At 61.4% G+C, this 61,436-nt stretch overlaps 2 protein-coding genes across 2 annotated transcripts; both read right to left on the minus strand.

Annotated features, from left to right (window-relative positions):
* Positions 1 to 48,327: 48,327 nt before the first annotated feature.
* Positions 48,328 to 60,362, minus strand: LOC139264195 (epiplakin-like). Its single transcript, XM_070880281.1, has 5 exons — positions 60,170 to 60,362; positions 57,817 to 57,955; positions 56,538 to 56,597; positions 49,652 to 49,753; positions 48,328 to 49,251 (listed from the first exon to the last, which is right to left on the minus strand). The coding sequence occupies exons 1-5, from the start codon at positions 60,346 to 60,348 to the stop codon at positions 48,328 to 48,330; spliced, it is 1,404 nt and encodes a 467-aa protein (XP_070736382.1). The 5' UTR covers positions 60,349 to 60,362.
* Positions 50,116 to 51,780, minus strand: LOC139263722 (uncharacterized; the record flags this gene model as incomplete). The annotated part of the gene is made up of 3 exons (XM_070879756.1): positions 50,116 to 50,158; positions 50,195 to 50,469; positions 51,730 to 51,780. Coding segments are annotated over 3 exons (369 nt in total), but the record flags the coding sequence as incomplete, so codon positions are not given.
* Positions 60,363 to 61,436: the final 1,074 nt, after the last annotated feature.

Raw genomic sequence — 61,436 nt, forward strand, 5'->3', positions numbered from 1 at the left:
CCGGGTCTCTCTCTCTCTCCGCTATGGCTCCGAGTCGCTCTCTCGCTCTGCTCCGGCTCCAAGTATCTCTCTCTCTGCTCTGGCTCCGGGTCACTCTCTCGCTCTGCTCCAGCCCCGGGTCTCTCTCTCTCTGCTCCTGCTCCGGGTCTCTCTCTCTCTCCGCTCCGGCTCCGGGTCTCTCTTACTCTCTCTGCTCCGGATCCGGGTCTCTCTCTCTCTCTGCTCCGGTTCCGGGTATCTCTCTCTCTCTGCTCCGGCTGCGGGTCTCTCTCTCTCTCCGCTACGGCTCCGGGTCGCTCTCTCTCTCTGCTCCGGTTCCGGGTCTCTCTCTCTCTCTGCTCCGGCTCCGGGTCTCCCTCTCTCTCTCTGCTCCGGCTCCGGGTCTCTCTCTCTCTCTCTGCTCTGGCTCCGGGTCTTTCTCTCTCTCTCTGCTCCGGCTCCGGGTCTTTCTCTCTCTCTCTGCTCCGGCTCCGGGTCTCTCTCTCGCTCTGCTCCGGCTCCAGGTCTCTCTCTCTCAGCTCCGGCTCCGGGTCTCTCTCTCTCTCCGCTACGGCTCCGGGTTGCTCTCTCGCCCTGCTCCGGCTCCGGAACTCTCTCTCTTTCTGCTCCGGCTCCGGGTCTCTCTCTCTCTCTCTCTGCTCCGGCTCCGGGTCTCCCTCTCTCTCTCTGTTCCGGCTCCGGGTCTCTCTCTCTCTCTCTGCTCTGGCTCCGGGTCTCTGTCTCGCTCTGCTCCGGCTCCGGTTCTCTCTCTCTCTGCTCCGGCTCCGGGTCTTTCTCTCTCTCCTCTACGGCTCCGAGTCGCTCTCTTGCTCTGCTCCGGCTCCAAGTATCTCTCTCTCTGCTCTGGCTCCGGGTCACTCTCTCGCTCTGCTCCAACCCCGGGTCTCTCCCTCTCTGCTCCGGCTCCGGGTCTCTCTCTCTCTCTGCTCTGGATCCGGGTCTCTCTCTCTATGCTCCGACTCCGGGTCTCTCTCGCTCTACTCCGGCTCCGGGTCTCTCTCTCTCGCTCTCTCTCTCTCTGTTCCGGCTCCGGGTCTCTCTCTCTCTCTCTGCTCTGGCTCCGGTTCTCCCTCTCTCTGCTCCGGCTCCGGGTCTCTCTCTCTCCGCTCCGGCTCCGGGTCTCTCTCTCGCTCTGCTCCAGCTCCGGGTCTCTCTTTCGCTCTGCTCCGGCTCCGGGACTCTCTCTCTCTCCGTTCCGGCTCCGGGCCTCTCTCTCTCTCTCTGCTCCGGCTCCGGGTCTCTCTCTCTCTCTGCTCCGGCTCCGGGTATCTCTCTCACTCTGCTCCAGCTCCAGGTCTCTCTCTCTCTCTCTGCTCCGGCTCCGGGTCTCTCTCCCTCTCTGCTCCGCTCCGCATCTCTCTCTCTCGCTCTGCTCCGGCTCCAGGTCTCTCTCTCGCTCTGCTCCGGCTCCGGGTCGCTCTCTCGCTCTGCTCCGGCTCTGGGTCATTCTCTCTCTGCTCCGGCTCCAGGTCTCTCTCTCTCTGCTCCGGATCTCTCTCTCGCTCTGCTCCGGTTCCCGGTCTCTCTCTCTCTCTGCTCCGGCTCAACGTCTCTCTCTTGCTCTGCTCCGGCTCCGGGTCTCTCTTTCTCTCTGCTCCAGCTCCGGGTCTCTCTCTCTCTCTGCTCCAGCTCCGGGTCTCTCTCTCTCTCTGCTCCGGCTCCGGGTCTCTGTCTCTCTCTGCTCCGGTTCCGGGTCTCTTTCTCTCTGCTCCGGCTCCGGGTCACTCTCGCTCTGCTCCAGCTCCAGGTCTCTCTTTCTCTGCTCCGGCTCCGGGTCTCTCTCTCTCTCCGCTACGGCTCCGGGTCGCTCTCTTGCTCTGCTCCGGTTCCTTGTCTCTCTCGCTCTGCTCTGGCTCCGGGTCTCTCTCTCTCTCTCTGCTCCGGCTCCGGGTCTCTCTCCCTCTCTGCTCCGCTCCGCGTCTCTCTCTGTCGCTCTGCTCCGGCTCCGGGTCTCTCTCTCTCTCTGCTCCGGCTCCGGGTCTCTCTCTCTCTGCTCCGGCTCCGGGTCTCTCTCTCTCTCTGCTCCGGCTCCGGGTCTCTCTCTCTCTGCTCCGGCTCCGGGTCTCTCTCTCTCTCCGCTACGGCTCCGGACCTCTCTCTCGCTTTGCTCCGGCTCCAAGTCTCTCTCTCTCTGCTCTGGCTCCAGGTCTCTCTCGCTCTGCTCCGGCTCCAAGTCTCTCTCTCTCTGCTCTGGCTCCGGGTCTCTCTCTCTCTCTGCTCCAGCTCCGGGTCGCTCTCTCTCTCTGCTCCGGCTCCGCGTCTCTCTCACTCTAGTCCAGCTCTGGGTCTCTCTTGCTCTGCTCCGGCTCCAGGTCTCTCTCTCTCTGCTCCGGCTCCAAGTCTCTCTCTCTCTGCTCTGGCTCCGGGTCTCTCTCTCTCTCTGCTCCAGCTCCGGGTCGCTCTCTCTCTCTGCTCCGGCTCCGCGTCTCTCTCACTCTAGTCCAGCTCTGGGTCTCTCTTGCTCTGCTCCGGCTCCAGGTCTCTCTCTCTCTGCTCCGGCTCCGGACCTCTCACTCGCTCTGCTCCGGTTCCGGGTCTCTCTATCGCTCTGCTCTGGCTCCGGGTCTCTCTCTCTGCTCCGGCTCCGGGTCTCTCTCTCTCTGCTCCGGCTCCGGGTCTCTCTCTCTCTCTGCTCCGGCTCCGGGTCTCTCTCTCTCTGCTCCGGCTCCGGGTCTCTCTCTCTCTCCGCTACGGCTCCGGACCTCTCTCTCGCTTTGCTCCGGCTCCAAGTCTCTCTCTCTCTGCTCTGGCTCCAGGTCTCTCTCGCTCTGCTCCAGCTCCGGGTCTCTCTCTCTCTCACTCTGTTCCGGCTCCAGGTCTCTCTCTCTCTGCTCCGGCTCCAAGTCTCTCTCTCTCTGCTCTGGCTCCGGGTCTCTCTCCCTCTCTGCTCCAGCTCCGGGTCGCTCTCTCTCTCTGCTCCGGCTCCGCGTCTCTCTCACTCTAGTCCAGCTCTGGGTCTCTCTTGCTCTGCTCCGGCTCCAGGTCTCTCTCTCTCTGCTCCGGCTCCGGACCTCTCACTCGCTCTGCTCCGGTTCCGGGTCTCTCTATCGCTCTGCTCTGGCTCCGGGTCTCTCTCTCTGCTCCGGCTCCGGGTCTCTCTGTCGCTCTGCTCCGGCTCCGGGTCTCTCTCTTGCTCTGCTCCGGCTCCGGGTCTCTCTCTACCTGCTCCGGCTCCAGGTCACTCTCTCTCTCTCTGCTCGGGCTCCAGGTCTCTCTCTCTCGCTGCTCCGGCTCCAGGTCTCTCTCTCTCTCTCTCTGCTCCGGCTCCGGGTCTCTCTCTCTCTCTGCTCCGGCTCCGGGTCTCTCTCTCTCTCTCTGCACCGGCTCCGGGTCTGCCTCTCTTTCTCTGTTCCGGCTCCGGGTCTCTCTCTCTCTGCTCCGGCTCCGGGTCTCTGTCTCGCTCTGCTCCGGCTCCGGCTCTCTCTCTCTCTGCTCCGGCTCCGGGTCTATCTCTCTCTCCGCTATGGCTCCGAGTCGCTCTCTCGCTCTGCTCCGGCTCCAAGTATCTCTCTCTCTGCTCTGGCTCCGGGTCGCTCTCTCGCTCTGCTCCAGCTCCGGGTCTCTCCCTCTCTGCTCCAGCTCCGAGTCTCTCTCTCTCTCTGCTCCGGCTCCGGGTCTCTCTCTCTCTCTGCTCCGGCTCCGGGTCTCTCTCTCTCTCTTTGCTCCGGCTCCGGGTCTCCCTCTCTCTCTCTGTTCCGGCTCCGGGTCTCTCTCTCTCTGCTCCTGCTCCGGGTCTCTGTCTCGCTCTGCTCCGGCTCCGGCTCTCTCTCTCTCTGCTCCGGCTCCGGGTCTCTCTCTCTCTCCGCTATGGCTCCGAGTCACTCTCTCGCTCTGCTCCGGCTCCAAGTATCTCTCTCTCTGCTCTGGCTCCGGGTCGCTCTCTCGCTCTGCTCCGGCTCCAGGTCTCTCTCTCTCTCGCTCTGCTCCGGCTCCAAGTATCTCTCTCTCTGCTCTGGCTCCGGCTCTCTCTCTCTCTGCTCCGGGTCTCTCTCTCTCTCCGCTATGGCTCCGTGTCTCTCTCTCGCTCTGCTCCGGCTCCGGGTCTCTCTCTTGCTCTGCTCCGGCTCCGTGTCTCTCTCTCACTCTGCTCCGGCTCCGGGTCTCTCTCTGCTTCGGCTCCGGGTCTCTCTCTCGCTCTGCTGCGGCTCCGGGTCTCTCTCTTGCTCTGCTCCGGCTCCAGGTCTCTCTCTCTCTCCGCTACGACTCCGGGTCGCTCTCTCGATCTGCTCCGGCTCCGGGTCTCTCTCTCTTTCTGCTCCAGCTCCGGGTCTCTTTCACTCTGCTCCAGCTCCGGGTCTCTCTCTCTCTGCTCCGGCTCCACGTCTCTCTCTCTGCTCCGGCTCCGGGTCTCTCTCTCTCTGCTCCGGCTCCACGTCTCTCTCTCTGCTCCGGCTCCGGGTCTCTCTCTCTCTCCGCTACGGCTCCGGGTCGCTCTCTCTCTCTGCTCCGGCTCCGGGTCTCTCACTCTCTCTGCTCCGGCTCCAGGTCTCTCTCTCTCTCTCTGCTCCGGCTCCGGGTCTCTCTCTCGCTCTGCTCCGGCTCCGGGTCTCTCTCGCTCTGCTCCGGCACCAGGTCTCACTCTGCTCCGGCTCCGGGTCTCTCTCTCTCTCCGCTACGACTCCGGGTCGCTCTCTCGCTCTGCTCCGGCTCCGGGTCTCTCTCTCTTTCTGCTCCAGCTCCGGGTCTCTTTCACTCTGCTCCAGCTCCGGGTCTCTCTCTCTCTGCTCCGGCTCCAGGTCTCTCTCTCTCTGCTCCGGCTTTGGGTCTCTCTCGCTCTGCTCTGGCTCCGGGTCTCTCTCTCTCTGCTCCAGCTCCGGGTCTCTCTCTCTCACTCTGCTCCGGCTCCCGGTCTCTCTCGCTCTGTCCCAGCTCCAGCTCTCTCTCTGCTCCGACTCCGGGTCTCTCTCTCTCTCTCTGCTCCGACTCCGGGTCTCTCTCTCTCTCACTGCTCCGGCTCCGGGTCTCTCTCTCGCTCTGCTCCGGCTCCGGGTCTCTCTCTCTCTCTGCTCCGGCTCCGGTTCTCTCTCTCTCTGCTCCGGCTCCGCGTCTCTCTCGCTCTGCTCTGGCTCCGGGTCTCTCTTTCTCTCTGCTCCAGCTCCGGGTCTCCCTCTCGCTCTGCTCCGGCTCCGGGTCTCCCTCTCTCTCTGCTCCGGCTCCGGGTCTCTCTCTCTCTGCTCCGGCTGCGTTACTCTCTCTCCGCTACGGCTCCGGGTCGCGCTCGCGCTCTGCTCCGGTTCCTTGTCTCTCTCGCTCTGCTCTGGCTCCGGGTCTCTCTCTCTGCTCCGGCTCCGGGTCTCTCTCTCGCTCTGCTGCGGCTCCGTGTCTCTCTCTTGCTCTGCTCCGGCTCCAGGTCTCTCTGCTCCGGCTCCGGGTCTCTCTCTCTCTCCGCTACGACTCCGGGTCGCTCTCTCGCTCTGCTCCGGCTCCGGGTCTCTCTCTCTTTCTGCTCCAGCTCCGGGTCTCTTTCACTCTGCTCCAGCTCCGGGTCTCTCTCTCTCTGCTCCGGCTCCACGTCTCTCTCTCTGCTCCGGCTCCGGGTCTCTCTCTCTCTGCTCCGGCTCCACGTCTCTCTCTCTGCTCCGGCTCCGGGTCTCTCTCTCTCTCCGCTACGGCTCCGGGTCGCTCTCTCTCTCTGCTCCGGCTCCGGGTCTCTCACTCTCTCTGCTCCGGCTCCAGGTCTCTCTCTCTCTGTTCCGGCTCCGGGTCTCTCTCGCTCTACTCCGACTCCGGGTCTCTCTCTCTCGCTCTGCTCCGGCACCAGGTCTCACTCTGCTCCGGCTCCGGGTCTCTCTCTCTCTCTGCTCCGGCTCCGGGTCTCTCTCTCTCTCCGCTATGGCTCCGTGTCTCTCTCTCGCTCTGCTCCGGCTCCGGGTCTCTCTCTTGCTCTGCTCCGGCTCCGGCTCTCTCTCTGTCTGCTCCGGCTCCGGGTCTCTCTCTCTCTCCGCTATGGCTCCGTGTCTCTCTCTCGCTCTGCTCCGGCTCCGGGTCTCTCTCTTGCTCTGCTCCGGCTCCGTGTCTCTCTCTCACTCTGCTCCGGCTCCGGGTCTCTCTCTGCTTCGGCTCCGGGTCTCTCTCTCGCTCTGCTGCGGCTCCGGGTCTCTCTCTTGCTCTGCTCCGGCTCCAGGTCTCTCTCTCTCTCCGCTACGACTCCGGGTCGCTCTCTCGCTCTGCTCCGGCTCCGGGTCTCTCTCTCTTTCTGCTCCAGCTCCGGGTCTCTTTCACTCTGCTCCAGCTCCGGGTCTCTCTCTCGCTCTGCTGCGGCTCCGGGTCTCTCTCTCTCTCTGCTCCGGCTCCACGTCTCTCTCTCTGCTCCGGCTCCGGGTCTCTCTCTCTCTGCTCCGGCTCCACGTCTCTCTCTCTGCTCCGGCTCCGGGTCTCTCTCTCTCTCCGCTACGGCTCCGGGTCGCTCGCTCTCTCTGCTCCGGCTCCAGGTCTCTCTCTCTCTGTTCCGGCTCCGGGTCTCTCTCGCTCTACTCCGACTCCGGGTCTCTCTCTCTCTCTCTGCTCCGGCTCTGGGTCTCTCTCTCTCGCTCTGCTCCGGCTCCGGGTCTCTCTCTCTCTCTGCTCCGGCTCCGGTTCTCTCTCTCTCTCCGCTACAACTCCGGGTCGCTCTCTCGCTCTGCTCCGGCTCCGGGTCTCTCTCTCTTTCTGCTCCAGCTCCGGGTCTCTTTCACTCTGCTCCAGCTCCGGGTCTCTCTCTCTCTGCTCCGGCTCCAGGTCTCTCTCTCTCTGCTCCGGCTTTGGGTCTCTCTCGCTCTGCTCCAGCTCTGGGTCTCTCTCTCTCTGCTCCGGCTCCGTGTCTCTCTCGCTCTGCTCCGGCTCCGGGTCTCTCTCTCGCTCTGCTCTGGCTCCAGGTCTCTCTCTCTCTGCTCTGGCTCCGTGTCTCTCTCTCTCTGCTCCGGCTCCTGGTCTCTCTCGCTCTGCTCCGGCTCCGGGTCTCTCTCTCTCTGCTCCGGCTCCGGGTCTCTCTCTCTCTGCTCCAGCTCCGGGTCTCTCTCTCTCTGCTCCAGCTCCGGGTCTCTCTCGCTCTGCTCCGGCTCCGGGTCTCTCTCTCTCTGCTCCGGCTCCAGGTCTCTCTCTCTCTGCTCTGGCTCCGTGTCTCTCTCTCTCTGCTCCGGCTCCTGGTCTCTCTCGCTCCGCTCTGGCTCCAGGTCTCGCTCTCTCTGCTCCGGCTCCGGGTCTCTCTCTCTCTGCTCCAGCTCCGGGTCTCTCTCTCTCACTCTGCTCCGGCTCCCGGTCTCTCTCGCTCTGTCCCAGCTCCAGCTCTCTCTCTGCTCCGGCTCCGGGTCTCTCTCTCGCTCTTCTCCGACTCGGGGTCTCTCTCTCTCTGCTCCGACTCCGGGTCTCTCTCTCTCTCTCTGCTCCGACTCCGGGTCTCACTCTCTCTCACTGCTCCGGCTCCGGGTCTCTCTCTCGCTCTGCTCCCGCTCCGGGTCTCTCTCTCTCTCTGCTCCGGCTCCGGTTCTCTCTCTCTCTGCTCCGGCTCCGCGTCTCTCTCGCTCTGCTCTGGCTCCGGGTCTCTCTTTCTCTCTGCTCCAGCTCCGGGTCTCCCTCTCGCTCTGCTCCGGCTCCGGGTCTCCCTCTCTCTCTGCTCCGGCTCCGGGTCTCTCTCTCTCTGCTCGGCTGCGTTACTCTCTCTCCGCTACGGCTCCGGGTCGCGCTCGCGCTCTGCTCCGGTTCCTTGTCTCTCTCGCTCTGCTCTGGCTCCGGGTCTCTCTCTCTGCTCCGGCTCCGGGTCTCTCTCTCGCTCTGCTGCGGCTCCGGGTCTCTCTCTTGCTCTGCTCCGGCTCCAGGTCTCTCTCTCTCTCTGCTCCGGCTCCGGGTCTCTCTCTGTCTCTCTCTGCTCCGGCTCCGGGTCTCTCTCTCTCTCCGCTACGACTCCGGGTCGCTCTCTCGCTCTGCTCCGGCTCCGGGTCTCTCTCTCTTTCTGCTCCAGCTCCGGGTCTCTTTCACTCTGCTCCAGCTCCGGGTCTCTCTCTCTCTGCTCCGGCTCCACGTCTCTCTCTCTGCTCCGGCTCCGGGTCTCTCTCTCTCTGCTCCGGCTCCACGTCTCTCTCTCTGCTCCGGCTCCGGGTCTCTCTCTCTCTCCGCTACGGCTCCGGGTCGCTCTCTCTCTCTGCTCCGGCTCCGGGTCTCTCACTCTCTCTGCTCCGGCTCCAGGTCTCTCTCTCTCTGTTCCGGCTCCGGGTCTCTCTCGCTCTACTCCGACTCCGGGTCTCTCTCTCTCTCTCCGCTACGACTCCGGGTCGCTCTCTCGCTCTGCTCCGGCTCCGGGTCTCTCTCTCTTTCTGCTCCAGCTCCGGGTCTCTTTCACTCTGCTCCAGCTCCGGGTCTCTCTCTCTCTGCTCCGGCTCCAGGTCTCTCTCTCTCTGCTCCGGCTTTGGGTCTCTCTCGCTCTGCTCTGGCTCCGGGTCTCTCTCTCTCTCTCGCTCTGCTCCAGCTCTGGGTCTCTCTCTCTCTGCTCCGGCTCCGTGTCTCTCTCGCTCTGCTCCGGCTCCGGGTCTCTCTCTCGCTCTGCTCTGGCTCCGGGTCACTCTCGCTCTGCTCCGGCTCCAGGTCTCTCTCTCTCTGCTCTGGCTCCGTGTCTCTCTCTCTCTGCTCCGGCTCCTGGTCTCTCTCGCTCTGCTCCGGCTCCGGGTCTCTCTCTCTCTGCTCCGGCTCCGGGTCTCTCTCTCTCTGCTCCAGCTCCAGGTCTCTCTCTCTCTGCTCCGGCTCCGGGTCTCTCTCTCGCTCTGCTCTGGCTCCGGGTCACTCTCGCTCTGCTCCGGCTCCAGGTCTCTCTCTCTCTGCTCTGGCTCCGTGTCTCTCTCTCTCTGCTCCGGCTCCTGGTCTCTCTCGCTCCGCTCTGGCTCCAGGTCTCGCTCTCTCTGCTCCGGCTCCGGGTCTCTCTCTCTCTGCTCCAGCTCCGGGTCTCTCTCTCTCACTCTGCTCCGGCTCCCGGTCTCTCTCGCTCTGTCCCAGCTCCAGCTCTCTCTCTGCTCCGGCTCCGGGTCTCTCTCTCGCTCTTCTCCGACTCGGGGTCTCTCTCTCTCTGCTCCGACTCCGGGTCTCTCTCTCTCTCTCTGCTCCGATTCCTGGTCTCTCTCTCTCTCACTGCTCCGGCTCCGGGTCTCTCTCTCGCTCTGCTCCGGCTCCGGGTCTCTCTCTCTCTCTGCTCCGGCTCCGGTTCTCTCTCTCTCTGCTCCGGCTCCGCGTCTCTCTCGCTCTGCTCTGGCTCCGGGTCTCTCTTTCTCTCTGCTCCAGCTCCGGGTCTCCCTCTCGCTCTACTCCGGCTCCGGGTCTCCCTCTCTCTCTGCTCCGGCTCCGGGTCTCTCTCTCTCTGCTCCGGCTGCGTTACTCTCTCTCCGCTACGGCTCCGGGTCGCGCTCGCGCTCTGCTCCGGTTCCTTGTCTCTCTCGCTCTGCTCTGGCTCCGGGTCTCTCTCTCTGCTCCGGCTCCGGGTCTCTCTCTTGCTCTGCTCCGGCTCCGGGACTCTCTCTCTCTCTGCTCAGTCTCCGGGTCTCTCTCTCTCTGCTCCGGCTCCGGGTCTCTCTCTCACTCTCGCTCTGCTACGGCTCCAAGTCTCTCTCTCTCTGCTCTGGCTCCGGGTCTCTCTCGCTCTGCTCCGGCTCCGGGTCTCTCTCTCGCTCTGCTCCGGATCCAGGTCTCTTCTCTCTCTCTGCTCCGGCTCCGGGTCTCTCTCTCTCTCTGCTCCGGCTCCGGGTCTCTCTCTCTCTGCTCCGGCTCCTCATCTCTCTCGCTCAGCTCTGGCTCCGGGTCTCTCTTTTTCTCTGCTCCAGCTCCGGGTCTCTCTCTCGCTCTGCTCCGGCTCCGGGTTTCTCTCTCTCTCTGCTCCGGCTCCGGGTCTCTGTCTCTCACTGCTCCGGCTCCGGGTCTCTTCCTCTGTGCTCCGGCTCCGGGTCACTCTCGCTCTGCTCCAGCTCCAGGTCTTCCTTTTTCTGCTCCGGCTCCGGGTCTTTCTCTCTCTCCGCTACGGCTCCGGGTCGCTCTCTCGCTCTGCTCCGGTTTCTTGTCTCTCTCGCTCTGCTCTGGCTCCGGGTCTCTCTCCCTGCTCCGGCTCCGGGTCTCTCTCTTGCTCTGCTCCGGCTGAGGATTTCTCTCTTTCTCTGCTCCGGCTCCGGGTCTCTCTCTCTCTCTGCTCCGGCTCCGGGTCTCTCTCTCTCTGCTCCGGCTCTGTGTCTCTCTCTCACTCTCGCTCTGCTCCGGCTCCAAGTCTCTCTCTCTCTGCTCTGGCTCCGGGTCTCTCTCGCTCTGCTCCGGCTCCGGGTCTCTCTCTCTCTCGCTCTGCTCCGGCTCCAGGTCTCTCTCTCTCTCTGTTCCGGCTCCAGGTCTCTCTCTCACTGCTCCGGCTCCGGGTTTCTTTCTCTCTGCTCCGGCTCCGGGTCTCTCTGTCTCTCTGCTCCGGCTCCGGGTCTCTCTCTCTCTCTCTGCTCCGGCTCCGGGTCTCCATCTCTCTCTCTGTTCCGGCTCCGGGTCTCTCTCTCTCTCTCTGCTCCGGCTCCGGGTCTCTGTCTCGCTCTGCTCCGGCTCCGGGTCTCTCTCTCTCTGCTCCGGCTCCGGGTCTCTCTCTCTCTCTCTGCTCCGGCTCCGGGTCACTCTCTCGCTCTGCTCCAGCCCCGGGTCTCTCCCTCTCTGCTCCGGCTCCGGGTCTCTCTCTCTCTCCGCTACGGCTCCGAGTCGCTCTCTCGCTCTGCTCCGGCTCCAAGTATCCCTCTCTCTGCTCCGGCTCCGGGTCTCTCTCTCTATGCTCCGACTCCGGGTCTCTCTCGCTCTACTCCGGCTCCGGGTCTCTCTCTCTCGCTCTCTCTCTCTGCTCCGGCTCCGGGTCTCTCTCTCGCTCTGCTCCGGCTCCGGGTCTCTCTCTCTCCGCTCCGGCTCCGGGTCTCTCTCTAGCTCTGCTCCGGCTCCGGCACTCTCTCTCTCTCCGCTCCGGCTCCGGGTCTCTCTCTCTCTCTCTGCTCCGGCTCCGGGTCTCTCTCTCTCTCTGCTCCGGCTCCGGGTATCTCTCTCACTCTGCTCCGGCTCCGGGTCTCTCTCACTCCGCTCCGGTTCCGGGTCTCTCTCTCGCTCTGCTCTGGTTCCGGGTCTCTCTCGCTCTGCTCTGGCTCCGGGTCTCTCTCTCTGCTCCGGCTCCAGGTCTCTCTCTCGCTCTGCTCCGGCTCCGCGTCTCTCTCTTGCTCTGCTCCGGCTCCGGGTCTCTCTCTCTCTCTGCTCCGGCTCCGGGTCTCTCTCTCTCTGCTCCGGCTCCGGGTCTCTCTCCCTCTCTGCTCCGCTCCGCATCTCTCTCTCTCGCTCTGCTCCGGCTCCGGGTCTCTGTCGCTCTAGTCCGGCTCTGGGTCTCTCTCTCTCTGCTCCGGCTCCAGGTCTCTCTCTCTCTGCTCCAGATCTCTCTCTCGCTCTGCTCCGGTTCCGGGTCTCTCTCTCTCTGCTCCGGCTCCAGGTCTCTCTCTCGCTCTGCTCCGGCTCCGGGTCTCTCTCTCTCTGCTCCGGCTCCGCGTCTCTGTCTCTCTCTGCTCCGGCTCCGGGTCTCTTTCTCTCTGCTCCGGCTCCGGGTCACTCTCGCTCTGCTCCAGCTCCAGGTCTCTCTTTCTCTGCTCCGGCTCCGAGTCTCTCTCTCTCTCCGCTACGGCTCCGGGTCGCTCTCTCGCTCTGCTCCGGTTCCTTGTCTCTCTCGCTCTGCTCTGGCTCCGGGTCTCTCTCTCTGCTCCAGCTCCGGGTCTCTCTATCGCTCTGCTCCGGCTCCGGGTCTCTCTCTCTCTCTCTGCTCCGGCTCCGGGTCTCTCTCTCTCTCTCTCTGCTCCGGCTCCGGGTCTCCATCTCTCTCTCTGTTCCGGCTCCGGGTCTCTCTCTCTCTCTCTCTCTGCTCCGGCTCCGGGTCTCTGACTCGCTCTGCTCCGGCTCCGGGACTCTCTCTCTCTGCTCCGGCTCCGGGTCTCTCTCTCTCTCCGCTACGGCTCCGGGTCGCTCTCTCGCTCTGCTCCGGCTCCAAGTATCTCTCTCTCTGCTCTGGCTCCGGGTCACTCTCTCGCTCTGCTCCAGCCCCGGGTCTCTCCCTCTCTGCTCCGGCTCCGGGTCTCTCTCTCTCTCTGCTCCGGCTCCGGGTCTCTCTCTCTCTGCTCCGGCTCCGGGTCTCTCTCTCTTTCTGCTCCGGCTCCGGGTCTCTCTCTCTCTCTGCTCCGGCTCCGGGTCTCTCTCTCGCTCTGCTCCGGCACCGGGTCTCTCTCTCTCCGCTCCGGCTCCGAGTCTCTCTCTCTCTCTGCTCCAGCTCCGGGTCTCTCTCTCGCTCTGCTCTGGCTCCGGGTCTCTCTCTCTCTCACTCTACTCCGGCTCCAGGTCTCTCTCTCTCTGCTCCGGCTCCAGGTCTCTCTCTCTCTGCTCCGGCTCCGGGTCTCTCTGTCTCTCTGCTCCGGCTCCGGGTCTCTCTCTCGCTCTGCTCTGGCTCTGGGACTCTCTTTCTCTCTGCTCCAGCTCCGGGTCTCTCTCTCGCTCTGCTCCGGCTCCGGGTCTCTCTCTCTCTCACTCTGCTCCGGCTCCAGGTCTCTCCCACTCTGCTCCGGCTCCAGGTCTCTCTCGCTCTGCTCCGGTTCCGGGTCTCTCTCGCTCTGCTCTGGCTCCGGGTCTCTCTCTCTGCTCCGGCTCCGGGTCTCTCTCTCACTCTGCTCTGGCTCCGGGTCTCGCTCTCTCTCTGCTCCGGCTCCGGGTCTCTGCCTCTCTCTGCTCCGGCTCCGGGTCTCTTTCTCTCTGCTCCGGCTCCGAGTCACTCTCGCTCTGCTCCAGCTCCAGGTCTCTCTTTCTCTGCTCCGGCTCCGGGTCTCTCTCTCCGCTACGGCTCCGGGTCGCTCTCTCGCTCTGCTCCGGTTCCTTGTCTCTCTCGCTCTGCTCTGGCTCCAGGTCTCTCTCTCTGCTCCGGCTCCGGATCTCTCTCTCTCTCTCTGCTCCGGCTCCGGGTCTCCCTCTCTCTCTCTGTTCCGGCTCCGGGTCTCTCTCTCTCTCTCTCTGCTCCGGCTCCGGGTCTCTGTCTCGCTCTGCTCCGGCTCCGGGTCTCTCTCTCTCTGCTCCGGCTCCGGGTCTCTCTCTCTCTCCGCTACGGCTCCGAGTCGCTGTCTCGCTCTGCTCCGGCTCCAAGTATCTCTCTCTTTGCTCTGGCTCCGGGTCACTCTCTCGCTCTGCTCCAGCCCCGGGTCTCTCCCTCTCTGCTCCGGCTCCGGGTCTCTCTCTCTCTCTGCTCCGGCTCCGGGTCTCTCTCTCTATGCTCCGACTCCGGGTCTCTCTCGCTCTACTCCGGCTCCGGGTCTCTCTCTCTCGCTCTCTCTCTCTGCTCCGGCTCCGGGTCTCTCTCTCGCTCTGCTACGGCTCCGGGTCTCTCTCTCTCCGCTCTGGCTCCGGGTCTCTCTCTCGCTCTGCTCCAGCTCCGGGTTTCTCTTTCGCTCTGCTCCGGCTCCGGGACTCTCTCTCTCTCTGCTCCGGCTCCGGGTCTCTCTCTCTCTCTCTGCTCCGGCTCCGGGTATCTCTCTCACTCTGCTCCGGTTCCGGATCTCTCTCTCGCTCTGCTCCGGCTCCGCGTCTCTCTCTTGCTCTGCTCCGGCTCCGGGTCTCTCTCTCTCTCTGCTCCGGCTCCGGGTCTCTCTCTCTCTGCTCCGGCTCCAGGTCTCTCTCTCTCTGCTCCGGCTCCAGGTCTCTCTCTCTCTGCTCCGGCTCCGGGTCTCTCTCTCTATGCTCCGACTCCGGGTCTCTCTCTCTGCTCCGGCTCCGGGTCTCTCTCTCTCTGCTCCGGCTCCGGGTCTCTCTCTCTATGCTCCGACTCCGGGTCTCTCTCTCTGCTCCGGCTCCAGGTCTCTCTCTCGCTCTGCTCCGGCTCCGCGTCTCTCTCTTGCTCTGCTCCGGCTCCGGGTCTCTCTCTCTCTCTGCTCCGGCTCCGGGTCTCTCTCTCTCTGCTCCGGCTCCGGGTCTCTCTCCCTCTCTGCTCCGCTCCGCATCTCTCTCTCTCGCTCTGCTCCGGCTCCGGGTCTCTGTCGCTCTAGTCCGGCTCTGGGTCTCTCTCTCTCTGCTCCGGCTCCAGGTCTCTCTCTCTCTGCTCCAGATCTCTCTCTCGCTCTGCTCCGGTTCCGGGTCTCTCTCTCTCTGCTCCGGCTCCAGGTCTCTCTCTCGCTCTGCTCCGGCTCCGGGTCTCTCTCTCTCTGCTCCGGCTCCGCGTCTCTGTCTCTCTCTGCTCCGGCTCCGGGTCTCTTTCTCTCTGCTCCGGCTCCGGGTCACTCTCGCTCTGCTCCAGCTCCAGGTCTCTCTTTCTCTGCTCCGGCTCCGAGTCTCTCTCTCTCTCCGCTACGGCTCCGGGTCGCTCTCTCGCTCTGCTCCGGTTCCTTGTCTCTCTCGCTCTGCTCTGGCTCCGGGTCTCTCTCTCTGCTCCAGCTCCGGGTCTCTCTATCGCTCTGCTCCGGCTCCGGGTCTCTCTCTCTCTCTCTGCTCCGGCTCCGGGTCTCTCTCTCTCTCTCTCTCTGCTCCGGCTCCGGGTCTCTGACTCGCTCTGCTCCGGCTCCGGGACTCTCTCTCTCTGCTCCGGCTCCGGGTCTCTCTCTCTCTCCGCTACGGCTCCGGGTCGCTCTCTCGCTCTGCTCCGGCTCCAAGTATCTCTCTCTCTGCTCTGGCTCCGGGTCACTCTCTCGCTCTGCTCCAGCCCCGGGTCTCTCCCTCTCTGCTCCGGCTCCGGGTCTCTCTCTCTCTCTGCTCCGGCTCCGGGTCTCTCTCTCTATGCTCCGACTCCGGGTCTCTCTCGCTCTACTCCGGCTCCGGGTCTCTCTCTCTCGCTCTGTCTCTCTGCTCCGGCTCCGGGTCTCTCTCTCGCTCTGCTCCGGCACCGGGTCTCTCTCTCTCCGCTCCGGCTCCGAGTCTCTCTCTCTCTCTGCTCCAGCTCCGGGTCTCTCTCTCGCTCTGCTCTGGCTCCGGGTCTCTCTCTCTCTCACTCTACTCCGGCTCCAGGTCTCTCTCTCTCTGCTCCGGCTCCAGGTCTCTCTCTCTCTGCTCCGGCTCCGGGTCTCTCTGTCTCTCTGCTCCGGCTCCGGGTCTCTCTCTCGCTCTGCTCTGGCTCTGGGACTCTCTTTCTCTCTGCTCCAGCTCCGGGTCTCTCTCTCGCTCTGCTCCGGCTCCGGGTCTCTCTCTCTCTCACTCTGCTCCGGCTCCAGGTCTCTCCCACTCTGCTCCGGCTCCAGGTCTCTCTCGCTCTGCTCCGGTTCCGGGTCTCTCTCGCTCTGCTCTGGCTCCGGGTCTCTCTCTCTGCTCCGGCTCCGGGTCTCTCTCTCACTCTGCTCTGGCTCCGGGTCTCGCTCTCTCTCTGCTCCGGCTCCGGGTCTCTGTCTCTCTCTGCTCCGGCTCCGGGTCTCTTTCTCTCTGCTCCGGCTCCGAGTCACTCTCGCTCTGCTCCAGCTCCAGGTCTCTCTTTCTCTGCTCCGGCTCCGGGTCTCTCTCTCCGCTACGGCTCCGGGTCGCTCTCTCGCTCTGCTCCGGTTCCTTGTCTCTCTCGCTCTGCTCTGGCTCCAGGTCTCTCTCTCTGCTCCGGCTCCGGATCTCTCTCTCTCTCTCTGCTCCGGCTCCGGGTCTCCCTCTCTCTCTCTGTTCCGGCTCCGGGTCTCTCTCTCTCTCTCTCTGCTCCGGCTCCGGGTCTCTGTCTCGCTCTGCTCCGGCTCCGGGTCTCTCTCTCTCTGCTCCGGCTCCGGGTCTCTCTCTCTCTCCGCTACGGCTCCGAGTCGCTCTCTCGCTCTGCTCCGGCTCCAAGTATCTCTCTCTTTGCTCTGGCTCCGGGTCACTCTCTCGCTCTGCTCCAGCCCCGGGTCTCTCCCTCTCTGCTCCGGCTCCGGGTCTCTCTCTCTCTCTGCTCCGGCTCCGGGTCTCTCTCTCTATGCTCCGACTCCGGGTCTCTCTCGCTCTACTCCGGCTCCGGGTCTCTCTCTCTCGCTCTCTCTCTCTGCTCCGGCTCCGGGTCTCTCTCTCGCTCTGCTACGGCTCCGGGTCTCTCTCTCTCCGCTCTGGCTCCGGGTCTCTCTCTCGCTCTGCTCCAGCTCCGGGTTTCTCTTTCGCTCTGCTCCGGCTCCGGGACTCTCTCTCTCTCTGCTCCGGCTCCGGGTCTCTCTCTCTCTCTCTGCTCCGGCTCCGGGTATCTCTCTCACTCTGCTCCGGTTCCGGATCTCTCTCTCGCTCTGCTCCGGCTCCGCGTCTCTCTCTTGCTCTGCTCCGGCTCCGGGTCTCTCTCTCTCTCTGCTCCGGCTCCGGGTCTCTCTCTCTCTGCTCCGGCTCCAGGTCTCTCTCTCTCTGCTCCGGCTCCAGGTCTCTCTCTCTCTGCTCCGGCTCCGGGTCTCTCTCTCTATGCTCCGACTCCGGGTCTCTCTCTCTGCTCCGGCTCCGGGTCTCTCTCTCTCTGCTCCGGCTCCGGGTCTCTCTCTCTATGCTCCGACTCCGGGTCTCTCTCTCTGCTCCGGCTCCAGGTCTCACTCTCGCTCTGCTCTGGTTCCAGGTCTCTCTCTCTCTCTGCTCCGGCTCCAGGTCTCTCTCTCTCTGCTCCGGCTCCGGGTCTCTCTCTCTCTGCTCCGGCAGCGGGTCTCTCTCCCTCTCTGCTCCGGCAGCGGGTCTCTCTCCCTCTCTGCTCCGCTCCGCATCTCTCTCTCTCGCTCTGCTCCGGCTCCGGGTCTCTGTCGCTCTAGTCCGGCTCTGGGTCTCTCTCTCTCTGCTCCGGCTCCAGGTCTCTCTCTCTCTGCTCCGGATCTCTCTCTCGCTCTGCTCTGGCTCCGGGTCTCTCTTTCTCTCTGCTCCAGCTCCGGGTCTCTCTCTCGCTCTGCTCCGGCTCCGGGTCTCTTTCTCTCTGCTCCAGCTCCGGGTCTCTCTCTCGCTCTGCTCTGGCTCCGGGTCTCTCTCTCTCCGCTCCGGCTCCGGGTCTCTCTCTCTCTCTCTGCTCCGGCTCCGGGTCACTCTCGCTCTGCTCCAGCTCCAGGTCTCTCTTTCTCTGCTCCGGCTCCGGGTCTCTCTCTCTCTCCGCTACGGCTCCGGGTCGCTCTCTCGCTCTGCTCCGGTTCCTTGTCTCTCTCGCTCTGCTCTGGCTCCGGGTCTCTCTCTCTGCTCCAGCTCCGGGTCTCTCTCTCGCTCTGCTCCGGCTCCGGGTCTCTCTCTCTCTCTGCTCCAGCTCCGGGTCTCTCTCTCGCTCTGCTCCGGTTCCTTGTCTCTCTCGCTCTGCTCTGGCTCCGGGTCTCTCTCGCTCTGCTCTGGCTCCGGGTCTCTCTCTCTCTCACTCTGCTCCGGCTCCAGGTCTCTCTCTCTCTGCTCCGGCTCCGGGTCTCCCTCTCTCTGCTCCGGCTCCGGGTCTCTCTCTCTCGCTCTGCTCCGGCTCCGGGTCTCTCTCTCTCGCTCTCTCTCTCTGCTCCGGCTCCGGGTCTCTCTCTCGCTCTGCTCCAGCTCCGGGTCCCTCTCTCTCCGCTCCGGCTCCGGGTCTCTCTCTCTCTCTCTGCTCCGGCTCCGGGTCACTCTCTCTCTCTCTGCTCCGGCTCCGGGTCTCTCTCCCTCTCTGCTCCGGCTCCGCGTCTCTCTCTCTCGCTCTGCTCCGGCTCCGAGTCTCTCTCGCTGCTCCAGCTCCAGGTCTCTCTCTCTCTGCTCCGGCTCCGGGTCTCTCTCTCACTCTGCTCCGGTTCCGGGTCTCTCTCTCTGCTCCGGCTCCGGGTCTCTCTCTCGCTCTGCTCCGGCTCCGGGTCTCTCTCTCTCTCTGCTCCGGCTCCAGGTCTCTCTCTCTGCTCCGGCTCCGGGTCTCTCTCTCTCTCTGCTCCGGCTCCAGGTCTCTCTCTCTCGTTCTGCTCCGGCTCCGGGTCTCTCTCTCTTTCTGCTCCGGCTCCGGGTCTCTTTCATTCAGCTCCAGCTCCGGGTCTCTCTCTCTCTGCTCCGGCTCCGGGTCTCTCTCTCTCCGCTCCTGCTCCGGGTCGCTCTCTCGCTCTGCTCCGGCTCCGGGTCTCTCTCTTTTTCTGCTCCGGCTCCGGGTCTCTCTCGCTCTACTCCGGCTCCAGGTCTCTCTCTCTCTGCTCCGGCTCCAGGTGTCTCTCTCTCTGCTCCTGCTCCGGGTCTCTCTCTCTCGCTCTGCTCCGGCTCCGAGTCTCTCTCTCTCTGCTCCAGCTCCAGATCTCTCTCTCTCTCTGCTCCGGTTCCGGGTCTCTCTCTCTCTCTGCTCCGGTTCTGGGTCTCTCTCTCGCTCTGCTCTGGCTCCGGGTCTCTCTCTCTGCTCCGGCTCCAGGTCTCTCTCTCGCTCTGCTCCGGCTCCGGGTCTCTCTCTTGCTCTGCGCCGGCTCCGGGTCTCTCTCTCTCTCTGCTCCGGCTCCGGGTTTCTCTCTCTCTCTGCTCCGGCTCCAGGTCTCTCTCTCTCTCTCTCTGCTCCGGCTCCAGGTCTCTCTTTCTCTCTCTGCTCCGGCTCCGGGTCTCCCTCTCTCTCTCTGCTCCGGCTCCGGGTCTCTCTCTTGCTCTGCTCCGGCTCCGGGTCTCTCTCTCTCTCTGCTCCGGCTCCGGGTCTCCCTCTCTCTCTCTGCTCCGGCTCCGGGTCTCTCTCTCTCTCTCTCTGACCGGCTCCGGGTCTCTGTCTCGCTCTGCTCCGGCTCCAGGTCTCACTCTCTCTCCGCTACGGCTCCGAGTCGCTCTCTCGCTCTGCTCCGGCTCCAAGTCTCTCTCTCTCTGCTCTGGCTCCGGGTCGCTCTCTCGCTCTGCTCCGGTTCCTTGTCTCTCTCACTCTGCTCTGGCTCCGGGTCTCTCTCTCTGCTCCAGCTCCGGGTCTCTCCCTCTCTGCTCCGGCTCCGGGTATCTCTCTCTCTCTGCTCCGGCTCCGGGTCTCTCTCTCTATGCTCCGACTCCGGGTCTCTCTCGCTCTACTCCGGCTCCGGGTCTCTCTCTCTCGCTCTCTCTCTCTGCTCCGGCTCCGGGTCTCTCTCTCGCTCTGCTACGGCTCCGGGTCTCTCTCTCTCCGCTCTGGCTCCGGGTCTCTCTCTCGCTCTGCTCCAGCTCCGGGTTTCTCTTTCGCTCTGCTCCGGCTCCGGGACTCTCTCTCTCTCTGCTCCGGCTCCGGGTCTCTCTCTCTCTCTCTGCTCCGGCTCCGGGTATCTCTCTCACTCTGCTCCGGTTCCGGATCTCTCTCTCGCTCTGCTCCGGCTCCGCGTCTCTCTCTTGCTCTGCTCCGGCTCCGGGTCTCTCTCTCTCTCTGCTCCGGCTCCGGGTCTCTCTCTCTCTGCTCCGGCTCCAGGTCTCTCTCTCTCTGCTCCGGCTCCAGGTCTCTCTCTCTCTGCTCCGGCTCCGGGTCTCTCTCTCTATGCTCCGACTCCGGGTCTCTCTCTCTGCTCCGGCTCCGGGTCTCTCTCTCTCTGCTCCGGCTCCGGGTCTCTCTCTCTATGCTCCGACTCCGGGTCTCTCTCTCTGCTCCGGCTCCAGGTCTCTCTCTCGCTCTGCTCCGGCTCCGCGTCTCTCTCTTGCTCTGCTCCGGCTCCGGGTCTCTCTCTCTCTCTGCTCCGGCTCCGGGTCTCTCTCTCTCTGCTCCGGCTCCGGGTCTCTCTCCCTCTCTGCTCCGCTCCGCATCTCTCTCTCTCGCTCTGCTCCGGCTCCGGGTCTCTGTCGCTCTAGTCCGGCTCTGGGTCTCTCTCTCTCTGCTCCGGCTCCAGGTCTCTCTCTCTCTGCTCCAGATCTCTCTCTCGCTCTGCTCCGGTTCCGGGTCTCTCTCTCTCTGCTCCGGCTCCAGGTCTCTCTCTCGCTCTGCTCCGGCTCCGGGTCTCTCTCTCTCTGCTCCGGCTCCGCGTCTCTGTCTCTCTCTGCTCCGGCTCCGGGTCTCTTTCTCTCTGCTCCGGCTCCGGGTCACTCTCGCTCTGCTCCAGCTCCAGGTCTCTCTTTCTCTGCTCCGGCTCCGAGTCTCTCTCTCTCTCCGCTACGGCTCCGGGTCGCTCTCTCGCTCTGCTCCGGTTCCTTGTCTCTCTCGCTCTGCTCTGGCTCCGGGTCTCTCTCTCTGCTCCAGCTCCGGGTCTCTCTATCGCTCTGCTCCGGCTCCGGGTCTCTCTCTCTCTCTCTGCTCCGGCTCCGGGTCTCTCTCTCTCTCTCTCTGCTCCGGCTCCGGGTCTCCATCTCTCTCTCTGTTCCGGCTCCGGGTCTCTCTCTCTCTCTCTCTCTGCTCCGGCTCCGGGTCTCTGACTCGCTCTGCTCCGGCTCCGGGACTCTCTCTCTCTGCTCCGGCTCCGGGTCTCTCTCTCTCTCCGCTACGGCTCCGGGTCGCTCTCTCGCTCTGCTCCGGCTCCAAGTATCTCTCTCTCTGCTCTGGCTCCGGGTCACTCTCTCGCTCTGCTCCAGCCCCGGGTCTCTCCCTCTCTGCTCCGGCTCCGGGTCTCTCTCTCTCTCTGCTCCGGCTCCGGGTCTCTCTCTCTATGCTCCGACTCCGGGTCTCTCTCGCTCTACTCCGGCTCCGGGTCTCTCTCTCTCGCTCTGTCTCTCTGCTCCGGCTCCGGGTCTCTCTCTCGCTCTGCTCCGGCACCGGGTCTCTCTCTCTCCGCTCCGGCTCCGAGTCTCTCTCTCTCTCTGCTCCAGCTCCGGGTCTCTCTCTCGCTCTGCTCTGGCTCCGGGTCTCTCTCTCTCTCACTCTACTCCGGCTCCAGGTCTCTCTCTCTCTGCTCCGGCTCCAGGTCTCTCTCTCTCTGCTCCGGCTCCGGGTCTCTCTGTCTCTCTGCTCCGGCTCCGGGTCTCTCTCTCGCTCTGCTCTGGCTCTGGGACTCTCTTTCTCTCTGCTCCAGCTCCGGGTCTCTCTCTCGCTCTGCTCCGGCTCCGGGTCTCTCTCTCTCTCACTCTGCTCCGGCTCCAGGTCTCTCCCACTCTGCTCCGGCTCCAGGTCTCTCTCGCTCTGCTCCGGTTCCGGGTCTCTCTCGCTCTGCTCTGGCTCCGGGTCTCTCTCTCTGCTCCGGCTCCGGGTCTCTCTCTCACTCTGCTCTGGCTCCGGGTCTCGCTCTCTCTCTGCTCCGGCTCCGGGTCTCTGTCTCTCTCTGCTCCGGCTCCGGGTCTCTTTCTCTCTGCTCCGGCTCCGAGTCACTCTCGCTCTGCTCCAGCTCCAGGTCTCTCTTTCTCTGCTCCGGCTCCGGGTCTCTCTCTCCGCTACGGCTCCGGGTCGCTCTCTCGCTCTGCTCCGGTTCCTTGTCTCTCTCGCTCTGCTCTGGCTCCAGGTCTCTCTCTCTGCTCCGGCTCCGGATCTCTCTCTCTCTCTCTGCTCCGGCTCCGGGTCTCCCTCTCTCTCTCTGTTCCGGCTCCGGGTCTCTCTCTCTCTCTCTCTGCTCCGGCTCCGGGTCTCTGTCTCGCTCTGCTCCGGCTCCGGGTCTCTCTCTCTCTGCTCCGGCTCCGGGTCTCTCTCTCTCTCCGCTACGGCTCCGAGTCGCTCTCTCGCTCTGCTCCGGCTCCAAGTATCTCTCTCTTTGCTCTGGCTCCGGGTCACTCTCTCGCTCTGCTCCAGCCCCGGGTCTCTCCCTCTCTGCTCCGGCTCCGGGTCTCTCTCTCTCTCTGCTCCGGCTCCGGGTCTCTCTCTCTATGCTCCGACTCCGGGTCTCTCTCGCTCTACTCCGGCTCCGGGTCTCTCTCTCTCGCTCTCTCTCTCTGCTCCGGCTCCGGGTCTCTCTCTCGCTCTGCTACGGCTCCGGGTCTCTCTCTCTCCGCTCTGGCTCCGGGTCTCTCTCTCGCTCTGCTCCAGCTCCGGGTTTCTCTTTCGCTCTGCTCCGGCTCCGGGACTCTCTCTCTCTCTGCTCCGGCTCCGGGTCTCTCTCTCTCTCTCTGCTCCGGCTCCGGGTATCTCTCTCACTCTGCTCCGGTTCCGGATCTCTCTCTCGCTCTGCTCCGGCTCCGCGTCTCTCTCTTGCTCTGCTCCGGCTCCGGGTCTCTCTCTCTCTCTGCTCCGGCTCCGGGTCTCTCTCTCTCTGCTCCGGCTCCAGGTCTCTCTCTCTCTGCTCCGGCTCCAGGTCTCTCTCTCTCTGCTCCGGCTCCGGGTCTCTCTCTCTATGCTCCGACTCCGGGTCTCTCTCTCTGCTCCGGCTCCGGGTCTCTCTCTCTCTGCTCCGGCTCCGGGTCTCTCTCTCTATGCTCCGACTCCGGGTCTCTCTCTCTGCTCCGGCTCCAGGTCTCTCTCTCGCTCTGCTCTGGTTCCAGGTCTCTCTCTCTCTCTGCTCCGGCTCCAGGTCTCTCTCTCTCTGCTCCGGCTCCGGGTCTCTCTCTCTCTGCTCCGGCAGCGGGTCTCTCTCCCTCTCTGCTCCGCTCCGCATCTCTCTCTCTCGCTCTGCTCCGGCTCCGGGTCTCTGTCGCTCTAGTCCGGCTCTGGGTCTCTCTCTCTCTGCTCCGGCTCCAGGTCTCTCTCTCTCTGCTCCGGATCTCTCTCTCGCTCTGCTCTGGCTCCGGGTCTCTCTTTCTCTCTGCTCCAGCTCCGGGTCTCTCTCTCGCTCTGCTCCGGCTCCGGGTCTCTTTCTCTCTGCTCCAGCTCCGGGTCTCTCTCTCGCTCTGCTCTGGCTCCGGGTCTCTCTCTCTCCGCTCCGGCTCCGGGTCTCTCTCTCTCTCTCTGCTCCGGCTCCGGGTCACTCTCGCTCTGCTCCAGCTCCAGGTCTCTCTTTCTCCGCTACGGCTCCGGGTCGCTCTCTCGCTCTGCTCCGGTTCCTTGTCTCTCTCGCTCTGCTCTGGCTCCGGGTCTCTCTCTCTGCTCCAGCTCCGGGTCTCTCTCTCGCTCTGCTCCGGCTCCGGGTCTCTCTCTCTCTCTGCTCCAGCTCCGGGTCTCTCTCTCGCTCTGCTCCGGTTCCTTGTCTCTCTCGCTCTGCTCTGGCTCCGGGTCTCTCTCGCTCTGCTCTGGCTCCGGGTCTCTCTCTCTCTCACTCTGCTCCGGCTCCAGGTCTCTCTCTCTCTGCTCCGGCTCCGGGTCTCCCTCTCTCTGCTCCGGCTCCGGGTCTCTCTCTCTCGCTCTGCTCCGGCTCCGGGTCTCTCTCTCTCGCTCTCTCTCTCTGCTCCGGCTCCGGGTCTCTCTCTCGCTCTGCTCCAGCTCCGGGTCCCTCTCTCTCCGCTCCGGCTCCGGGTCTCTCTCTCTCTCTCTGCTCCGGCTCCGGGTCACTCTCTCTCTCTCTGCTCCGGCTCCGGGTCTCTCTCCCTCTCTGCTCCGGCTCCGCGTCTCTCTCTCTCGCTCTGCTCCGGCTCCGAGTCTCTCTCGCTGCTCCAGCTCCAGGTCTCTCTCTCTCTGCTCCGGCTCCGGGTCTCTCTCTCACTCTGCTCCGGTTCCGGGTCTCTCTCTCTGCTCCGGCTCCGGGTCTCTCTCTCGCTCTGCTCCGGCTCCGGGTCTCTCTCTCTCTCTGCTCCGGCTCCAGGTCTCTCTCTCTGCTCCGGCTCCGGGTCTCTCTCTCTCTCTGCTCCGGCTCCAGGTCTCTCTCTCTCGTTCTGCTCCGGCTCCGGGTCTCTCTCTCTTTCTGCTCCGGCTCCGGGTCTCTTTCATTCAGCTCCAGCTCCGGGTCTCTCTCTCTCTGCTCCGGCTCCGGGTCTCTCTCTCTCCGCTCCTGCTCCGGGTCGCTCTCTCGCTCTGCTCCGGCTCCGGGTCTCTCTCTTTTTCTGCTCCGGCTCCGGGTCTCTCTCGCTCTACTCCGGCTCCAGGTCTCTCTCTCTCTGCTCCGGCTCCAGGTGTCTCTCTCTCTGCTCCTGCTCCGGGTCTCTCTCTCTCGCTCTGCTCCGGCTCCGAGTCTCTCTCTCTCTGCTCCAGCTCCAGATCTCTCTCTCTCTCTGCTCCGGTTCCGGGTCTCTCTCTCTCTCTGCTCCGGTTCTGGGTCTCTCTCTCGCTCTGCTCTGGCTCCGGGTCTCTCTCTCTGCTCCGGCTCCAGGTCTCTCTCTCGCTCTGCTCCGGCTCCGGGTCTCTCTCTTGCTCTGCGCCGGCTCCGGGTCTCTCTCTCTCTCTGCTCCGGCTCCGGGTTTCTCTCTCTCTCTGCTCCGGCTCCAGGTCTCTCTCTCTCTCTCTCTGCTCCGGCTCCAGGTCTCTCTTTCTCTCTCTGCTCCGGCTCCGGGTCTCCCTCTCTCTCTCTGCTCCGGCTCCGGGTCTCTCTCTTGCTCTGCTCCGGCTCCGGGTCTCTCTCTCTCTCTGCTCCGGCTCCGGGTCTCCCTCTCTCTCTCTGCTCCGGCTCCGGGTCTCTCTCTCTCTCTCTCTGACCGGCTCCGGGTCTCTGTCTCGCTCTGCTCCGGCTCCAGGTCTCACTCTCTCTCCGCTACGGCTCCGAGTCGCTCTCTCGCTCTGCTCCGGCTCCAAGTCTCTCTCTCTCTGCTCTGGCTCCGGGTCGCTCTCTCGCTCTGCTCCGGTTCCTTGTCTCTCTCACTCTGCTCTGGCTCCGGGTCTCTCTCTCTGCTCCAGCTCCGGGTCTCTCTATCGCTCTGCTCCGGCTCCGGGTCTCTCTCTCTCTCTCTGCTCCGGCTCCGGGTCTCTCTCTCTCTCTCTCTGCTCCGGCTCCGGGTCTCCATCTCTCTCTCTGTTCCGGCTCCGGGTCTTTCTCTCTCTCTCTCTCTGCTCCGGCTCCGGGTCTCTGACTCGCTCTGCTCCGGCTCCGGGACTCTCTCTCTCTGCTCCGGCTCCGGGTCTCTCTCTCTCTCCGCTACGGCTCCGGGTCGCTCTCTCGCTCTGCTCCGGCTCCAAGTATCTCTCTCTCTGCTCTGGCTCCGGGTCACTCTCTCGCTCTGCTCCAGCCCCGGGTCTCTCCCTCTCTGCTCCGGCTCCGGGTCTCTCTCTCTCTCTGCTCCGGCTCCGGGTCTCTCTCTCTATGCTCCGACTCCGGGTCTCTCTCGCTCTACTCCGGCTCCGGGTCTCTCTCTCTCGCTCTGTCTCTCTGCTCCGGCTCCGGGTCTCTCTCTCGCTCTGCTCCGGCACCGGGTCTCTCTCTCTCCGCTCCGGCTCCGAGTCTCTCTCTCTCTCTGCTCCAGCTCCGGGTCTCTCTCTCGCTCTGCTCTGGCTCCGGGTCTCTCTCTCTCTCTCACTCTACTCCGGCTCCAGGTCTCTCTCTCTCTGCTCCGGCTCCAGGTCTCTCTCTCTCTGCTCCGGCTCCGGGTCTCTCTGTCTCTCTGCTCCGGCTCCGGGTCTCTCTCTCGCTCTGCTCTGGCTCTGGGACTCTCTTTCTCTCTGCTCCAGCTCCGGGTCTCTCTCTCGCTCTGCTCCGGCTCCGGGTCTCTCTCTCTCTCACTCTGCTCCGGCTCCAGGTCTCTCCCACTCTGCTCCGGCTCCAGGTCTCTCTCGCTCTGCTCCGGTTCCGGGTCTCTCTCGCTCTGCTCTGGCTCCGGGTCTCTCTCTCTGCTCCGGCTCCGGGTCTCTCTCTCACTCTGCTCTGGCTCCGGGTCTCGCTCTCTCTCTGCTCCGGCTCCGGGTCTCTGTCTCTCTCTGCTCCGGCTCCGGGTCTCTTTCTCTCTGCTCCGGCTCCGAGTCACTCTCGCTCTGCTCCAGCTCCAGGTCTCTCTTTCTCTGCTCCGGCTCCGGGTCTCTCTCTCTCTCCGCTACGGCTCCGGGTCGCTCTCTCGCTCTGCTCCGGTTCCTTGTCTCTCTCGCTCTGCTCTGGCTCCAGGTCTCTCTCTCTGCTCCGGCTCCGGGTCTCTCTCTCTCTCTCTGCTCCGGCTCCGGGTCTCCCTCTCTCTCTCTGTTCCGGCTCCGGGTCTCTCTCTCTCTCTCTCTGCTCCGGCTCCGGGTCTCTGTCTCGCTCTGCTCCGGCTCCGGGTCTCTCTCTCTCTGCTCCGGCTCCGGGTCTCTCTCTCTCTCCGCTACGGCTCCGAGTCGCTCTCTCGCTCTGCTCCGGCTCCAAGTATCTCTCTCTCTGCTCTGGCTCCGGGTCACTCTCTCGCTCTGCTCCAGCCCCGGGTCTCTCCCTCTCTGCTCCGGCTCCGGGTCTCTCTCTCTCTCTGCTCCGGCTCCGGGTCTCTCTCTCTATGCTCCGACTCCGGGTCTCTCTCGCTCTACTCCGGCTCCGGGTCTCTCTCTCTCGCTCTCTCTCTCTGCTCCGGCTCCGGGTCTCTCTCGCTCTGCTCCGGCTCCGGGTCTCTCTCTCTCCGCTCCGGCTCCGGGTCTCTCTCTCGCTCTGCTCCAGCTCCGGGTCTCTCTTTCGCTCTGCTCCGGCTCCGGGACTCTCTCTCTCTCTCTGCTCCAGCTCCGGGTCTCTCTCTCTCTCTCTGCTCCGGCTCCGGGTATCTCTCTCACTCTGCTCCGGTTCCGGGTCTCTCTCTCGCTCTGCTCCGGCTCCGCGTCTCTCTCTTGCTCTGCTCCGGCTCCGGGTCTCTCTCTCTCTCTGCTCCGGCTCCGGGTCTCTCTCTCTCTGCTCCGGCTCCAGGTCTCTCTCTCTCTGCTCCGGCTCCGGGTCTCTCTCTCTATGCTCCGACTCCGGGTCTCTCTCTCTGCTCCGGCTCCGGGTCTCTCTCTCTCTGCTCCGGCTCCGGGTCTCTCTCTCTATGCTCCGACTCCGGGTCTCTCTCTCTCTCTGCTCCGGCTCCGGGTCTCTCTCTCTCTCTCTGCTCCGGCTCCGGGTATCTCTCTCACTCTGCTCCGGTTCCGGGTCTCTCTCTCGCTCTGCTCCGGCTCCGCGTCTCTCTCTTGCTCTGCTCCGGCTCCGGGTCTCTCTCTCTCTCTGCTCCGGCTCCGGGTCTCTCTCTCTCTGCTCCGGCTCCAGGTCTCTCTCTCTCTGCTCCGGCTCCGGGTCTCTCTCTCTATGCTCCGACTCCGGGTCTCTCTCTCTGCTCCGGCTCCGGGTCTCTCTCTCTCTGCTCCGGCTCCAGGTCTCTCTCTCTCTCTCTGCTCTGGTTCCGGGTCTCTCTCTCTCTCTGCTCCGGCTCCAGGTCTCTCTCTCTCTGCTCCGGCTCCGGGTCTCTCTCTCTCTGCTCCGGCAGCGGGTCTCTCTCCCTCTCTGCTCCGCTCCGCATCTCTCTCTCTCGCTCTGCTCCGGCTCCGGGTCTCTGTCGCTCTAGTCCGGCTCTGGGTCTCTCTCTCTCTGCTCCGGCTCCAGGTCTCTCTCTCTCTGCTCCGGATCTCTCTCTCGCTCTGCTCTGGCTCCGGGTCTCTCTTTCTCTCTGCTCCAGCTCCGGGTCTCTCTCTCGCTCTGCTCCGGCTCCGGGTCTCTTTCTCTCTGCTCCAGCTCCGGGTCTCTCTCTTGCTCTGCTCTGGCTCCGGGTCTCTCTCTCTCCGCTCCGGCTCCGGGTCTCTCTCTCTCTCTGCTCCGGCTCCGGGTCACTCTCGCTCTGCTCCAGCTCCAGGTCTCTCTTTCTCTGCTCCGGCTCCGGGTCTCTCTCTCTCTCCGCTGCGGCTCCGAATCGCTCTCTCGCTCTGCTCCGGTTCCTTGTCTCTCTCGCTCTGCTCCGGCTCCGGGTCTCTCTCTCTCTCTGCTCCGGCTCCGGGTCTCTCTCTCACTCTCGCTTTGCTCCGGCTCCAAGTCTCTCTCTCTCTGCTCTGGCTCCGGGTCTCTCTCGCTCTGCTCTGGCTCCGGGTCTCTCTCTCTCTCACTCTGCTCCGGCTCCAGGTCTCTCTCTCTCTGCTCCGGCTCCGGGTCTCCCTCTCTCTGCTCCGGCTCCGGGTCTCTCTCTCTCGCTCTGCTCCGGCTCCGGGTCTCTCTCTCTCGCTCTCTCTCTCTGCTCCGGCTCCGGGTCTCTCTCTCGCTCTGCTCCAGCTCCGGGTCCCTCTCTCTCCGCTCCGGCTCCGGGTCTCTCTCTCTCTCTCTGCTCCGGCTCCGGGTCACTCTCTCTCTCTCTGCTCCGGCTCCGGGTCTCTCTCCCTCTCTGCTCCGGCTCCGCGTCTCTCTCTCTCGCTCTGCTCCGGCTCCGAGTCTCTCTCGCTGCTCCAGCTCCAGGTCTCTCTCTCTCTGTTCCGGCTCCGGGTCTCTCTCTCTCTCTCTCTGCTCCGGCTCCGGGTCTCTGTCTCGCTCTGCTCCGGCTCCGGGTCTCTCTCTCTCTGCTCCGGCTCCGGGTCTCTCTCTCTCTCCACTACGGCTCCGAGTCGCTCTCTCGCTCTGCTCCGGCTCCAAGTATCTCTCTCTCTGCTCTGGCTCCGGGTCACTCTCTCGCTCTGCTCCAGCCCCGGGTCTCTCCCTCTCTGCTCCGGCTCCGGGTCTCTCTCTCTCTCTGCTCCGGCTCCGGGTCTCTCTCTCTATGCTCCGACTCCGGGTCTCTCTCGCTCTACTCCGGCTCCGGGTCTCTCTCTCTCGCTCTCTCTCTCTGCTCCGGCTCCGGGTCTCTCTCTCGCTCTGCTCCGGCTCCGGGTCTCTCTCTCTCCGCTCCGGCTCCGGGTCTCTCTCTCGCTCTGCTCCAGCTCCGGGTCTCTCTTTCGCTCTGCTCCGGCTCCGGGACTCTCTCTCTCTCTGCTCCGGCTCCGGGTCTCTCTCTCTCTCTCTGCTCCGGCTCCGGGTATCTCTCTCACTCTGCTCCGGTTCCGGGTCTCTCTCTCGCTCTGCTCCGGCTCCGCGTCTCTCTCTTGCTCTGCTCCGGCTCCGGGTCTCTCTCTCTCTCTGCTCCGGCTCCGGGTCTCTCTCTCTCTGCTCCGGCTCCAGGTCTCTCTCTCTCTGCTCCGGCTCCAGGTCTCTCTCTCTCTGCTCCGGCTCCGGGTCTCTCTCTCTATGCTCCGACTCCGGGTCTCTCTCTCTGCTCCGGCTCCGGGTCTCTCTCTCTCTGCTCCGGCTCCGGGTCTCTCTCTCTATGCTCCGACTCCGGGTCTCTCTCTCTGCTCCGGCTCCAGGTCTCTCTCTCGCTCTGCTCTGGTTCCAGGTCTCTCTCTCTCTCTGCTCCGGCTCCAGGTCTCTCTCTCTCTGCTCCGGCTCCGGGTCTCTCTCTCTCTGCTCCGGCAGCGGGTCTCTCTCCCTCTCTGCTCCGCTCCGCATCTCTCTCTCTCGCTCTGCTCCGGCTCCGGGTCTCTGTCGCTCTAGTCCGGCTCTGGGTCTCTCTCTCTCTGCTCCGGCTCCAGGTCTCTCTCTCTCTGCTCCGGATCTCTCTCTCGCTCTGCTCTGGCTCCGGGTCTCTCTTTCTCTCTGCTCCAGCTCCGGGTCTCTCTCTCGCTCTGCTCCGGCTCCGGGTCTCTTTCTCTCTGCTCCAGCTCCGGGTCTCTCTCTCGCTCTGCTCTGGCTCCGGGTCTCTCTCTCTCCGCTCCGGCTCCGGGTCTCTCTCTCTCTCTGCTCCGGCTCCGGGTCACTCTCGCTCTGCTCCAGCTCCAGGTCTCTCTTTCTCTGCTCCGGCTCCGGGTCTCTCTCTCTCTCCGCTACGGCTCCGGGTCGCTCTCTCGCTCTGCTCCGGTTCCTTGTCTCTCTCGCTCTGCTCTGGCTCCGGGTCTCTCTCTCTGCTCCAGCTCCGGGTCTCTCTCTCGCTCTGCTCCGGCTCCGGGTCTCCCTCTCTCTCTGCTCCGGCTCCGGGTCTCTCTCTCACTCTCGCTTTGCTCCGGCTCCAAGTCTCTCTCTCTCTGCTCTGGCTCCGGGTCTCTCTCGCTCTGCTCTGGCTCCGGGTCTCTCTCTCTCTCACTCTGCTCCGGCTCCAGGTCTCTCTCTCTCTGCTCCGGCTCCGGGTCTCCCTCTCTCTGCTCCGGCTCCGGGTCTCTCTCTCTCGCTCTGCTCCGGCTCCGGGTCTCTCTCTCTCGCTCTCTCTCTCTGCTCCGGCTCCGGGTCTCTCTCTCGCTCTGCTCCAGCTCCGGGTCCCTCTCTCTCCGCTCCGGCTCCGGGTCTCTCTCTCTCTCTCTGCTCCGGCTCCGGGTCACTCTCTCTCTCTCTGCTCCGGCTCCGGGTCTCTCTCCCTCTCTGCTCCGGCTCCGCGTCTCTCTCTCTCGCTCTGCTCCGGCTCCGAGTCTCTCTCGCTGCTCCAGCTCCAGGTCTCTCTCTCTCTGCTCCGGCTCCGGGTCTCTCTCTCACTCTGCTCCGGTTCCGGGTCTCTCTCTCTGCTCCGGCTCCGGGTCTCTCTCTCGCTCTGCTCCGGCTCCGGGTCTCTCTCTCTCTCTGCTCCGGCTCCAGGTCTCTCTCTCTGCTCCGGCTCCGGGTCTCTCTCTCTCTCTGCTCCGGCTCCAGGTCTCTCTCTCTCGTTCTGCTCCGGCTCCGGGTCTCTCTCTCTTTCTGCTCCGGCTCCGGGTCTCTTTCATTCAGCTCCAGCTCCGGGTCTCTCTCTCTCTGCTCCGGCTCCGGGTCTCTCTCTCTCCGCTCCTGCTCCGGGTCGCTCTCTCGCTCTGCTCCGGCTCCGGGTCTCTCTCTTTTTCTGCTCCGGCTCCGGGTCTCTCTCGCTCTACTCTGGCTCCAGGTCTCTCTCTCTCTGCTCCGGCTCCAGGTGTCTCTCTCTCTGCTCCTGCTCCGGGTCTCTCTCTCTCGCTCTGCTCCGGCTCCGAGTCTCTCTCTCTCTGCTCCAGCTCCAGATCTCTCTCTCTCTCTGCTCCGGTTCCGGGTCTCTCTCTCTCTCTGCTCCGGTTCTGGGTCTCTCTCTCGCTCTGCTCTGGCTCCGGGTCTCTCTCTCTGCTCCGGCTCCAGGTCTCTCTCTCGCTCTGCTCCGGCTCCGGGTCTCTCTCTTGCTCTGCGCCGGCTCCGGGTCTCTCTCTCTCTCTGCTCCGGCTCCGGGTTTCTCTCTCTCTCTGCTCCGGCTCCAGGTCTCTCTCTCTCTCTCTCTGCTCCGGCTCCAGGTCTCTCTTTCTCTCTCTGCTCCGGCTCCGGGTCTCCCTCTCTCTCTCTGCTCCGGCTCCGGGTCTCTCTCTTGCTCTGCTCCGGCTCCGGGTCTCTCTCTCTCTCTGCTCCGGCTCCGGGTCTCCCTCTCTCTCTCTGCTCCGGCTCCGGGTCTCTCTCTCTCTCTCTCTGACCGGCTCCGGGTCTCTGTCTCGCTCTGCTCCGGCTCCAGGTCTCACTCTCTCTCCGCTACGGCTCCGAGTCGCTCTCTCGCTCTGCTCCGGCTCCAAGTCTCTCTCTCTCTGCTCTGGCTCCGGGTCGCTCTCTCGCTCTGCTCCGGTTCCTTGTCTCTCTCGCTCTGCTCTGGCTCCGGGTCTCTCTCTCTGCTCCAGCTCCGGGTCTCTCTATCGCTCTGCTCCGGCTCCGGGTCTCTCTCTCTCTCTGCTCCGGCTCCGGGTCTCTCTCTCACTCTCGCTTTGCTCCGGCTCCAAGTCTCTCTCTCTCTGCTCTGGCTCCGGGTCTCTCTCGCTCTGCTCTGGCTCCGGGTCTCTCTCTCTCTCACTCTGCTCCGGCTCCAGGTCTCTCTCTCTCTGCTCCGGCTCCGGGTCTCCCTCTCTCTGCTCCGGCTCCGGGTCTCTCTCTCTCGCTCTGCTCCGGCTCCGGGTCTCTCTCTCTCGCTCTCTCTCTCTGCTCCGGCTCCGGGTCTCTCTCTCGCTCTGCTCCAGCTCCGGGTCCCTCTCTCTCCGCTCCGGCTCCGGGTCTCTCTCTCTCTCTCTGCTCCGGCTCCGGGTCACTCTCTCTCTCTCTGCTCCGGCTCCGGGTCTCTCTCCCTCTCTGCTCCGGCTCCGCGTCTCTCTCTCTCGCTCTGCTCCGGCTCCGAGTCTCTCTCGCTGCTCCAGCTCCAGGTCTCTCTCTCTCTGCTCCGGCTCCGGGTCTCTCTCTCACTCTGCTCCGGTTCCGGGTCTCTCTCTCTGCTCCGGCTCCGGGTCTCTCTCTCGCTCTGCTCCGGCTCCGGGTCTCTCTCTCTCTCTGCTCCGGCTCCAGGTCTCTCTCTCTGCTCCGGCTCCGGGTCTCTCTCTCTCTCTGCTCCGGCTCCAGGTCTCTCTCTCTCGTTCTGCTCCGGCTCCGGGTCTCTCTCTCTTTCTGCTCCGGCTCCGGGTCTCTTTCATTCAGCTCCAGCTCCGGGTCTCTCTCTCTCTGCTCCGGCTCCGGGTCTCTCTCTCTCCGCTCCTGCTCCGGGTCGCTCTCTCGCTCTGCTCCGGCTCCGGGTCTCTCTCTTTTTCTGCTCCGGCTCCGGGTCTCTCTCGCTCTACTCTGGCTCCAGGTCTCTCTCTCTCTGCTCCGGCTCCAGGTGTCTCTCTCTCTGCTCCTGCTCCGGGTCTCTCTCTCTCGCTCTGCTCCGGCTCCCAGTCTCTCTCTCTCTGCTCCAGCTCCAGATCTCTCTCTCTCTCTGCTCCGGTTCCGGGTCTCTCTCTCTCTCTGCTCCGGTTCTGGGTCTCTCTCTCGCTCTGCTCTGGCTCCGGGTCTCTCTCTCTGCTCCGGCTCCAGGTCTCTCTCTCGCTCTGCTCCGGCTCCAGGTCTCTCTCTCGCTCTGCTCCGGCTCCGGGCCTCTCTCTCTTGCTCTGCGCCGGCTCCGGGTCTCTCTCTCTCTCTGCTCCGGCTCCGGGTTTCTCTCTCTCTCTGCTCCGGCTCCAGGTCTCTCTCTCTCTCTCTCTGCTCCGGCTCCAGGTCTCTCTTTCTCTCTCTGCTCCGGCTCCGGGTCTCCCTCTCTCTCTCTGCTCCGGCTCCGGGTCTCTCTCTTGCTCTGCTCCGGCTCCGGGTCTCTCTCTCTCTCTGCTCCGGCTCCGGGTCTCCCTCTCTCTCTCTGCTCCGGCTCCGGGTCTCTCTCTCTCTCTCTCTGACCGGCTCCGGGTCTCTGTCTCGCTCTGCTCCGGCTCCAGGTCTCACTCTCTCTCCGCTACGGCTCCGAGTCGCTCTCTCGCTCTGCTCCGGCTCCAAGTCTCTCTCTCTCTGCTCTGGCTCCGGGTCGCTCTCTCGCTCTGCTCCGGTTCCTTGTCTCTCTCGCTCTGCTCTGGCTCCGGGTCTCTCTCTCTGCTCCAGCTCCGGGTCTCTCTATCGCTCTGCTCCGGCTCCGGGTCTCTCTCTCTCTCTCTGCTCCGGCTCTGGGTCTCTCTCTCTCTCTCTCTGCTCCGGCTCCGGGTCTCCATCTCTCTCTCTGTTCCGGCTCCGGGTCTCTCTCTCTCTCTCTCTCTGCTCCGGCTCCGGGTCTCTGACTCGCTCTGCTCCGGCTCCGGGACTCTCTCTCTCTGCTCCGGCTCCGGGTCTCTCTCTCTCTCCGCTACGGCTCCGGGTCGCTCTCTCGCTCTGCTCCGGCTCCAAGTATCTCTCTCTCTGCTCTGGCTCCGGGTCTCTCTCTCGCTCTGCTCCAGCCCCGGGTCTCTCCCTCTCTGCTCCGGCTCCGGGTCTCTCTCTCTCTCTGCTCCGGCTCCGGGTCTCTCTCTCTATGCTCCGACTCCGGGTCTCTCTCGCTCTACTCCGGCTCCGGGTCTCTCTCTCTCGCTCTCTCGCTCTGCTCCGGCTCCGGGTCTCTCTCTCTCGCTCTGTGTCTCTGCTCCGGCACCGGGTCTCTCTCTCTCCGCTCCGGCTCCGAGTCTCTCTCTCTCTCTGCTCCAGCTCCGGGTCTCTCTCTCGCTCTGCTCTGGCTCCGGGTCTCTCTCTCTCTCTCACTCTACTCCGGCTCCAGGTCTCTCTCGCTCTGCTCCGGCTCCGAGTCTCTCTCTCTCTCTGCTCCGGCTCCGGGTCTCTCTGTCTCTCTGCTCCGGCTCCGGGTCTCTCTCTCGCTCTGCTCTGGCTCTGGGACTCTCTTTCTCTCTGCTCCAGCTCCGGGTCTCTCTCTCGCTCTGCTCCGGCTCCGGGTCTCTCTCTCTCTCACTCTGCTCCGGCTCCAGGTCTCTCCCACTCTGCTCCGGCTCCAGGTCTCTCTCGCTCTGCTCCGGTTCCGGGTCTCTCTCGCTCTGCTCTGGCTCCGGGTCTCTCTCTCTGCTCCGGCTCCGGGTCTCTCTCTCACTCTGCTCTGGCTCCGGGTCTCGCTCTCTCTCTGCTCCGGCTCCGGGTCTCTGTCTCTCTCTGCTCCGGCTCCGGGTCTCTTTCTCTCTGCTCCGGCTCCGAGTCACTCTCGCTCTGCTCCAGCTCCAGGTCTCTCATTCTCTGCTCCGGCTCCGGGTCTCTCTCTCTCTCCGCTACGGCTCCGGGTCGCTCTCTCGCTCTGCTCCGGTTCCTTGTCTCTCTCGCTCTGCTCTGGCTCCAGGTCTCTCTCTCTGCTCCGGCTCCGGGTCTCTCTCTCTCTCTCTGCTCCGGCTCCGGGTCTCCCTCTCTCTCTCTGTTCCGGCTCCGGGTCTCTCTCTCTCTCTCTCTGCTCCGGCTCCGGGTCTCTGTCTCGCTCTGCTCCGGCTCCGGGTCTCTCTCTCTCTGCTCCGGCTCCGGGTCTCTCTCTCTCTCCGCTACGGCTCCGAGTCGCTCTCTCGCTCTGCTCCGGCTCCAAGTATCTCTCTCTCTGCTCTGGCTCCGGGTCACTCTCTCGCTCTGCTCCAGCCCCGGGTCTCTCCCTCTCTGCTCCGGCTCCGGGTCTCTCTCTCTCTCTGCTCCGGCTCCGGGTCTCTCTCTCTATGCTCCGACTCCGGGTCTCTCTCGCTCTACTCCGGCTCCGGGTCTCTCTCTCTCGCTCTCTCTCTCTGCTCCGGCTCCGGGTCTCTCTCGCTCTGCTCCGGCTCCGGGTCTCTCTCTCTCCGCTCCGGCTCCGGGTCTCTCTCTCGCTCTGCTCCAGCTCCGGGTCTCTCTTTCGCTCTGCTCCGGCTCCGGGACTCTCTCTCTCTCTGCTCCGGCTCCGGGTCTCTCTCTCTCTCTCTGCTCCGGCTCCGGGTATCTCTCTCGCTCTGCTCCGGCTCCGGGTCTCTCTCTCGCTCTGCTCCGGCTCCGGGTCTCTCTCTCTCTCTCTGCTCCGGCTCCGGGTCTCCCTCTCTCTCTCTGCTCCGGCTCCGGGTCTCTCTCTCTCTCTCTCTGACCGGCTCCGGGTCTCTGTCTCGCTCTGCTCCGGCTCCAGGTCTCACTCTCTCTCCGCTACGGCTCCGAGTCGCTCTCTCGCTCTGCTCCGGCTCCAAGTCTCTCTCTCTCTGCTCTGGCTCCGGGTCGCTCTCTCGCTCTGCTCCAGCTCCGGGCCTCTCCCTCTCTGCTCCGGCTCCGGGTCTCCCTCTCTCTCTGCTCCGGCTCCGGGTCTCTCTCTCTCTGCTCCGGCTCCGGGTCTCTCTCGCTCTGCTCCGGCTACGGGTCTCTCTCTCTCGCTCTCTCTCTCTGCTCCGGCTCCGGGTCTCTCTCTCGCTCTGCTCCGGCTCCGGGTCTTTCTCTCTCCGCTCCGGCTCCGGGTCTCTCTCTCGCTCAGCTCCAGCTCCGGGTCTCTCTCTCGCTCTGTTCCGGCTCCGGGTCTCTCTCTCCGCTCCGGCTCCGGGTCTCTCTCTCTCTCTCTGCTCCGGCTCCGGGTCTCTCTCTCTCTCTGCTCCGGCTCCGGATATCTCTCTCGCTCTGCTCCAGTTCCGGGTCTCTCTCTCGCTCTGCTCTGGCTCCGGGTCTCTCTCTCTGCTCCGGCTCCGGGTCTCTCTCTCGCTCTGCTCCGGCTCCGGGTCTCTCTCTTGCTCTGCTCCGGCTCCGGGTCTCTCTCTCTCTCTCTGCTCCGGCTCCGGGTCTCTCTCTCTCTCTCTGCTCCGGCTCCGGGCTCTGGGCTGAGCCTTTTGTAGCACAGAGACCCCGTCCTGACATTTAAACAATGATCCTGTCAGCAGCTTACAACTATTTTGGTTGTGCACTTTAAACAAATGCCTCCTGCAAGAGGGGGTCACATTCCAAAATAAATGTTTTCCCCGTGCCCCTTATGTTTTTTGCGCTGGGGGGGGGTGGTTTTGAAGGTACGAAAAGCAGAAATTGTACAAGTGTCCCTGGTTAAAATGTGGAGGGGGGCACTAAAACCAGCAAATTAAACAGATTAAATATTAAACTTTAATGATCAAATTAAAATTTGGTTGCCGGGCGTGATGATGCACTCCAGTCCCTCCGGTGCCCACCTCTCGCGGAAGGCCGCGAGCGTACCGGTGGACACCGCGTGCTCCATCTCCAAGGACACCCTGGACCGGATGTAAGAGCGGAAGAGAGGCAGGCAGTCAGGTTGAACGACCCCCTCGACCGCCCGCTGCCTGGACCGGCTGATGGCACCCTTGGCCGTGCCCAGGAGCAGTCCTACGAGGAGGCCTTCGGACCTACCCGCTCCCCTCCGCACAGGGTGCCCAAAGATCAGGAGAGTGGGACTGAAGTGCAGCCAGAATTTCAGGAGCAGCCCCTTCAAATAGTGGAACAGGGGCTGCAACCTCGTGCACTCAATAAAAACATGGAACACGGACTCCTCCAGACCGCAGAAATTGCAGGCGGCCTGGGAGTCCGTGAACCGGGTTAAAAATTTGTTGCACGGCACTGCTCCGTGCACCACCCTCCAGGCCAAGTCCCCGATGAATAGTGGGAGGACCCCTGCGTAGAGTGCCCTCCATCGGGGACCCCCGCCTCCTCCGGACGGCAAGATGGTACGCCATGGCGTGTCCGGACGGCCGGCGAGGATGGCAAAGTTGAGGGTGTGCAGGAGCAGCCCGTACAGGAAACCCCTCCGCGCGGAACTGAAAGGCACGGAGGGGATTTCCCCGAGGCGGCTCAAGTTGTGAGGCGCCGGCCCCCGAGGGAGGTTCCGGGGTTTGGCGCCGATGAGGAATTCCGTCCGGACGGGGGTCAGTTCGGACGGGATCTCCCCACGTGCTTGAGCCTCCTCGATACACCTAACGGAGTCAGGGCCCAGAGCTGTTTTTAGCGACTCGATGGCATCGGCCGCGCGGCGGACGTTGGCAGAATTTAGTCGCCGCGCCAGCGTGTCTGGCGCCATCCAGCCCGCTCCTCCGCCATCGAGCAGGTCCCTGACCCTGGTCACCTCACCAGCCACAGCCCTCTCTTCCGACCGCCACATGAAGCCTCGGCCGTGGAGGTACGGATTCCCGAGCAGCGGTTCCTGCAGGACGGCCGCCACTCCAGCCGGCGGAGAGCTGCGCTTGGTGGAGACTTTGTTCCAGACCCTGATGAGTTCCCTGTAAAAGACAGGCAGCTCCCGGAGGGCGGTCCTGGCACCCCCCAAGTTCACAAACAGGAGCTGCGTGTCATAATTGAGGTCGAGCTGCTGGCGGAAGAAATACCTCGCCAGAGCGCACCACCTAGGAGGGGGCTCGACGTAAAGGTATCTCTGCAGGGTCTGAAGACGGAAAGTCGCGAGCTGGGCGCTGACGCACACCAACGACTGACCGCCCTCCTCAAGCGGGAGACTCAAGACCGCAGCAGAGACCCAGTGCTTCCTGTTGTTCCAGAAGAAGTCCACCAGCTTCTTCTGTATCTTGGCGACAAACGCAGGGGGAGGGGTCAAAGTGACCAGCCGGTACCACAGCATTGCGGCCACCAGCTGGTTTATGACTAGCGCTCGACCCCTGTAGGACAGCACTCGGAGCAGTCCTGTCCAGCGCCCTAGGCGAGCGGCGACCTTGGCCTCCAGCTCCTGCCAGTTCGCCGGCCAGGCTTCCTCGTCGGGGCTAAGGTAGACTCCCAGATAGAGGAGATGGGTCGTGCTCCAGGCAAAAGGCCTGAGCTCCTCCGGCAGGGAGTCCACCCGCCACTGACCCACCAGGAGTCCGGAACATTTCTCCCAGTTGATCCTGGCGGAGGACGCGGCCGAGTAAATCTCCTGGCACTCACGCATCCTCCGCAGGTCAGCGGGATCCTCTATCGCGAGGAGCACGTCATCGGCGTAAGCCGAGAGGACGACCTCCACGCCCGGCCCTTGCAGAGCCAGTCTGCAAGAGGCGGAGGAAAGGCTCCACGCAAACGGCGTATAACTGGCCGGACATGGGGCATCCCTGGTGCACCCCTCTCCTAAAGCGAAGGGGCGCCGTCAAGGACCCGTTAACCTTAATCAGACACTCCGCGGCGGCGTACAAAAGTCGGATCCGGGCGACGAAATGCGTCCCGAACCCGAAAGCGCGCAGAGTTCCGAGCAGATAGTCGTGATCCACCCTGTCGAACGCCTTCTCTTGGTCGAGGGATAGGAAGGCGACCGACAGACCAGCCTCCTGGGAACAATGGATGAGGTCCCGGACCAGATGGATGTTATCGTGGATTGTCCGGCCCGGGACCGTGTAGGACTGATCGGGGTGGATCATGTGGTCCAGCACGGCACCAAGGCGAGCAGACATCGCCCTGGCGAAGATTTTGTAGTCCGTGCTGAGGAGGGAGACCGGGCGCCAGTTCTTAAGGAGGCGGAGATCGCCCTTCTTAGGCAGCAGGACGATGACTGCCCTGCGCCAAGAGAGGGGCATCTCCCCGGTCGCCAGACTTTCCCCCAGGACCCGCGCGTAGTCGCTCCCCAGGACGTCCCAGAACGCCCTGTGGAACTCCACGGTCAGCCCGTCCAGCCCCGGGGATTTTCCCCTCGAGAGCCGGGCGAGGGCACCGGTCAGCTCCGCCAGGCTTAGCGGAGCTTCCAGATTTTCGGCGCCCTCCGGGCTGACCTTCGGCAGGTCCTCCCACAAAACTCTACGCGCTTCCTCGCTGGACGGCTCCGGAGAGAACAGAGCCCCGTAATATTCACGGGCCCTGTTGTTGACGCCGTCCGGATCCGAGACGAGAGAGCCGTCGTCGGCCAGCAGCGTCAAGAGCTGCTTACGGACACTCTGCCTTTTTTCCAGCGAGTAGAAGAAGGGGGAGCCGCGGTCCAGATCCCGCAGGAACCGGATCCGCGACCTCGAGCATGGTATTGGGGGTAATGTACTGATGTGGATAGAGAACTGGTTGGCAGACAGGAAGCAGAGAGTCCGGATAAACGGGTCCTTTTCAGAATGGCAGGCAGTGACTAGTGGGGTGCCGCAGGGCTCAGTGTTGGGACCCCAGCTATTTACAATATACATTAATGATTTGGATGAAGGAATTGAGTGTAATATCTCCAAGTTTGCAGATGACACTAAGCTGGGTGGCGGTGTGAGCTGTGAGGAGGATGCTAAGAGGCTGCAGGGTGACTTGGACAGGTTAGGTGAGTGGGCAAATGCGTGGCAGATGCAGTATAATGTGGATAAATGTGAGGTTATTCACTTTGGTGGCAAAAACAGGAAGCAGAATATTATCTGAATGGTGACAGATTAGGAAAAGGGGAGGTACAACGAGACCTGGGTGTCATGGTTCATCAGTCATTGAAGGTTGGCATGCAGGTACAGCAGGCGGTGAAGAAAGCAAATGGTGTGTTGGCCTTCATAGCGAGGGGATTTGAGTATAGGATCAGGGAGGTCTTACTGCAGTTGTACAGGGCCTTGGTGAGGCCTCACCTGGAATATTGTGTACAGTTTTGGTCTCCTAATCTGAGGAAGGACGTTCTTGCTATTGAGGGAGTGCAGCGAAGGATCACCAGACTGATTCCAGGGATGGCTGGACTGTCATATGAGGAGAGACTGGATCGACTGGGCCTTTATACACTGGAGTTTAGAAGGATGAGAGGGGATCTCATAGAAACAGTTCTGATGGGACGGGACAGGTTAGATGCAGGAAGAATGTTCCCGATGTTGGGGAAGTCCAGAACCAGGGGTCACAGTCGAAGGATAAGGGGAGGCCATTTAGGACCGAGATGAGGAGAAACTTCTTCACCCAGAGAGTGGTGAACCTGTGGAATTCCCTGCCGCAGAGAATTGTTGATGCCAGGTCATTGGATATATTCAAGAGGGAGTTAGATATGGCCCTTACGGCTAAAGGGATCAAGGGGTATGGAGAGAAAGCAGGGAAGGGGTACTGAGGGAATGATCAGCCATGATCTTATTGAATGGTGGTGCAGGCTCGAAGGGCCGAATGGCCTACTCCTGCACCTATTTTCTATGTTTCTATGTTTCTCACGAACGCGCCTCGGGACCCGACGAGCTGCAGGTCCTTCAGCGCGGCCTTCTTCGCTTCGTACACCGTCCGCAGGGCCGGGTCCTTGACGACTTGACCGAGACGGGCTTCCAGGTCGAGCACCTCCTTCTCCAGGCGCCCGACCCTGGCTGCCCGGCTCTTGGTCGACCCCCTCGCGTACTCTTGACAGAAGACACGGACGTGAGCCTTGCCCACGTCCCACCATAGCCTCAAGGAGGGGAAGCCCCCCTGCTTCCTTCTCCAGTCGGACCAGAATCGACGGAACGAGTCCTGGAACCGCACGTCCTCCAGCAGCCGGTTGTTAAAGTGCCAGTACGCGGACCCCGTCCTCGCGCGGAGCGAAGCGAGCTCCGCCCACACCAGGTGGTGGTCCGAACACGGCACCGGCCGCATGGAGGCCGCCGGGACGCAGGAAACGTACGCCCGAGACACGTAAAGGCGGTCGACTCTAGACCATCCAACTCCAGGCCTCACCCAAGTAAAGGCGCTGGAGTCGGGGTGGAGATTTCGCCAGACGTCCACCAAGTCGAAGGACCCGACCAGGTCCCTCAACTTCTCCATCGCCGTCATGCACTGCGGGGCACTGGAGCGGTCCCTCGCCTCGAGGGTGCAGTTAAAATCCCCCCCGAGGACAATGCAGTCGCTGACGTCGACGGAGCCAAGAAGAGCGGACACCTCTTCAAAGAAGTGCGTTTGCTGCGGGCCGGGATGAGGGGCGTACACGTTCACGAGATGGAGCGGCACGTCCCCCAGGCGAACCGTTACGTGCAGCAAGCGGCCTGGCACGGGCTCCTCGACCCCCAAGATCTCCGGCTGAAAATGCGGGCCCAGCAAGATGGCCACCCCACTAGAAATGGCGGTGAGGTGGCTCATGCGGACCTCTCCTTGCCATTCCAGGAGCCACGTGGCTTCGTCTCCCGGAACGGTGTGGGTTTCTTGCAGGAAGCACACCGCATATTTCCCCTCCCGCAGGAGCGAAAAATTGTCAAATCTACGGCGTGCCTCTCTGCCGCCGTTGATGTTAAGGCTGGCTATGGTTATCTTTGTGACAAGAGCATATTGCAACCTCCAACTTAAACTACGGTGGGGGGTCGGTGGGGCCGGGTGGAATGTTCTGAGCCAGCGCAGCTCCAGGGTTTCCGGTTTTGACAGGATCCTGTCCGTGCCCGTGGTTTTGATGGCGACACGGACAGACCTTCCAAGTAACTCAGTGACAGGAGGCGGACCCAAAACAGGCAAATATTTGCCCAAGGCAAGAATCAAAAGCAGCCCCAGTCTGCACCAAACCTTGACTTTAACCCTAAACTCAACCAGACTCTAACCCTAATCCACACAATAACCAGCAAAGCTCGGTGCCCAACATAACCCTCAACTGTAATCCTAAACCCATCCTAAATACACCCCTAAACCCAACCCCAACCACAAATACACCCCTAAACCCAGCCCCAACCCCAAATACACCTCGAAACCCAGCCCCAACCACAAATACAGCCCTAAACCCAGCCCCAACCCCAAATACACCCCTAAACCCAGCCCCAACCCCAAATACACCTCGAAACCCAGCCCCAACCACAAATACAGCCCTAAACCCAGCCCCAACCCCAAATACACCCCTAAACCCAGCCCCAACCCCAAATACACCCCTAAACCCAGCCCCAACCCCAAATACACCCCTAAACCCAGCCCCAACCCCAAATACAGCCCTAAACCCAGCCCCAACTCCTGTATTGCTGTTGTTGAATACTGGCCCTATTTAGGACTCGACCTCTGCATATTGTATTTCCCCAGTTGACTGTATTACCCCAGTTGACTGTATTACCCCAGTTGACTGTATTAGCACAGTTGACTGTGTTGCCCCAGTTGACTGTATTTACCCCAGTTGACTGTATTTACCCCAGTTGACTGTATTTATCTCAGTTGACTGTATTGGCGCAGTTGACTGTGTTGCCCAAATTGACTGTATTTCCCCCCAGTTGACTGTGTTGCCCCAGTTGACCGTATTACCCCAGTTGACTGTGTTTACCCCAGTTGACTGCATTTACCCCAGTTGGCTGTATTGGCCCAGTTGACTGTATTGCCCCAGTTGACTGCATTTACTCCAGTTGACTGTATTGGCCCAGTTGACTGTATTGCCCCAGTTGACTGTATTTACCCCAGTTGACTGCATTTACCCCAGTTGGCTGTATTGGCCCAGTTGACTGTATTGCCCCAGTTGACTGCATTTACCCCAGTTGACTGTATTGGCCCAGTTGACTGTATTGTCCCAGTTGACTGTATTACCCCAGTTGACTGTATTACCCCAGTTGACTGTATTAGCACAGTTGACTGTGTTGCCCCAGTTGACTGTATTTACCCCAGTTGACTGTATTACCACAGTTGACTGTATTACCCCAGTTGACTGTATTACCCCAGTTGACTGTATTTACCCCAGTTGACTGTATTTATCTCAGTTGACTGTATTGCCGCAGTTGACTGTGTTGCCCAAATTGACTGTATTTCCCCCCAGTTGACTGTGTTGCCCCAGTTGACCGTATTACCCCAGTTGACTGTGTTTACTCCAGTTGACTGCATTTACCCCAGTTGGCTGTATTGGCCCAGTTGACTGTATTGCCCCAGTTGACTGCATTTACTCCAGTTGACTGTATTGGCCCAGTTGACTGTATTGCCCCAGTTGACTGTATTTACCCCAGTTGACTGCATTTACCCCAGTTGGCTGTATTGGCCCAGTTGACTGTATTGCCCCAGTTGACTGCATTTACCCCAGTTGACTGTATTGTCCCAGTTGACTGTATTGTCCCAGTTGACTGTATTACCCCAGTTGACTGTATTAGCACAGTTGACTGTGTTGCCCCAGTTGACTGTATTTACCCCAGTTGACTGTATTACCACAGTTGACTGTATTACCCCAGTTGACTGTATTACCCCAGTTGACTGTATTTACCCCAGTTGACTGTATTTATCTCAGTTGACTGTATTGCCGCAGTTGACTGTGTTGCCCAAATTGACTGTATTTCCCCCCAGTTGACTGTGTTGCCCCAGTTGACCGTATTACCCCAGTTGACTCTGTTTACCCCAGTTGACTGCATTTACCCCAGTTGGCTGTATTGGCCCAGTTGACTGTATTGCCCCAGTTGACTGCATTTACTCCAGTTGACTGTATTGGCCCAGTTGACTGTATTGCCCCAGTTGACTGTATTTACCCCAGTTGACTGCATTTACCCCAGTTGGCTGTATTGGCCCAGTTGGCTGTATTGGCCCAGTTGACTGTATTGCCCCAGTTGACTGCATTTACCCCAGTTGACTGCATTTACCCCAGTTGACTGTATTGGCCCAGTTGACTGTATTGCCCCAGTTGACTGTATTTACCCCAGTTGACTGTATTGTCCCAGTTGACTGTGTTGCCCCAGTTGACTGTATTTACCCCAGTTGACTGTATTACCCCAGTTGACTGTATTTAGCCCAGTTGCCTGTATTACCCCAGTTGACTGTACTTACCCCAGTTGACTGTATTTACCCCAGTTGACTGTATTACCCCAGTTGACTGTATTTAGCCCAGTTGCCTGTATTACCCCAGTTGACTGTACTTACCCCAGTTGACTGTATTTAGCCCAGTTGACTGTGTTGCCCCAGTTGACTGTATTTACCCCAGTTGACTGTATTTATCTCAGTTGACTGTATTTACCCAGTTGACTGTATTTACCCCAGTTGACTGTATTACCCCAAATGACTGTATTGCCCCAGTTGACTGTGTTGCCCCAGTTGACTGTATTTACCCTAGTTGACTGTGTTGCCCAAATTGACTGTATTACCCTAATTGACTGTGTTGCCCAAATTGACTGTATTACCCTAATTGACTGTATTTCCCCCAGTTGACTGTGTTGCCCCAATTGACTGTATTACCCCAATTGACTGTATTTCTCCCAGTTGACTGTGTTGCCCCAGTTGACTGTATTGACCCCAGTTGACTGTATTTACCCCAGTTGACTGTATTGTCCCAGTTGACTGTGTTGCCCCAGTTGACCGTATTACCCCAGTTGACTGTGTTTACCCCAGTTGACTGTATTGGCCCAGTTGACTGTATTGCCCCAGTTGATTGCATTTACCCCAGTTGACTGTATTACCCCAGTTGACTGTATTTAGCCCAGTTTGACTATATTACCCCAGTTGACTGTACTTACCCCAGTTGACTGTATTTAGCCCAGTTGACTGTGTTGCCCCAGTTGACTGTATTTACCCCAGTTGACTATATTGCTGCAGTTGACTTTATTTACCCAGTTGACTAAATTGCCCCAGTTGACTGTATTGCCCCAGTTGACTGTATTTACCCCAGTTGACTGTATTACCCCAAATGACTGTATTGCCCCAGTTGACTGTGTTGCCCCAGTTGACTGTATTTACCCAGTTGACTGTGTTGCTCCAACTGACTGTATTACCCCAATTGACTGTATTTCCCCAGTTGACTGTGTTGCCCCAGTTGACTGTATTACCCCAGTTGACTGTGTTTACCCCAGTTGACTGTGTTGCCCCAGTTGACTGTATTTAACCCAATTGACTGTATTACCCCAGTTGACTGTATTGCCCCAGTTGACTGTATTTAGCCCAGTTGACTGTGTTGCCCCAGTTGACTGTATTTACCCCAGTTGACTTTATTTACCCCAGTTTGACTATATTGCCGCAGTTGACTTTATTTACCCCAGTTGACTGTATTTAGCCCAGTTGACTGTGTTGCCCCAGTTGACTGTATTTACCCCAGTTGACTATATTGCTGCAGTTGACTTTATTTACCCCAGTTGACTGTATTACCCCAAATGACTGTATTGCCCCAGTTGACTGTGTTGCCCCAGTTGACTGTATTTACCCAGTTGACTGTGTTGCTCCAACTGACTGTATTACCCCAATTGACTGTATTTCCCCAGTTGACTGTGTTGCCCCAGTTGACTGTATTACCCCAGTTGACTGTGTTTACCCCAGTTGACTGTGTTGCCCCAGTTGACTGTATTTAACCCAATTGACTGTATTACCCCAGTTGACTGTATTGCCCCAGTTGACTGTATTTAGCCCAGTTGACTGTGTTGCCCCAGTTGACTGTATTTACCCCAGTTGACTGTATTTACCCCAGTTGACTATATTGCCGCAGTTGACTTTATTTACCCAGTTGACTAAATTGCCCCAGTTGACTGTATTGCCCCAGTTCACTGTATTTACCCCAGTTGACTGTATTGACCCAGTTGACTGTATTTACCCCAGTTGACTGTATTTACCCCAAATGACTGTATTGCCCCAGTTGACTGTGTTGCCCCAGTTGACTCTATTTACCCCAGTTGACTGTGTTGCTCCAACTGACTGTATTACCCCAATTGACTGTATTTCCCCAGTTGACTGTGTTGCCCCAGTTGACTGTATTACCCCAGTTGACTGTGTTTACCCCAGTTGACCGTGTTGCCCCAGTTGACTGTATTTAACCCAGTTGACTGTATTGCCCCAGTTGACTGTATTGCCCCAGTTGACTGTATTTACCCCAGTTGACTGTGTTGCCCCAGTTGACTGTATTACCCCAGTTGACTGTGTTTACCCCAGTTGACTGTGTTGCCCCAGTTGACTGTATTTAACCCAGTTGACTGTATTACCCCAATTGACTGTATTTCCCCAGTTGACTGTGTTGCCCCAGTTGACTGTATTACCCCAGTTGACTGTGTTTACCCCAGTTGACTGTATTGCCCCAGTTGACTGTATTACCCCAAATGACTGTATTGCCCCAGTTGACTGTGTTGCCCCAGTTGACTCTATTTACCCCAGTTGACTGTGTTGCCCCAGTTGACTGTATTGCCCCAGTTGACTGTATTGCCCCAGTTGACTGTGTTGCCCCAGTTGACTCTATTTACCCCAGTTGACTGTGTTGCTCCAACTGACTGTATTACCCCAATTGACTGTATTTCCCCAGTTGACTGTGTTGCCCCAGTTGACTGTATTACTCCAGTTGACTGTGTTTACCCCAGTTGACTGTGTTGCCCCAGTTGACTGTATTTAGCCCAGTTGACTGTGTTGCCCCAGTTGACTGTATTTACCCCAGTTGACTGTATTTAGCCCAGTTGACTGTATTTACCCCAGTTGACTATATTGCCGCAGTTGACTTTATTTACCCAGTTGACTAAATTGCCCCAGTTGACTGTATTGCTCCAGTTCACTGTATTTACCCCAGTTGACTGTATTGACCCAGTTGACTGTATTTACCCCAGTTGACTGTATTACCCCAAATGACTGTATTGCCCCAGTTGACTGTATTTACCCCAGTTGACTGTGTTGCTCCAACTGACTGTATTACCCCAATTGACTGTATTTCCCCAGTTGACTGTGTTGCCCCAGTTGACTGTATTACCCCAGTTGACTGTGTTTACCCCAGTTGACTGTGTTGCCCCAGTTGACTGTATTTAACCCAGTTGACTGTATTTAACCCAGTTGACTGTATTACCCCAGTTGACTGTATTGCCCCAGTTGACTGTATTGCCCCAGTTGACTGCATTTACCCCAGTTGACTGCATTTACCCTAGTTCACTGTATTTACCCCAGCTGACTGTATTGACCCAGTTGACTGTGTTGCTCCAACTGACTGTATTACCCCAATTGACTGTATTTCCCCAGTTGACTGTATTTAACCCAGTTGACTATATTACCCCAGTTGACTGTATTTACCCCAGTTGACTGCATTTACCCCAGTTGACTGCATTTACCCAAGTTCACTGTATTTACCCCAGTTGACTGTATTTACCCAGTTGACTGTATTACCCCAAAATACTGTATTGCCCCAGTTGACTGTGTTGCCCCAGTTGACTGCATTTACCCCAGTTGACTATATTATCCCAGTTGGCTTTATTTACCCCAGTTGACTGTATTGTCCCAGTTGACTGTATTGCCCCCCAGTTGACTGTATTGCCCCCCAGTTGACTGCATTGCCCCCCAGTTGACTGTATTGCCCCCCAGTTGACTGTATTACCCTAGTTGACTGTATTTACCCCAGTTGACTGTGTTGCCTCAGTTGACTGTGTTTACCCCAGTTGACTGTGTTGCCCCAGTTGACTGTATTTAACCCAGTTGACTGTATTGCCCCAGTTGACTATATTGTCCCAATTGACTGTATTACCCTAGTTGACTGTATTTACCCCAGTTGACTGTGTTGCCTCAGTTGACTGTGTTTACCCCAGTTGACTGTGTTGCCCCAGTTGACTGTATTTAACCCAGTTGACTGTATTGCCCCAGTTGACTATATTGTCCCAATTGACTGTATTACCCCAGTTGACTGTATTTACCCCAGTTGACTGTGTTGCCCCAGTTGACTGTATTTATGTGGCTGGTCCAGTTAAGTTTCTGCTCAATGGTGACCCCCAGGATGTTGATGGTGGGGGATTCGGTGATGGTAATGCCGTTGAATGTCAAGGAGCGGTAGTTAGACTCTGGCTTGTTGGAGATGGTCATTGCCTGGCACCTGTGTGGCGCGAATGTTACTTGCCACTTATCAGCCCGAGCCTGAATGTTGTCCCGGTCTTGCTGCATGTGGGCACGGACTGCTTCATTATCTGAGGAACTGAACGGGAGATGGAACGGAAACAGTCGAGGGCCATGTCAACCACGGCACAGGGGAATCCTCGGCTGATAAGGGAAAACATATCGGAAGCGCTAGTTTGGAAAGGGGCAGCGTCAGAACAGATGCGACGGAGGCGGAGAAAGTGGGAGAAAGGAATGGAGTCCTTACAGGAAGCGGGGTGGAGGAACTATAATCCAGGTAGTGCGGGAGTCAGTAGGCATACAGTGGATGTTTGTCAAAAGACTATCCCCAGAAATGGAGACAGAGACATTGAGTATGGGAAGGGAAGAACCGGAGATGGACCATGTGAAGGTGAGGGAAGGGGGGGAATTGGAAGCAAAGTGAATGGAATTTTCCAGTTCAGGGCGAGAGCAGGAAACGGCACCGATACAGTCATCAACATACCGGAGAATGGGGTGAGGGAGTGGACCCGAGCAGGACTGGAACAAAGAATGATCCTTGTGTACCTGTCCTGGGAGCATTAGATGCTGCAACACTTTTTAAGACTCTTCATTTGAATGAACACAAAAATTCAGAAAAAAAACTTTTATTGAAAAATCAACTGAAAATGTTTTGAAACACAGAAATAAACCCCATTCCCACACCCCCAAAACCCTGATCCCGACCCCCTGAATCCCGACCCCTGAACCCCGACCCCAGAAACCCACCACCTGAACCCCGACGCCTGAACCCCGACCCCTGAAATCCACCACCTGAGCCCCGACCCCTGAACCCCGACCCCTGAAACCCACCACCTGAGCCCCGACCCCTTAACCCCGAACCCTGAAACCCACCACCTGACCCCCACCTCCTGAACCCCAAACCCTGATCCCCGACCCCTGAACCCCGACCCCTGAAACCCACCACCTGATCCCCACCTCCTGAACCCCGACCCCTGAAACCCACCACCTGAACTCCAACCCCTGAACCACAAACCCTGATCCCCACCCCCTGAACCCCGACCCCTGAACCCCAAACCCTGATCCCCGACCCCTGAACCCCGACCCCTGAAACCCACCACCTGATCCCCAACCCCTGAACCACAGTCCCTGATCTCTACCTTCCTGAACTTCGCCCGATGACCCCCACCCCCTGACCCCCACCCCCTGACCCCCACTACTGGAGCGCTGTGCCTGGGCTCCGTGAGCCGGTGACCCCGAGGGGTAGGAGCTGGAGCCCGGTGTCGGGGTCACGAATGCAGGTACGGCTCAGCTGGAGGTAGGTGAGGTTTTGCTGGGTGTTGGGGTGGAAGAAGCCCTTGGTGTTGTGGTTGGGGTCGGAGAGCGCGGCGTGCAGCTCCCGGGTGAAGAGCCCACGACGGTAGGCCGCCTCCACGGGCAGGCGGTGTCTGCGCTGGGGGTCGATGATGCCGCCCGTGGCAACCTGGGCCTCCAGCAGCCTCAGGGCGTGCGGGAGGAGGATCAGGCCCCTGCCCAGGGCCTGGGGCAGGGAGAGGAGGGCCCCGGAGTTGGGGTCAGTGTAGCCGGTCACCGCTCGCTCGGCACACAGCAGCTTGTCCCGGAGTTCACGGCCCACGAGCCCCGCCCTCACCGCCTGGCTCACCGTTAGCCTCAGGGCCCGCACCGGGTCCACCAGGAAGCCACTGGCTGCCTGGTCCTCCAGCAGCAGGAAGCCGGTCCCCGGCCTCAGCTTGCCCTCCAGCACCGCCTGGTAGATGGGCAGCTTCCGTCCGTCCTCCCTCACCAGGACCCCCGCCACGCAGCTCAGGCCCTCCAGGTAGGGGTGGATGGAGCAGCTCAGGCCCTCCGCCGAGGCCTGGCCCTCCTGCAGCTGCTGGGCAGTGGCCGGGCCGATGGTGCGGGCCTCCAGCAGACTCTCGATGGTCAGCCGCCGCTGCTGCAGCGCGTGGATCCGCGGCCTGGGCTCAGTGTGGCCACCCGCTGGCCGCTCGCCGTCCGATGCCTGGTCTCCGGGTCCCGGCTCGCGCGGTGATCTCCCGCGTGCTGCTGTCCGAGGGCCAATCCCCCAATCGCCACCACTCGAGGCCCAGGGACTGGGGCACCCCACCGCCCTCACCGTCTGAAAAATACAACACCGCACTCAGGAACCAACTCGCAGACTCACTCATTCCGACAGACACCCAGCGCGCGGGCCAAGGGTCGCGGGAAACGGCGCGCGGGTCGCAGGTCGCGGGACACGGCGCGCGGGTCGCAGGTCGCGGGACACGGCGCGCGGGTCACAGGTCACAGGTCGCGGGACACGGCGCGCGGGTCACAGGTCACAGGTCACGGGACACGGCGCGCGGGTCACAGGTCGCGGGACACGGCACGTGGGACACAGGTCACAGGTCGCGGGACACGGCGCGCGGGACACGGCGCGCGGGACATGGCGCACGGGTCACGGGTCACAGGTCGCGGGTCACAGGTCACAGGTGGCGGGACACGGCGCGTGGGTTAACAAACTCACAATCGCTGCTCACCTGGTGAAATATTGTCTCCAATGCTGAGCAGGTTTGCTCCGCCCGAGGCCAGACGTCTGGTTGCACCAAGCCGGCAAAGACCGCTGTCTGAAGCTCGTACGTCTAGACAATGCAGAGGGCCAGAGCAGACGGATTGTCAGGAACAGGCTCGGCAGGCTTGGCCAGACAAGATCATCCCAACGTCCCCCCTTCACCGAGCTCCAAACCCCCCCCCAGTCCCTGACCCCCACCTCTCCCCCTCCCTGAACCCCGTCTCCCCCTCCCTGACCCCCATCCCCCCTCCCTGACCCCCATCCCCCCTCCCTGACCCCCACCTCTCCCCCTCCCTGAACCCCATCCCCCCTCCCTGACCCCCACCTCTCCCCCTCCCTGAACCCCATCCCCCCTCCCTGACCCCCACCTCTCCCCCTCCCTGAACCCCGTCTCCCCCTCCCTGACCCCCATCCCCCCTCCCTGAACCCCATCCCCCCTCCCTGACCCCCACCTCTCCCCCTCCCTGAACCCCGTCTCCCCCTCCCTGACCCCCATCCCCCCTCCCTGAACCCCATCCCCCCTCCCTGACCCCCACCTCTCCCCCTCCCTGACCCCCACCTCCCCCTCCCTGAACCCCATCCCCCCTCCCTGACCCCCACCTCTCCCCCTCCCTGACCCCCACCTCCCCCTCCCTGAACCCCATCCCCCCTCCCTGACCCCCACCTCCCCCTCCCTGAAACCCGCCTCTCCCTCCCTGAACCCCGCCTTCCCCTCCCCTCCCCCCTCCCTGACCCCCACGAACCCCCTACCCCTCCCTGACCCCCACCTCCCCCCAAACCCCCTCCCCTCCCTGACCCCCCCTCCCCCCCTGAACCTCCCTCCCCTCCCTGACCCCCCCTCCCCCCGAACCCTCCTCCCACTCCCTGATCCCCCCTCCCCCTCCCCCATCCCCCCTTAACCCCCCTCCTCCTCCCTGACCCCCACATCCCCCCTGAACCCCCTCCCCCTCCCTGACCCCCACCTCCACCTCCCTGAACCCCACCTCTCCCCCTCCCTGACCCCCATCTCCCCCTCCCTGACACCATCTCCCCCTCCCTGACCCCCACCTCTCCCCCGAACCCCCTCCCCCTCCCTGACCCCATCTCCCCCTCCCTGAACCCCACCTCTCCCCCTCCCTGACCCCCATCTCCCCCTCCCTGACCCCCACCTCCCCCCAAATGCCCCTCCCCCTCCCTGACCCCCACCTACACGAACCCCACCTCTCCCCCTTCCTGACCCCATCTCCCACTCCCTGAACCACACCTCTCCCCCTCCCTGACACCATCTCCCCCTCCCTGAATCCCACCTCTCCCCCTCCCTGAATCCCACCTCTCCCCCTCCCTGACCCCCATCTCCCCCTCCCTGACCCCCACCTCTCCCCCGAACACCCCTCCCCCTCCCTGACCCCATCTCCCCATCCCTGAACCCCACCTCTCCCCATCCCTGACCCCCATCTCCACCTCCCTGACCCCCACCTCACCCCCAAACCCCCCTCCCCGACCCCCACCTCCACCTCCCTGAACCCCATATCTCCCCCTCACTGACCCCATCTCCCCCTCCCTGAACCCCACCTCTCCCCCTCCCTGACTCCCATCTCCACCTCCCTGCCCCCCACCTCTCCCCCTCCCTGACGCCCATCTCCCCCTCCCTGACCCCCACCTCTCCCCCTCCCTGACCCCCATCTCCCCCTCCCTGACCCCCATCTCCCCCTCCCTGACCCCCCTGACCCCCATCTCCCCCTCCCTGAACCCCACCTCCCCCTCCCTGACCACCACCTCTCCCCCTCCCTGACCCCCACCTCTCCCCCTCCCTGACCCCCACCTCCCACTCCCTGTACACCCCCTCCCCCTCCCTAAACCCACCTCCCCCTCCCTAAACCCCACCACCCCCTCTCTGAACCCCACCTCCCCCCCCTGAACACCCCCCTCCCCCTCCCTGAATCCCACCTCCCTCTCCCTGAACCCCTCCCGAACACCCCCTCCCCCTCCCGAACACCCCCTCCCCCTCCCTGACCCCCACCTCCCCCTCCCTGACCCCCACCTCCCCCTCCCTGACCCCCACCTCCCCCCTCCCTGACCCCCCCCCCCTCCCCCTCCCTGGCCCCCACCTCTCCCCCTCCCTGAGCCCCACCTCTCCCCCTCCCTGACCCCCACCTCCCCCCTCCCTGAACCCCCCCTCCCCCTCCCTGGCCCCCACCTCTCCCCCTCCCTGAGCCCCACCTCTCCCCCTCCCTGACCCCCACCTGCCCCTCCCTGAAACGCTGCCTCCCCTCCCTGACCCCCACCTCCCCCTCCCTGACCCCCACCTCCCCCTCCCTGACCCCCACCTCCCACTCCCTGACCCCCACCTCCCACTCCCTGACCCCCACCTCCCACTCCCTGACCCCCACCTCCCACTCCCTGACCCCCACCTCCCACTCCCTAAACCCCACCTCCCCCTCCCTGAACCCCACCTCCCCCCCCTGAACAATCCCTCCCCCTCCCTGAACACCCCCCCTCCCCCTCCCTGAATCCCACCTCCCGTTCCCTGAACCCCTCCCGAACACCCCCTCCCCCTCCCGAACACCCCCTCCCCCTCCATGAACCCCACCTCCCCCTCCCTGAACCCCACCTCCCCCTCCCTGAACCCACCTCCCTAAACCTCACCTCCCCCTCCCTGAATCTCCCCATCCCCTCCCTGAACCCCCCCTCCCTAAACCCCACCTCCCCCTCCCTAAACCCCACCTCACCCTCCCTGTCCCCCACCTCTCCCCCTCCCTGTCCCCCACCTCTCCCCCTCCCTGAACACGACCCAAAGACCACTTCTCTCTGTATCCCCCAAGCCCACCTAACCCCCTGAAGTGGGACAGTTGGCCCACTGGACATGGATAAAGGATTAAATGTGAACCTGCAAAAGCTGGGGTAGAGACAGCTTCTCCGCTGCTGAAGCAGTATTACGGCCGAGTTATCTCCGGGTTGCGGTAACAGAATCGGTGCCAGTCGCCCGCAATAACAGGATGGGTGAAGGACCTGGTCTTAGAAAAGCAAAGGCCACATAACGACAGGGCGGCCTGACCTGACAGGGGGCCCTCTGGTATAACTCCGAGCAAAGCACAAGAGTGGTAAATAACATCCCAGTGTGTTTTATCACTCCCAGGACACAGTTCGGGTTGTGGGACAGTACTGGGGGCAGAATCAGACCTTTGCTTTGAGTGACAAGGGTTTAGACCATTTCAACCAATATATGTCTCATGTATTGAATGTCTGGCCATTATAGGCCGAGTAACTGTGTAAAAACCCTGTGTGGTTTGCTCGGGGAGAGCGAGTGAGAGCAGTTCAGTGGGGCCTGACACAACCTCATCTCTCCCTTGCAAATAAAATAAACCGACTCGCGTTTGATTCCTAACAGACAGTCTCGAGCTAAATTATTTAATCTCCACTTCACCCACCCTCTCCCCATCTCCCCCAACCCCACCCACCCTCTCCCCATCTCCCCCAACCCCACCCACCCTCTCCCCATATCCCCCAACCCCACCCACCCTCTCCCCATCTCCCCAACCCCACCCACCCACCCTCTCCCCATCTCCCCCAACCCCACCCACCCACCCTCTCCTCATCTCCCCAACCCCACCCACCCATCCTCTCCCCATCTCCCCCAACCCCACCCACCCACCCTCTCCTCATCTCCCCAACCCCACCCACCCACCCTCTCCCCATCTCCCCCAACTCCACCCACCCACCCTCTCCTCATCTCCCCAACCCCACCCACTCACCCTCTCCCCATCTCCCCCAACCCCACCCACCCTCTCCCCATATCCCCCAACCCCACCCACCCACCCTCTCCCCATCTCCCCCAACCCCACCCACCCACCCTCTCCCCATATCCCCCAACCCCACCCACCCACCCTCTCCCCATATCCCCCAACCCCACCCACCCACCCTCTCCCCATATCCCCCAACCCCACCCACCCACCCTCTCCCCATCTCCCCCAACCCCACCCACCCTCTCCCCATATCCCCCAACCCCACCCACCCACCCTCTCCCCATCTCCCCCAACCCCACCCACCCACCTTCTCCCCATATCCCCCAACCCCACCTACCCACCTTCTCCCCATATCCCCAAACCCCACCCACCTTCTCCCCATATCCCCCAACCCCACCCACCCACCCTCTCCTCATCTCCCCAACCCCACCCACCCACCTTCTCCCCATATCCCCCAACCCCACCTACCCACCTTCTCCCCATATCCCCCAACCTACCCACCCACCTTCTCCCCATATCCCCCAACCCCACCCACCTTCTCCTCATCTTCCCAACCCCACCCACCCACCCTCTCCTCATCTCCCCCAACCCCACCCACCCACCTTCTCCCCATATCCCCCAACCCCACCTACCCACCTTCTCCCCATATCCCCCAACCTACCCACCCACCTTCTCCCCATATCCCCCAACCCCACCCACCTTCTCCTCATCTTCCCAACCCCACCCACCCACCCACCCTCTCCTCATCTCCCCCAACCCCACCCACCCACCCTTTCCCCATATCCCCCAACCCCACCCACCCACCCTCTCCTCATCTCCCCCAACCCCACCCACCCACCTTCTCCCCATATCCCCCAACCCCACCTACCCACCTTCTCCCCATATCCCCCAACCCCACCCACCCACCCTCTCCCCATCTCCCCCAACCCCACCTACCCACCTTCTCACCATATCTCAAACCCCACCTACCCACCTGGGTCTGGGCCTAGCTATGATTACAGACCTTGCCAACACTTTCCATATATTTTATCATTCCTGGAACGTGGGCGTCGCTGGCAAGGCCGGCATTTATTGCCCGTGAGAAGATGGTGAGCTGCTGCAGTCCGTGTGGTGACGGTGCTGTTTGGGAGGGAGTTATAGAGTCACAGAATGATACGGCACAGGAAGAGGTCTGTGGTAGACCTATCCGATCAACCCCACTCTCTGCTCTTTTCCCACAGCCCTGAACATTTCTCTATGTATGTATTTATCCAATTCCCTTTGGAAAGTTATTATTCAATCTGCTCCAAGGAGAACGGCCCCAGTCTCTGCACAAACTCTTTCATCCCGAGAACCATTCTCGGAAATCTAGTGAACCTCCTCCGCACCCTGGCCGAGTCCTTGACGTTCTTCCTAAAGTGTGAGGCCCAGAATTGGACAACTCTGCAGCTTGGGACCCAAGCAGTGTTTACAACGTTTCACATCACTCCCCTTTGTTTTTGAACTCTATGCCTCTATTTATAATGTCAATGATCCCGGACACTTCAACAACAACATTCTCAGCTTCTCCCGCCACCTTCACCGATTGGTATGTTAACATCCAACTTCCAGGGATTCTGACCCAGTGACGATGAAGGAACAGCCGATTTATTTCCAAGTCAGTGTGACTTAGAATTCAGAGGGGGTGGTGTTACCAGGCGCCTGCTGCCCTTGTCCTTCTAGGTGGTAGAGGTCGCGGGTTTGGGAGGTGCTGTTGAAGAAGCCTTGGCATCTTGTAGATGGTGCACACTGCAACCAGGGGGCGCCGGTGGTGGTGGAGGGAGTGAATGTTGGAGGTGGGGGAGGGAGTGAGTGTTGGAGGTGGGGGAGGGAGTGAGTGTTGGAGGTGGTGGAGGGAGTGAGTGTTGGAGGTGGGGGAGGGAGTGAGTGTTGAACGTGGGGGAGGGAGTGAGTGTTGGAGGTGGTGGAGGGAGTGAGTGTTGGAGGTGGTGGTGGAGGGAGTGAGTGTTGGAGGTGGTGGAGGGAGTGAGTGTTGGAGGTGGTGGAGGGAGTGAGTGTTGGAGGTGGTGGAGGGAGTGAGTGTTGGAGGTGGTGGAGGGAGTGAGTGTTGGAGGTGGTGGAGGGAGTGAGTGGTGAAGGTGGTGGAGGGAGTGAGTGTTGGAGGTGGGGGAGGGAGTGAGTGTTGGAGGTGGTGGAGGAAGTGAGTGTTGGAGGTGGTGAAGGGAGTGAGTGTTGGAGGTGGTGGTGGAGGGAGTGAGTGTTGGAGGTGGTGGAGGGAGTGAGTGTTGGCGGTGGGGGAGGGAGTGAGTGTTGGCGGTGGGGGAGGGAGTGAGTGTTGGAGGTGGTGGAGGGAGTGAGTGTTGGAGGTGGTGGAGGGAGTGAGTGTTGGAGGTGGTGGAGGGAGTGAGTGTTGGAGGTGGTGGAGGGAGTGAGTGTTGGAGGTGGGGGAGGGAGTGAGTGTTGGAGGTGGTGGAGGGAGTGAGTGTTGGAGGTGGTGGAGGGAGTGAGTGTTGGAGATAGTGAGTGTTAGAGGTGGTGGAGGGAGTGAGTGTTGGAGATAGTGAGTGTTGGAGGTGGTGGAGGGAGTGAGTGTTGGAGATAGTGAGTGTTGGAGGTGGTGGAGGGAGTGAGTGTTGGAGGTGGTGGAGGGAGTGAGTGTTGGAGGTGGTGGAGGGAGTGAGTGTTGGAGGTGGTGGAGGGAGTGAGTGTTGGAGGTGAGGGAGTGAGTGTTGGAGGTGAGGGAGGAAGTGAGTGTTGGAGGTGGGGGAGGGAGTGAGTGTTGGAGGTGGTGGAGGGAGTGAGTGTTGGAGGTGGGGGAGGGAGTGAGTGTTGGAGGTGGGGGAGGGAGTGAGTGTTGGAGGTGGTGGAGGGAGTGAGTGTTGGAGGTGGTGGAGGGAGTGAGTGTTGGAGGTGGGGGAGGGAGTGAGTGTTGGAGGTGGGGGAGGGTGTCGAGCTTCTCGAGTGTTTGTTGGAGCCTCACTCATCCAGGCAAGTGGGGAGTAGTCCCTCACACTCCTGACTTGTGTCTTGTCGGGTGGAAAGGCTTTGGGGAGTCAGGAGGTGAGACACTCATCAGAACAAAGTACAGAAAGCCCCTGGGGCCTGAGCGGCCCGGTCACTCGGAGTGATCCCGTCGCTGAGAGTGTGGGTTACCTTACAGGCTTCAACATACAGCCCGGCACACAGCTGCAATTCTGTCCTCAGCTCCAGTCCCTGTAACACAAGGCACACCCAGTCAGCACACTTCATCCGGGGCTCGCCCAGCTGGGCCTGATATACAGTCAATCGGCAGGCCCTTCCCTTTATCCAACCCTATCGGGCTCCGGTACCCCCTGTAGCCCCTCCCTGTAGCCCCTCCCCCTGTACCCCCCCTCCTGTAGCCCCTCCCATTCCCCCTGTACCCCCTCCCCCTGTAGCCCCTCCCCCTGTAGCCCCTCCCATTCCCCCTGTACCCCCTCCCCCTGTACCCCCCCTCCTGTAGCCCCTCCCATTCCCCCTGTACCCCCTCCCCCTGTATCCCCTCCTCCTGTAGCCCCTCCCCCTGTAACCCTCCCCCTGTAGCCTTTTCCCCCTGTACCCCCTCCCCCTATAGCACCTCCCCCTGTACCCACTTCCCCCTGTACCCCCTTCCCCTGTAGCACCTCCCCCATAGCACCTCCCCTCCCCCTGTAGCACCTCGCTCTGTAGCCCCTCCCCCTGTAGTGCCTTCCCCTGTAGCCCCTCCCCCTGTAGCCCCTCCCCTTCCCCTGTAGCCACCTCCCCCTCCCCCAGTAGCTCACCACCCCTCCCCCGTAGCACCTCCCCCTGTAGCTCCCCACCCCTCCCCCTGTAGCACCTCCCCTCCCCTGTAGCTCCCCACCCCTCCCCCGTAGCACCTCCCCCTGTAGCTCCCCACCCCTCCCCCTGTAGCACCTCCCCTCCCCCTGTAGCTCCTCACCCTTCCCTGTAGCTCCCCACCCCTCCCCCGTAGCACCTCCCCCTGTAGCTCCCCACCCCTCCCCCTGTAGCATCTCCCCTCCCCCTGTAGCTCCTCCCCCTCCCCTGTAGCTCCCCACCCCTCCCCCGTAGCACCTCCCCCTGTAGCTCCCCACCCCTCCCCCTGTAGCACCTCCCCTCCCCCTGTAGCTCCTCCCCCTCCCCTGTAGCTCCCCACCCCTCCCCCGTAGCACCTCCCCCTGTAGCTCCTCCCTCTCCCCTGTAGCTCCCCACCCCTCCCCCGTAGCACCTCCCCCTGTAGCTCCCCACCCCTCCCTCTGTAGCACCTCCCCTCCCCCTGTAGCTCCTCCCCCTCCCCTGTAGCTCCCCACCCCTCCCACTGTAGCACCTCCCCCTCCCCCTTTCGCACCTCCCTTGTAGCACCTCCCCCCTTCCCCCTGTAGCACCTCCCCCTTCCCCCTGTAGCACCTTCCTGTTACCCTATGCTGCTCCCTACCTTCCCGCTGCTTTGTGTGTTGTTTTGTTGAGTGTCGCCACCTGGTGTTGGCTCAGCCTGGTGCATGGAGCTGAGAAGTTGTTGGTGACACTCCCGGTATTTGCTCAGACTCAGAGACACGTTCCCCAGACTGATTAACCTGCGAGACACAACCAACCATCAACCAATGCCCACAATCGCCGGACCACCCAGACCAGACCAGCCAACACCGGACCACCCAACACCGGACCAGCCAACACCGGACCACCCGACACCAGACCACCCGACACCGGACCACCCGACACCGGACCACCCGACACCGGACCACCCGACACCGGACCACCCGACACCGGACCACCCGACACCGGACCACCCGACACCGGACCACCCGACACCAGACCACACGACACCGGACCACCCAACACCGGACCACCCAACACCGGACCACCCAACACCGGACCACCCAACACCAGACCACCCAACACCGGACCACACAACACCGGACCACCCAACACCGGACCACCCAACACCGGACCACCCAACACCGGACCACCCAACACCGGACCACCCAACACCGGACCACACAACACCAGACCACACAACACCAGACCACCCAACACCGGACCACCCAACACCGGACCACCCAACACCAGACCACACAACACCGGACCACCCAACACCGGACCACCCAACACCAGACCACCCAACACCGGACCACCCAACACCAGACCACACAACACCGGACCACCCAACACCGGACCACATAACACCGGACCACATAACACCGGACCACCCAACACCGGACCACCCAACACCAGACCACACAACACCAGACCACCCAACACCGGACCACCCAACACCAGACCACACAACACCGGACCACCCAACACCGGACCACATAACACCGGACCACCCAACACCGGACCACCCAACACCGGACCACCCAACACCGGACCACCCAACACCGGACCACATAACACCGGACCACCCAACACCGGACCACCCAACACCGGACCACCCAACACCGGACCACCCAACACCGGACCATCATCATCGGCAGTCCCTCGAAGCGAGGTTAACTTGCTTCCATGCCAAAAAGTTCACAGGTGTTTCAGTGAAGGACCTAATACTCCAGATTCTGAACGACATGTTGAAGGGTGGAAGATGCCTGTGGGTGGATTGTTTTAACGTGGGGTGACCGTTGCACACCAGCCACCACACGGGGCTTGACAGAGCGAGGTCTTGGTCCAGTGGCAAGGATTAACCAGGACCACTGGAGACCTGCTCTGCCGCACTGACCAAGCATACACATATTGGAGCGTGGGCTGGCCTGTGCTGCCCCCGGTCCCTAGCCTCTCCTGGGCCCTGTCACTTCCTTCTATGGACTCTTACCGGACCACCCAGACCAGACCCCAGGTCAGCGCTATATCTTAAATCCCTCAACCCCAAACGAATCTCCCCCACTCCCCTAAATCACACCCTATACTCTGTCTCCTACACCCTGCCGTCCTGCTCTCAGTGACCTCGTCCATTATCTCACATCCCTCCCTCCTAAGAACAGAAGAATTAGGAGCAAGAGTCGGCCTTTCCGCCCCTGGAGCCTGCTCCGTCATTCAATAAGATCACGGCTGATCTCCCACCTCAACCCCACTTTCCCGCACTATCCCCATATCCCTTGATTCCCTTAATATCCAAAAATCTATCGATCTCAGTCTTGAATATACTCAAGGACTGAGCCTCCCTCTGGGGCAGAGAATTCCAAAGATTCACCACCCTCTGAGTTAGGAATTTCTCCTCATCTCAGTCCTAAATGGCCGACCCCTTATCCTGAGACTGTGACCCCTGGTTCTAGACTCCCCAGCCCGGGGAAACATCCTCCCTGCATCTACCCTGTCAAGCCCCAAAATTATCTTCAGTGTTTCAATGAGATCACCTCTCATTCTTCTAAACTGCAGATAGTATGGGCCCAGTCTACTCAATCTCTCCTCATAAGACAACCCTCTCATCCCAGGAATCAGTCTGGTGAACCTCCGCTGTACTGTCTCCAAGGCAAATATAACCTTCCTTAGGTAAGGAGACCAAAACTGTGCACAGTACACCAGGTCTGGTCTCTCAGTGACCCTCGACCCCTCACCAGCCGACCCTCTCTGTGACCCTTGACCCTCACCTGCCGACCCTCCCTCAGTGACCCTTGACCCCTCAGCTGCCATCCCTCTCAGTGACCCTCGACCCCTCACCAGCCGACCCTCTCTGTGACCTTTGACCCTCACCTGCCGTCCCTCCCTCAGTGACCCTTGACCCCGCAGCTGCCATCCCTCTCAGTGACCCTTGACCCCGCAGATGCCATCCCTCTCAGTGACCCTCGACCCCTCACCTGCCGTCTATCTCACGGTTTATTCTGTTCCAGCATTGCAGTGTGTGTCTCAGGCTATTGCTGTACTGGGCCAGGTCAGTAATCCCATCCTGCCCACAGCCTCTCACTCTCTCCGTCACCTCCTGGGCTTTATTTATGCTGCTCTCAATCTCCTCATAAATCGTCTGCTCCGATTCCATCCAATGGTGCAAGCCCTACAATGACAGATGCACCAAGGGTTAACCCGTGACTGTACAGTCCACATCAAACCCTGTCAATCAGGGACCAGACCACAGGGCCACTCTGAGTCCATCATATCTGTACACAAGGGGCAGGGTCCGAGGGGAAATGGTAGGGTGACCTACTGCTCACTGTGTGTGAGTGAGAGAGTGAGAGAGAGAGTGGGTGAGTGTGTGAGAGAGAGAGTGTGAGTGTGTGAGAGAGAGAGTGTGAGTGTGTGAGAGAGAGTGAGTGTGTAAGAGAGAGTGTGTGAGAGAGAGAGTGTGAGCGTGTGAGTGTGTGAGAGAGAGTGTGAGTGTGTGAGAGAGAGAGTGTGAGTGTGTGAGAGAGAGTGTGTGAGAGAGAGAGTGTGAGTGTGTGAGAGAGAGTGCGTGAGAGAGAGAGTGAGTGTGTGAGAGAGAGAGTGTGAGTGTGTGAGAGAGAGTGCGTGAGAGAGAGAGTGTGAGTGTGTGAGAGAGAGAGTGTGAGTGTGTGAGGGAGAGAGTGTGAGTGTGTGAGAGAGAGTGCGTGAGAGAGAGAGTGTGAGTGTGTGAGAGAGAGCGTGTGAGTGTGTGAGAGAGAGCGTGTGAGTGTGTGAGAGAGAGTGTGAGAGAGAGTGTGAGTGTGTGAGAGAGAGAGTGTGAGTGTGTGAGAGAGAGTGTGTGAGAGAGATTGTGAGTGTGTGAGAGAGTGAGTGTGAGTGTGTGAGAGAGAGAGTGTGAGTGTGTGAGAGAGAGGGTGTGAGTGTGTGAGAGAGAGTGTGTGAGAGAGAGAGTGTGAGTGTGTGAGAGAGAGAGTGTGAGTGTGTGAGAGAGAGGGTGTGAGTGTGTGAGAGAGAGTGTGTGAGAGAGAGAGTGTGAGTGTGTGAGAGAGAGTGTGTGAATGTGTGAGAGAGAGAGTGTGAGTGTGTGAGAGAGTGTGTTTGTGTGAGAGAGAGTGTGTGAGAGAGAGAGTGTGTGTGAGAGAGAGTGTGTGAGAGAGAGAGAGTGAGAGAATGTGTGAGTGTGAGTGTGTGAGAGAGATGGTGAGAGAGAGTGTGTGAGTGTGAGAGAGAGAGTGTGAGTGTGTG

Source organism: Pristiophorus japonicus, chromosome 5 (genome assembly GCF_044704955.1).
Source record: "Pristiophorus japonicus isolate sPriJap1 chromosome 5, sPriJap1.hap1, whole genome shotgun sequence".
In the NCBI taxonomy this organism is placed as follows: domain Eukaryota; kingdom Metazoa; phylum Chordata; class Chondrichthyes; family Pristiophoridae; genus Pristiophorus; species Pristiophorus japonicus.

Coding starts and splice junctions, on each gene's coding strand:
- LOC139264195 (XM_070880281.1), bottom strand. CDS start 60,348: ATGGAATCGGAGCAGACGATTTATGAGGAGATTGAGAGCAGCATAAAT. Junction 57,956..60,169: donor AACCGTGAGATAGACGGCAG/GTGAGGGGTCGA, acceptor TGTGTCTCGCAG/GTTAATCAGTCTGGGGAACG. Junction 49,754..56,537: donor TGTATGTTGAAGCCTGTAAG/GTAACCCACACT, acceptor TGCATTGTCTAG/ACGTACGAGCTTCAGACAGC.